General features: G+C 38.6%; 2 protein-coding genes across 4 annotated transcripts; both read right to left on the reverse strand.

The window, feature by feature from the left end:
* Nucleotides 1–5,951: 5,951 nt before the first annotated feature.
* LOC127127330 (uncharacterized) lies at nt 5,952–8,964 on the reverse strand. 3 transcript variants are annotated; one of them, XM_051056487.1, is made up of 4 exons: nt 8,130–8,964; nt 6,853–6,987; nt 6,660–6,700; nt 5,952–6,345 (listed from the first exon to the last, which is right to left on the reverse strand). In XM_051056487.1, the coding sequence occupies exons 1-4, from the start codon at nt 8,558–8,560 to the stop codon at nt 6,281–6,283; spliced, it is 672 nt and encodes a 223-aa protein (XP_050912444.1). In that variant the 5' UTR covers nt 8,561–8,964; the 3' UTR covers nt 5,952–6,280. The 3 variants fall into 3 exon arrangements, with proteins under 3 accessions (XP_050912444.1, XP_050912442.1, XP_050912443.1); XM_051056485.1 differs by having other exon boundaries at nt 6,660–6,987; nt 8,130–8,954; XM_051056486.1 differs by having other exon boundaries at nt 6,660–6,984; nt 8,130–8,946.
* Nucleotides 8,965–18,725: 9,761 nt separating this feature from the next.
* On the reverse strand, nt 18,726–21,342 carry LOC127129202 (probable serine/threonine-protein kinase WNK5). The gene is made up of 6 exons (XM_051058473.1): nt 21,005–21,342; nt 20,650–20,915; nt 20,215–20,438; nt 19,963–20,120; nt 19,555–19,876; nt 18,726–19,397 (listed from the first exon to the last, which is right to left on the reverse strand). Exons 1-6 carry the CDS (start codon nt 21,089–21,091, stop codon nt 18,778–18,780), a joined length of 1,677 nt encoding a protein of 558 aa, XP_050914430.1. The 5' UTR covers nt 21,092–21,342; the 3' UTR covers nt 18,726–18,777.
* Between the last annotated feature and the right edge of the window lie 50,747 nt (nt 21,343–72,089).

Consider the following 72,089-nt stretch of genomic DNA (forward strand, 5'->3'; position numbering starts at 1 on the left):
TGTACTTTTTAGGGATCTGGTGCAAAATACTCTCAAGGATGGCAGGCTCAAGTTTGCTGACAACAGAAACCGCGCCTAGAAGAGGACGTTGAAACGAAAGTTAAGGCTCTATATCTCGAGCCAGTAGACATCATGGTGGTCGACACAATCGACGAAACCGGCGTTGAAGACAACAAGACAAGCTACAAAGATCAAGCAGCAAAGGCCTATCCAAAAGCTGAAAAGGAGATGGTCGACTTTTTGAATCGTTGTAGGTTGAAAGATTCATAAGTAATATTGTGTCTCAGGTGCAACTCTGTGTTTGACAAAGAAACTGCTAAAGAGCTGGAGAGAACAAACCCTTACCAAGCCAAAATGTTTGCCCGACAGGATAAACCCAAAGAACTTTTCTCCAACAAAGGAAAAAGGCCCATTAAAGTTCCAAGGTAGGACTTACGTCCCCACTGTAGACGCGCCTCCTAGAGAATAGCTTCGTCCTTCTAGGAAACCGACAACTGATGGGGGGAAAATGGCAAGTAGTAAATGTTGGTGTTGGTTCCTCATATAGAGACAACTTTAAAGTCTCGAAGAAGTATTCTTATGTCTCTCATACCTATATGGGAAAAAAACCCATGACTAGGACTTAGTGGCGGAGACACCAGAGGAACAAGAAAGTTGCATGAGAGGATGGAAGCTCCAGCGAAAGAGACAATATTCAATCTATTGATAAAGGTCGAATTAGTCGACGAACTGTTAAGCAAAGGTTGTTTCCCCCTCTGTCACCAATAAAGAAAGAGAAAGCAACGTAGGATAAGACAAGCGAAGTTGTTGACATGGAGACAGACAATTTCAATTCAGGATCTGAACCAGAATTAGATATCATTTGCAATATGGTATTCATCTTACCTTTAGCGTACGACACGGTCACATACATGATTGAAGAGGAATGGCTCGATGAAGAGCTAGCTACCCACAAGCCTCTGTGCTACAACGTAATTAATGATGGATCAGTGGATCAAGACTGCGACATTTTTTAAAGGCCTGATATGGCCATGCAGTAACACCTGAAGCCTTTGTATATAAGGGTCAAGGTAAATGGTGTACGGATTAATAAAGTTTTGATAAAGTGTGGAGCATGCATAAATGTTACGCCCCAATATCTCTTTGAGAAAATAGGAAAATTTACCATAGATTTAGCCTCTAACAACATGGTATTGTCCAACTATGAAGGCAAAACTAAAAAACCCTTAAGGGTTACTCAAGTAGACATAGTGGTAGGGATTACCACGAGGCCAACACTGTTCGTGGTGGTGCTGAAAAAAGCAAACTACAATATACTATTAGGTAGAGAGTGGCTACATGGAATAGGATGTGTACCCTCGTCTATGCATCAGAGGATTACCATCTGGAAGCCTGATGGGATTGTCAAACACATAGAAGCGAATCAAAGTTTTTTCAGAGCAGATGTCAATCACATTGACAAGTTTAACTTTGACCTAAAATTAAATTTGTTAGAGGGTACAACCGATTATTTGAATCTGATGAATATCATGATTGAGTCAAGTGTGTTGCTCGAATTTTGGCCTATGTGGTTGAAAACAAAATCTTAGCGGCCTTGGAGGCTGAATATTAACAAATATTGGACGTCGATGCCATTAAGCCTGAGAACTCTTAGGAAAATCAATATGGCTCTATCAGTCAAACAACAACTTCAGAAAGCTAGAGGTTAGATTACATCTATGTTGATGAGCCTTTAGGGTTTGAAAAAGACCCAACGATCTCAATCACGAAAATACAGGCGCCAGATCCTTTGGAAGAAATAAACTTGGGAGATGGAACAATGAAAAAGCCGATGAGTGCAAACAACAATACCTTGTGTTTGGGCCTTAATTGTTAGGCCCAAAGCCTCTATTTCCAGGCTACACATCCACTAGTTTATGCACCCCTACATAATTAATTTTTATTCCGTTAATTCTTGTTTTTTTAAATTCTTTTGTCACCTTTTCTACCATTTTTAGCTTATGTCTATACACATTTTAATTCATGATAAAAAATTCATAGAAAATGCATGAATTTAGTTAATTATAGTAGATTACTTTTTTAGAATTAATTAAATTTAATATTGGAGTTTCTTTAATGCTTCATGAAATTCATTAAAAATTAGGCTAACTTGTTTAATCCCAATTTTTAGAACCTTGTTAATATCTTACATTTCCATATGCTTAGTGTATGCTTTGACATGTTCACCCCTTTGATTAGTTGATTAAATTTATTTTGATTAGTTAATTATTTTGGTATTCGACCTTTTAATAATTGGCATGCTTTCCCCCTATTCATTTAAGTGGTCATAAGTGTCTTGATCACTTGATTGGGTTGCACCTTGGCATTGGCATTGCACTGTAACACCCAAGTCAAACACCATCTCAAGACTCTGAAGACTCTGGATATCAAGCACAACAAATGACTATTCTCTCAATAATTGCCAGTTATGGTGCGAATTATGCGCCACGAGCCTTAAGTAGTGGGGAGAAGGAATGAAAAGGAGTATTCCTATCCTTATTCTGAATATCTTTGGATATAGGATGCCTGGTCCAGTTGTTCAAATTAGCCACCCCTACTCATAGACTTTAATGCAATTCAAATCAAATAATTGCCAAGTCTTCTTCCCACAGACAACATTGCAACAAATAACATCCATTACACTTGTCCTCTTTGGACCAAACACACATTTTCTTTGGACTTCCATGCATTATGTGGGTTAATCACCTTATGGTTAAAATACCTATTTCTGAACTAGACCCCTATCTTTGGGTTAATCACCTTTTATGGTTAAGATACCCTTCCTTTTCATTACCTTCTTCTTCATGCATTGTCACATGAGCTCCATGCTCATGCGACTTTCTGCATTGGTTAATTACTGTCTATCAGTTAAAATACCACATTCCCATTCTTTGGGCTAATCACCACTTATTGGTTAACAAACCCTGCAACTCATGAATTGGTTAATCACTGTTTATTGGTTAAAATACCACACTTTAATTCATGGGTTAATCACCACATCTTGGTTAACATACTCTCATGCATGGTTAATCACCGTCTATCAGTTAAAATACCTCATCCTTAGTTTAGATAGTGCATTCCTGGTTCAGATTCACTTGTATATGGATACAAAAACCACAACATTTGGTTCAAACACACAACACTTTCCTCATTTTCTACTCTTTTTCTTATACTTCAAACTCCTTTGCAACCCAAACAATTCTCTTTTTTCTTTTTTCTATTCAAGCAACTCTTTCTTTTTCTTTTTATCATAGAAATCTTTTCAAAACAATTTTTGTTTCTTTTCATAAAAGAACTATTATAATTCGTTCCTTAGTAGTTAGACAAAAATCTTAGAGCATTCGAACAATATACATAATCAGCTAACGTCTATACACTTCTAGGATATGATTATAATTGTCCTCTGAAATCAACCAACAAATCCGTATTTTCTACCACGAACTATGGAGCTTTGATTTTCTTATTGCACTACGGGAATACGTAGGCACGAGGGTGAGAATCATTGGCGAGCACATTATAAACATTTCCCCCCTTTGCAAGTAACCTTTAAATAATAACATCCATTTGCGCAAAGAACAATCAAAATGATTCTCGTTGAGTACAACGGATATGAGGGGTGATAATACATTCCCCTTGCATAACCGGTTTCCTTACCATTTTTCTCTTACCCTTGGATTTTATTGATATTTTCTCTTTCCTTTTGGAATAAATAAAGTTTGGTGGCGATTTTGTTGTATCTTTGAGCGTGCAATGCTCTTAGGTATTTTTTGCGGCGCGACAAATCAAAAGATTGAAATTGATTAGAACGAGGTCTTTGCTCCAATTGCTCGCTTGGAAAGTCTAATAATATCTCTAGCTGCCTAACACAAGTGGATAATCCACCAGATGGACGTGAAGTCTGCCTTCTTGAATGAAATTTTAGAGGAAAAAGTTTACATCAAACAACCTTTAAGTTACAAGGAGAAAGGACAATAAGATAAAAAAAATTGGTTAAAAAGGCATTATATGGGCTAAAGAAAGCTCCAAAAATGTGGTATAATTAAATTGACAACTACTTCAAAGAAAAAGTCATGAAGTGCCCACACGAGCATGCCATATATGTACAGATTTAAAATGGAGATATCTTGAGTGTGTGCATATATATGAATGACTCGATCTTTAAAGGAAGTAATTCAAATATGTTTGAAGAATTCAAGAAAGCTATGACATGGAGTTTGAGATTACTGATATTTGAATAATGTCATACTATCTTGGAATAGAGGTAAAACATAAGGAAAAAGGAATCTTTATTTCCCAACAAAGATACACAAATAGATGCTTAAAAGATTCAGGAATGATAATTATAGGATAATTAATACATCGATGAAATGTGGGTTGAAGCTATCAAAATGTAATAAAATAGAAAAGGTGGATGCGACAAATTTCAAGAGATTATTTATGCGTTTGCGATATTGACATGCACTAGACCATAAATTCTATATGATACAAGGTTAATTAATCGACACATGGAGATTTCAACTATTACTCATCTCAAGGTTGCAGCAATAATTCTCCTATATGTCAAGAGTACAATGTATTTTGATTTATGATTCTCATTAAATAATGACTATAAATTAATCGACTATTATAATAGTGATTGGGTTAGAGATAAAGATGACCAGAAGAGTACTAAAATTTTTATGTTCTTCATGGGAAATACAACCTTCACTTAATGTTGAAGAAGCTTTCAATTGTCTCATTTTCAATTTGTGAGGAAGAATACCTAGCAACTACGTCACGTGTTTCTTATATTGTGTGACTTAGGAATATTTTTGAAGGAATTAGGAATGTAACAAGAGAAACTGACCAAGATTTTTGTGGATAGCAAGTCACCATACCTCTTGCAAAAAGTCATGTTTTCATGATCATAACAAACATATTGATACGAATTATCACTCCATAAGGGAGTGCATAGATAGAAAGGATGTACAGGTTGAATATCAAGATCAGTAGCTGACATCTTCATCAAACTATACAAGCATGAATGAAGACTTTATCAAATTGGGCTTAGAATGACAAATCAAGTTTTATAGGGGATGTTGGACTATAAACATGATTCGACTCATTGACTAATTAAGTGTTGTGTCCATTTTAATTTTACTGTTAGAGTTTAAAGAAAATTTTAGAGATGCGTAGAAGTAGATTAATAAAGTCATAATGATAAACTTATATAATAGAGAAAAATGTGTACATCTCTCTCCCTCCCTCTCAATCTTTTTGTATACAAATTAAGGATTACAATAATATTCATAAAATATTATAATTTTACTAAATTAACTTTATTAATGTGTTAAAAGTAGTATTAAAAAAATAATAATCATTTTTATATTAAAAAATGAGAATAATATTCATTTTAAAACAATATTTTTTTTAAAATTATTGTGAAACGGAGAGAGTAATAAACAAATAGAAGAAAATAAACAATCCCGTAGAGTATTCTCTAAAATAATTGAAAATATCATTTTATTAAATAATGCTTCTTTATCGATGTTCACATACCCAAAAAGTTAATTCGGATGTTCGGTTTTAGATATTGGTTAGATATTTATCAAAGTGTATTGTTGTGCAAGTTTTTGTTTATTTGTCTATTTGTATGCCAAAACAAATATAGACATGTATATTTATAACGTTTTTACTGTTAAAAAAACAGTAACTAGATTTGAATATTGAATCTCCTCAAATTCCTTCGGATATCTCATTCATCAAGATCATATGTACGAAAGAATACAGCAACTACCATATATGGTATTGAAATAATACAAATTATGGTCTGGAAATTTAAATTGCCAATTATGCAAATATCTCCTTTCTGGGCTTTTGTGAAGTTCAATATGTATGCTTACACCATTTTTTTCTAATTCCAACTCAGGAAATCATGTCAATGTCTCATAACTGGTATTTTTAAACAAAAAATCACAATCTTTACACTCAAACTGTACAACAAAGTTGTATAACAGAACAACTGGGTAGAGCAACATCATGAGTCATGACCACGCAAAAGACACCCAAACAAAACAAAATGGTACAACCATGTTCTGAGGATCAGGAAAAGATGAAGTATAGAAATTTGTATAAAAACACGAGACATAATACAATAAGGATTTGATCGTTTAAGGATATTATCTTGTCAAAATTGTATAATATTTGATTTAGATTCGAAGAGGCCAAGCATGTAAGCTCTACAGAGAAAGAGGCATTGCTACTATGGAAACTCGGCATGAAAATCATTTCCCCAGGAACACATTTGAATACACCGTTGCTCCACTCCTACATTCATAAAGTGAAATTCTTGATTAGTTTCTAGTCTTTAATTATCCACATATCATATTTGATATTTTGGGCTCACTAAAGATCAAATAAAAGACACTCAGATTACGAAATCAAGTTCGTTAGTAAATATTATCATGAGTAATGCTAATAGCATTCTTTAATGCTCTTTTTTCATCTACTTCTCTAAGATTGTGAGAACCACTTGATTCTAGTCCAATCATACAACATTTGCTGCATAAACAACTTAAGCTCCGAGTATAAAAGTATCCGATACATTACGATACTCACAAACAGAAGATGAAATTAATTACCTCTAGTTGCTTGCCAACAATGACAACTATATGCTCTGGACCTGCATCAAAAGACAGAGGACCTCTTTCAGTTTGGACGTAAAATATGCAATGCTCCATGGGAAGGTAGAAGCGCAAAGCATGTTCACATAACACGCCCTTTGTCTTATCCGAGACACGTTCGTTTCGTTTGGGGGCACTGTCATGGGGATACCTGCAAAGACAAACTACAGACTCTGTCTCTTGAATCCGCTCCTTAAAATCTTGTGATGCGTCCTGTTTTAGAGCCAGAATCACTTGCTCCACTATAGTATCCAATCTACTTGCTACGTACCCCATATGAACCCTGCTTGTGTAACATAAAAACAAGTTAGCACTTTGTTTTGTCTCCATTGCAGATGAATGACAATGTATACCACCAATTGTCTATTTCTATGATCAGCTACATACATGCTGAATGGTAAAACTTAAACCTCAAAACAATCAAACAACTCATCATGTGCATGTTTGGAGGGTCGGCTTCAATGACTTTTGCTCAGGAAAGACACCATGTCCTTCAATCTATATCTACTATTTCGATCCGTCCATAGTGGATATGGATTGAAATGCATGGTGTCTTTCAAAAGTCACTGAAGTCAGATCCATGTTTGGATTGAGTGTCATTTTACCGGATGGGTTTCGTTGTGATATTGATGAAGGACATACTTTAAAGCTTCAATAATCACACGGTGCCATTGTGGTTTCATCAATTCTAAATATGCAATATGCAGGATCAATAATCCAATCCAATTACATAATCAAACAATGTAATTCGGCTTTATTAAAAACCACAGGACTTTTTTTTGGCAAGATATTGGCAATAGATTGGTTATTTGATTTTTGGCAATATATTATATAATTTAAAATATTGTAAGAGCAAAAAGTTTTACGTTCAGCAAATCGCATCCCAACCAAGGTTTCAAACAAGTGGTCGCGTCAATTAACTATAATTTGTCACAAAACCAGTAAATAAAGTATTGGCATAATTAAAGTCACCCCATATAATTGTAGTAAACCACAATTTGTTTTTTATGACAATAAATGAAAATAAGAGTATTGGTATGAGCATCTTCAGATAATGTTTTATTGCAGTTAGGTAAAGGATTTGACGGTTTTGGTCAATACTTGTGTTATCGCCTTGTGAATTAACCATTATCACAAAAACAGTAAATATTAGTATCGATATCAATATCTTTCGATACTGCTTAGTCGCGGTGGTTTTCTCAAAGTTTTGTAACAGCTTCCATATGTGGTGGAGAATTTTGCAACCAAAGTCACTAACTTGAAGTAAGTTAAATTAAATATGCATATAATACAATTATAAAGAGTGGATATGAAATAGGTATTGCATTGATTCAAAATCCAAAAGATGAGTAACACGAAAAGAAACTAGTGAATAATCAAATACGAAAATCTGCATATGTTGAAAGAAACAAAAAATTGCATCTATACCAAAATTTCCGATGCGTTTGGTTGTGAGCTGTGAATTCCAGTTCTCCATTGCTGGATCGAACAAAAGGAATCATCCCTCCGCAGCGTCCATTACGCTCAACGTAGACCTTTTTATAGTCTTTGAAAACGAGTTCGGCTTCCATCGCTATAGTTTCGAGATCGTAGCTAGAGATTCCATGGCTCCGTATCCGGAACGCGCCGAACTCCTTAGCGGAGCGTAGAAGCAGAGGAGCGGAGGCAAGTGGGAGAGACCAGAGGTCAATTTCAGCCGGTGACGGCGGTTGATGAAGTTCCGGTAGTATAAGTTCCGGTAAGTGGAGCTTCTTCTCCAGGAACTGGCTGAAGATGTCGTTAGCGGCGGAGCGCGATCCTCTTCCGGTTGGAATCGGAGACGGAAGAGGAGTCTGCCTGTCGCACGGCGTGATTGGCATTGCGACGAAAACGTAAACGACGTCGTTACAACGCCGTTTTCAAAACTACCGTAACGAAGATCGCTGATTCAAATCCCGTTACGACGTCGTTTAATTGTGCTGTGAAACTAATGCTGAAAGTTTTGGTGAATCGCCGAAGATGATTTTAAAATGCGGTTATGATAAAGATGAAGGAGGATTGGATGAAACGATGTCGTTTGAAGAAAGAGAGGGAAAATGTGATGATGAAGATGGATGAGAATTTTGCAATGGTGATGATGATGATGATGCTGGTGGTTGTTGGAGTCAGAAAGGAGCTTTTGTGAAAGGCTGAAAAATTGGAACGCGAGGGACCCTTTCTCGCTGTAACTCTATATCGCGTGGGGCGCACAACTTTTAAGTTACGTGCTTGCATGTAATGGAGAACCATTGTGTTTCAGGGAGATCCATCTGTTTTGGTGACACGTGTATTTGAGATAAAAAAATTGGGTATTTTAGAACCTCCAAATTGGAGTTCGTATTTGTAAAATAATGGACTTCCTATAAAAACATCACTGTAATGGATATGTTGCCACACTGTAAAATAATTTTATATTGTCTTTCAATTCAATGAGAATAAATAAATTATCAAATCATTAAAACACTTTTAAATAGTAAAATATAAATTATTAATTGATTATCGGTGTAAGAATATTTTATATATACTGTATATTTTTTTTTCTAAAAACATAGTAGTACTAGTATATTTTATTAAAAGGGCAAGTCAATTGAAATAATATAAAAAACAATGAAAGAAACATAAACCAAAAATCATCTTTTTGCAAAATTGAAAATAGAGAAAAGATCTAATTTACGGTGGATTCTAATCTTATTTGATGATATGAAAAATACTTAATCTAAAAGTTTTCATTTTATTTTTTACAACAGTTGTGTTTTATAGAAATGTTAAAGATTATAGAAGACATGTTCACCATCGATATATGGATGGATAATTAATGAATTAGTTGTCAAAGGCGTTGTATACTTATACGGGAGAAGTCACCATGCAATCAAGATTTATCTGGTTGTTCTTAGAAGTTTGTAAGGTCAACGTCGACAGGTTTATCAAGTAAAAAGGAGTTTGAACCAGCATTAGAGTTTGAAGATAGTCAGAGTCAACGAAAAGCGAAAAAAAGGTAGTAAGTTACCTTATTAACATATGGATGTGGACTTGAGTGTGCACTCCCTAGGCTCATAATAGGTTGGAGAGGAATCGTTTTACCTCTCTTCTTCTTCAGTTCAAGAACTTCACTTTCCACAGTCCCTTCATAAAAAACCATGATGGCTTCTTGTCTAACCCTTTTTTTTCTCTTTTTTTTCTTCTTCTTCTATCGAAGACCAAAAGATTCAACAGGGGCTTTACCTTTCCCTTGATCGTAAAAATTGTCATCGACGACTCTAATAACCACGTATGTCTGATGCTTTGGAGGGATAGATGGAGGGGACTGTAGGCTTTCGTCACTGATTTCGAACTCCGCCTCTTTCTATGGAGACTAGCATGTTTCGAAAGACGTGAATAAGATGGAATATGAATTCAAAAGAGTGAGAAACAAAGAAAGTACAAACCAGAGTTTCTTCACTAGTTGAAGCTTTAACGTCCTTATTTTGTTTGTTATTTTTTCTTGAGGGCCCTACAACAAAAGAATTTTTTCCTTTCTTTCGATTCTAAAGGAGCAAAATAAAAGATTACGGAGTCGACATAAAACTAATAGCCTAAAGGAAAATAAGGTTAGGAATTTCACTTGTAAAGTTTCTTGGGTAGACACAGACCTCCCTCCTTTAGTGCTAGTTTCTTGAGATACAGCGGTCAACGATTTTGGATTGTAGGAAACACCTGTAATAGGTCGATGGAAATGAGTTAGAGTCTAAGAGGAAATTAAAACAAGTTAAAACAAGTTTATCCTTAGTCTTTCTTACATCCTAAAAATAGTCGGAAAGATTTACCTTTATTTTTCTTGTCCAAGTTCCGTAGAAAGGAGAAAGCGTTATCCAGGTGTTGGACCATAAGGAAAGAATTTGGCACACCTTCGTAATAAATAGACCACCAGTCTTGGAAATCTTTAGTGAAATGGAAAGAGAGTGAGATTTTGAGAGAATTGAGGACCATTTTATTCTTCCCGAAGAATTCCTTACAACTCTCAAGCCATTTCTTTCATGGTTCATCAATGGAAACTAAGATAGCTTCTACTTTAGGGATTAAGGAGTTGGGTAGGAGTTGGGTTAAGTCAAATTGCCTAGCCACCAAGTTTGGCTGATAGGCAGTTGCACTTATCCCCATTTTAGAGGAGCTAAGTTTTACCCATAGAGGAGCGGGTTGGAGGCATTCCAATAAGTAGTCATGAATTTCCATCTCTTCATTAGGTGAGGGATGTGGAACTGGTTTCTGAACCATGTAGGTATACATGTTCAACTAACAAATGGTGCCATATTTGAAACAAATATTTTACATCTATAAAACATATCAAAATAAGTCTCAAAAGCCTCCTTAGAGGCAGTTTTGCCATCATCTAGAGCGAGATAAGCGAGCCTCGGACCTTTGACTCCCACCTCTGAATTAAAAGGAATCTTCGATTTTAGATAAGGTTCGAAAGTGGCGTTAAGCCACAACTACAAGAGCCAAATGGGGCCACCCACCTAGAGACTTTTAGGATATTGTCGTTCCATAAGATCGCGAGATGCTAACCCCAAGGATTCATATCGTCCACATAAGATCAGTTTCCTGAGGAAACCGTTCCTCCCCTTATGAAGTTGGGTGGCCAGAGGTACAAATCTTTAGGCCACTTGGATGGAACGAGAGCAAAAAACATAGCGAGAAAGCCAGTAAGTCACGAAAGCTATGTGTAAATGATCCCCTACATGCTCTGTCGAAGCATAATGCCCGTCGATGAATGTGATGTAGGAAGTTTTGGTAAAACCAAATATGGGTTTGACCTTGGTGATTTTTGAAGGCTCAAAAGGTTCTCCAGTTGGTCGAAGACCAACAATAGCGACGATGTTGAAGAGCGTATGGGTTACCATCCCATAAGGTAGTTGAAATGTATTGGTGGAGGTTTCCCAGAAGCACATGGATGCAAGGAGAATGTGAGCATTGTACCTAGGGCCAACTCTTGAGAATTGTATTAGGTCAAAAATGCCTTGCTCTTTCCAGATGTGTTTTTTTTTCTTTTGCTGAACCCTATTCAACCACTAGATACAAGAGGAGTCGTCATCATTCAGAAGAGATGGCAGAAATACCCTATTCTTAAAGAAAATAAAATCAAAAGGTTTTACTACTAGAAAAAGAACATTTAACGTCGAACGTGAAATGCATTTAACCTCGGCTACAGAGGTGAGGTAACGAAGGACATAATGAAAAGTGTACACTTTAACTCTCGATTTTAAATTAATCGACGGGTATATGGAAAAAGTCGTGGGTTTGATCCCCATGGAGACCTTTTTGGAATTTTGAAATGGAGAAAACACATGTCCCCTCGGTTTTGTAATTTCATTGATGGATATACCACATTTTCACCACGGTTATCTAATAAAATCGGAGGGTAGAATAATTTTGAGTTTATTAAATATAATATGGATTGCTTATTTCACTAAACCCTATACTGAACATATAACTTCTCAAAATTGGTTAAAAAAATAATTATATGAATAATTGTGCTATATTACAAGAACAACTTATATTGATTAGTGATTTTGAGGCATCCTGCAACTCATCATTCATCTCACGATGTTTTATGGTTAAAATCTATCAAATATTTCAAGTTCTTTATTAAACACTTCCTTTTCTACTAATTCATTCTTGAAAGTATAAAATTTGATGCTTTAAAAAATGAACAAATATGGAAGAAAGTTGAATGAAAACTAGAAGTATTGGAGAAATTTTAACGATAAAACAACATGAGATGAATGATGAGTTGCGGAATGCTAGAAAATTATTAATCGATGTAAGATAAGTTTCAAATACAACATAATTTTGCATATGGTGGAATTATCTAATTTAAGGATATTAGATTAATGATAAAAGAGTTAGTAAGAGGGTTGGAATTTTTTTACGTAAAGTCAAAATTTTGTGAGAAGAGGAGGAGGAAAAGGCTATGGCATAGGAAGAACTCCATTGAAGAGCTTTAAGGAACTTTTGCTGGAAAATCAAGGTAAGGGGGTTCAATAAGGGCTTATGGATGAGGGGTAGGGTAGACGAGTCTTTAACCTCCAATAAGGTATTTTTGAGTTGATCAATTCTGAATTTGGTGTTATTATAATGTTGTTGGTCGAATTGATGATGAATTTTCGTGCATAATCATGTGTGGTTTTTCTGTTTTTGAATTGTTAATGTTTTCCTCCATTGATGGACTTTCAAAGGTTTTTGGATTAACATGATTTTAAAAAATATGGGGTTTTAATGTATGAAAATTGATGAAATCGTGCACTATGAATATGTTATAATATGTATGTTGTATTTTGGGTGCTAGAAGTAGAAAATCGGAGTTCAGATCTGAACTCCGTAGCAGAATTCATATCATGTCCGTCACGATGCGCTGAATACAAGATTTCGTGCTCAGCACGCCTACGCTCAATGCAGTATTGTGTGCTCATCGTTATTGCGCTTTAGCTCCATGCTCAGCATGGGCATGGTTGTTTTCTTCACTCGTCACGACTAGGCAAATTTGAGGCCAAATAGGGTTTTTACCATAACTTGAGATCCATGACTCTGTTTGAGATGCGGTTCGAAGCATTGAAAATCTAACACAATTTACCATCAAATGAAATTCATTTCAGGGGTTGATTATGTCGTGATAAAATGAATAATTGATGAGAACTGTGCATATTTGATGATGTTATAATGTTGAGAATGTTAATTACAACTGGTTAATAATGTAAATGTTGAATATTGATGATGTTGTTATAATGGCTTGGTTATAATAATGTTGTGTGGAAGATACTTATATGTGTCGATAATGAAATGTTGAGCATGAATAATTGTGGTGATTGTTAAAAATGTTGCACATTTAATTGTACATTTGTTATGTTTATGTTGATTATGTTGTTGGTGGCATACACGACCAGAAAAGGGGACAACGTGTATGTGTTGTTTTTTCATCTCGAGTCCATGCATTCATGTTGTCGGAACTTCGGTTCTTTTTTTTGAGTCTCGATCCTATGATGATGGGTCGGGTGCGAGTAGTTGTTTCCTATTATGAGGGATTAGTGAAGCGTTTCTTATGGTGATGGTAGCGATTTGGCGTGCTTTGGTTCCAAGAGGGAATCTGATCCTATTGTGGGTATCAGGTAGAAAAATGAACATGAGTGTTCATATTTGATACCATATGTATAGAGTTGCATCGAGTTGCATGGAGTTGCATTTTGAGTATGTGATACATAATGAGATAAATGCATATGATATTGATGTTGTGTGTAAATTGGTATGTGAATGAGTTGTGATTGATGAGTTGGTGTGAGAATGTAATTGATATACTGTGATTTGAGATTGTGTAGATTATGCTACGTGTTGGTATCCTATCTTGCAGTATACAGCCAACCACCAACTTGCTAATGCAAACGCGCTCATCATAATCAAATCGAAAATTACATATAACACGTAAAATATCAAGTCACATGACGAAAGTAAAATGGAAAGATCAAATTCAAACTAACGCCATACCAAAACGTGCATCCGAATTAACGTGACGACAAAAAATTGAAAGGTCGCATGTAAACACAAATTAAACCAGCAAGTTGCTAACGCAAAAATGTGATCATCAAAAATGAATTGAACAAAACAAATACCACATGTGACACATATGTATATGCAAACAACGTTACATTACGAGTTCAATTTTTTTGTCTGGATTTCGGCAAAACATAAAGCATAAATAAATCAGCATAATCCACACATATATATTTATTACAATGAATTCACAATGTTACAACCAATTCAATCCATGCAAACAAAATCAAAAGCAATCGAAAACCAAAATAAATACAACATAAACAACATGTACGCGGATTTCAAAATCAGTTTTTGAAACAAAATCATTTACGAATGTTGCCCGAATGATTTTGTCAAAGAATATGCTGAGTTGTCAAAATAAACGCGAGTTGAATTTGTTCTAGAAGTTGTCGATTAAATCACTTCACCAATCGAAAAATAGGAGATGGAAGAAGGGTGTTGACGGATTGTGGTGGTTGTGAAAAGTTGGTATACTGCTGAGTCATTATTGTGAAGAGGGGGAGTATGAATGCAGTGGTTACCGGTGATGGTTGAAGAAGGAAAATTATTGACTTGTTGTATGAATCAAAGGTGGTTGGTAGAGAGTGGAAGGTCGATTTTTGGTGGAGATGGAGAGAGGAAGAAATTAAGGTGGTGTAGTGAGGTGAAGAAGGATGGTGGCGAAACGAATAGTGAGATGTGGGTTTTGAATAAGGGTGGATGAGCTTGGTGGTTGTGACCCGATGGTGAGGAGGAAGGATGTTTGGGTGGTTTAGAGGTGGCCACGGATGATGATGAAGGGTGTTGTGTGGAGAACCAGTGAGGGAGAAAATAGGTTATTACAGGTTAGTGAATGGTTGTAACATAAACGAAGGATGTATGATTGAAGGTTGGGGTGGTTTTTAGTGTTGCTCGATGGGTGGTGTAAGTGTGAGCAAGGAGGTAGACGGAGGGTGACACCGACGAGTAAGGAAGAAAATAGGTGGAGGTGTGTTTGGAGGGCGAGCAAGTGAGAAAAAAAGTTGAGAAAAATATATTCTTTTAGTGAAAAAAGAAAGACGAGTCTTGGTTGGATCTATAAGGGAGAAAAAGAAATTTATTTTCTCATTTTCTGCAGAAAGAGAAAGTAACCACTCTTTTTCTATTTTTTAAATGAGGTACCACTTTTCTGAGCTAATGTGCCGCGTGGATTCATTGTCATTGGTGGTCTCTCACTCCAACAACCAATTAACACACACACACACACACACGCACACACGCACACGCACGCACACACACACACACGCACACACGCACACGCACGCACACACACACACGCGCACGCACGCGCGCACACACACACACGCACACACACGCGCGCGCACACACACACACACATATGTGTGTGTGTGCCACTAGAGTTTAATAAATTTTAAATTTCAACAAATTCAACGAATACCCTCCTAGATGTTTCAAGAGATTAAAAATGAGTTTCATAAAATAAATGCACTAAAAATCACAAATTCTTAACAAAGTCAAATAAAATAAAATCGAATGTTTCATTGATTCTATTTATTTTTGCTTGTCGTTTTGTTTAAAAAATAAAAATAAAAGAAATAAAAATGAATAAGAATTGAGTGAAAAAATGCGCGAAAAAATAAAATGAATGCATTACAATGATCTACGTGAATAAACTTATGGAAAACAGACAGATAAAAATTAAATTTTGCAATGAAAAATACTCGGTTGAGAAGGCTCAGGCTGATCGAAATGCGTACATAAACGAGGCTGGAAAATAAAACGAGCATGCTAGGTGAAACTATCCAAATCATAGATTGATAAAACCGAGAGTTGTAAGCCCGTTCACGAAATTGTTTGCCCACTAATTTTACACACATTTGGAAATTGATTCAACTGAATTGTTTATAAAAATGAAATTTTATTCTAGTCGATATTTTAAGCATTATGCGAAAATAAATGCATGTCATAATATGCAGATGATGCAAATGTCATGATGAATGTATCAACTTATTAACTTAAGGGCCAAAATGGGGTAGGACAAATGGTTGGGGAATGTTTGTGCTAAACAAAAAGCTAAAACTGACCAAGGAAAAACTCAAAGATTGGAATAAAAATCACACTCCAAATCTAGGGGTGAAAATCAATAGGAAAATAAAGAGTTAAATAAATTAGAGATTAAAAATGAAGTGTCAAGTCTTTCAGCAAATGAAGTAGAAATAAAGAGAGAGCTCTCGGAAAAACTACACAAAGTGTCAAAGTTAACTTGTAGCAATAAGTGACAAAGATCTAGAGCTAGATTGTTGAAGGATAGGGATGCCAATTCAAATTACTTTCACGGATGCATAAACAAAAAATAATAATAAAGGATAATGAAATTCTAATTTGGGAAACAAATGAAAAGAGGTTGGGTGGAGGGGTAGAAATAAACAATACCATTTTTTTATCATTTTCGAAATCACTATATAACTAGGGGAGTGAGCCTAATACCAACTAACATGGACTTCAAAAGAAATGAAAGGGAAAACATTAAAGGCTTGGTTCAACAATTTTGAGATAAGGAAATTTGTAATGAGGTTTGGGAATGCCCTAATTCTAAAAGCCCATGTCTCAAGAAATTAAGTTTTAGATATGTGAAAGAATTTCGGGAAAAATTTAAAGATAACTTTTTGAGGATGTTGGAGTAATTTCATGCAAATGTTTGAATGGTGAAAGGGAAAAATATTTATTTTATAGTGCTTATTCCAAAAAATAAAATCCGACAAAACTAGCAGAGTATCACACCATATCATTGCTAATATGCATATACAAATTGGTCTAAAAATGTTGGCGAATAAATTGAAAAAAATGATTTGTTCAGTTATATATGAAACCCAATCAACATTCGTTTCAGGAAGAAAAATACTTGATGAGATCCTAGTTGATAATGAAATCATGGATGAAGCAAATAAAAAGAAAAAAAAGTCATTTTGTTTAGTTCGCCTTAGAGAAGGCCTGTGATTTGGTGTATTGGAATATTTTTGACCTCGTGATGGAAAAGATGGGGTCTCGTGATAAATGGAGGATATGGATATCATAATTCCTTAGATCTTCATTTGTGTTTGGGTTGGTAAACAATAGTTTCACTAAGGAATTCAAGATGAGCCACAGATTAAGACAAGATACCATTTGTTTTGCTGGTGTTCCTGTTTCTTATAGTAGTAGAAGGTTTTAACATGTTGATGAAAAGAGAAGTGACTTTAGAAAAGTTCAAAGGGTTTAAATTCGACAATGGTGAAGATAGATTCACTCACCTTTAGTATGTTGACGACCCTTTCATCATTGGTGAAAAAGGTGGTCCAATTTAGAATAAACAAAGGAAAATTGTTATTGTTTAAATTAATGTTGGGAATAATGTTAATATACCTCCGAGGTGGCTTAAAGAGGAGACTAATATTTTAAATTGTAAGTTAGGAACCAACCCATTCAAGTATCTTGGCTTACCAATTGGTATAATACAAATAGAATAAAAACCTAGCACCCAGTGGTCGAGGCGGTGGAAACAAGGTTGTCAAGGTAGAAGAATAAATAATTATTTATCGGTGGTTGTGTGGTTATAATAAAATTTGTCTTAAAGGATCTTCCCCTCTTTTTTTTCAAGGTTCAGACATGTATCATTTCAAAACTCAAATATCTTTTTAAGCAATTTCGATGGAATGAGATTGAGAATGAAAGGAAAAGAATTGAGTCCATTAAAATTAGGTATGTAGGTCCCTCGAAGAAGGTGACTTGGGAATTAAAAATTTGAAGGTATTTAATTACACTAATTTTAGAGATCAGAGTGGGAAATAAGTTTTCAAAGAAGTAGTATGCAATTTAAGACTTTGAATAATAAATGCATGATAGAGATGATTCCATTATAATTCGGGATAGAGTTGACTCTAGTCGGTGGAACACCATAATATCACCTTAATAGTGGAGTATGGTATTTAACATGCATTTATTTCGGTAGGGAAGTGTATAAAGCTCTTATATCACATATTTTTAACCATTCTAATATGTTATGGGTTGAGGCATGACACAAAGCGATAGAGAGTGTGAAATTAAGAGGATGTGAAACTGTATGTGTGGAATTGACTGAAAATTAAATCAAAAAGCATGTATTACAACCTAAAACTTTAGTGCTTGAATCCAGGGCATGCCTTGGTGTCATAGGGTAACCCTAAATCTAACCACCTTTGTTTTAGGCTAAAATAACAATTTCCTCCAAATTGTAACTAACTAAGAGTTTGGGGTTTAGATGTAGAAGGTTCTATTTTTTATTTCATGATCCTTTTATATATATATATATATATATATATATATATATATATATATATATATATATATATATATATATATATATATATATATATATATATATATAAACTAATTACACAAATATATTCGAATTATAAATACTTTCACACATCAAACATTAAAAAGCAAAGTGTTTTCAAATTTCAATCTTGTAAATAAAATCTCAACGGGCACGACGATGATGTCCACCTCCATCTGGCTGTTGAAATCCAATCCCCTCCATGGTAGCAACCGTGTTGAACATCCGTCTCTTGTGCACCTCTTCCAGTAGTTCCCATCTCTGAAGCTGCATGCTCCTATGCTCCTCCATGTTTGAACCATTCTTCATTATCGTCAACCATCCGTGACGCCTCGATTCACGGCCACCACATCTACAAGATCTTAGCTTGTTATGTTTTGCTTCATCATCTTCTTCTTCTTCTATTGTTTTCCCATGCTCATCTTCATGATGATGATATCTGAAAGTTGAACACTGGTAGGAGTTCATTGAGCTTAGAGAATCATGAGGGGAAGAAGGACAAGACGATGATGATACGACGAAAGGGTTATGGTTATTAAGATCCTCGTCGTCTTCGTAGTTAAAGCTATGTTGTAGTTGATGTTCGCACTTGCCATGAGTACCTATCCAAGTTGGAAATAAATTTGATATCTCATTATCTATCATTGCAGCAATCTCCAATGGTTCTAAATGACAAATTTCAAGTTCTTCTACCATCTCCATTGCCACCTTAATAGGTGTGTCGTTTTTCGTGTCAAATGGAAAGAATATATGCCTTGGTTTTCCTATATTCAAATATCACTTCAAGTTAGACATTCACGCAATCAGTATATTGATAACCATTAATTCGAGGTGAAACTATTCATATTTCAATTTAGATTTGAGTTTTGTCCGTCTGATATTGGTTCAACAATTACTTATGCATGAAGGAATTGTGCATACCTATTTCATCACATATTCGCACTTTAAGGAAAATTGTGTTATCCTCTTCATTTATGGATCCAGTGATTTTCATCTTTATACTTGTTGTTGGATCACCTATAGAAAGATGTTTATAATTGGCAAGTGCTTGAGTGGAATTAACTTTGAGAGTTTGATTTGTAGTTGTGTTTAGCAATGGCACTTCATGTTGTTTTGTGGCTAAAAATGGGTCCAACAATAGTTCCTTTGCTGATGGTCTCTTTGAGACATGGGCCAAACATCTTCCCACAAACTTTTGGGCTTCTAAATCTTTGATTCTGAAAAATGCATTTGGTAGCTTCCCCTATAGTACATCGAATTTGACAAAGTTTGTTAAAGAACTTGACCAAACTTGATTAACAAAAGTGTTTATGTTTTGATTAAGCTTACCGATGTTACTTTCTTGTATATCTGAGCTGGGTTGGAACACTCGTTGTATGGAAACTCGAGAGTAAGCATCTCTATCATACACATTCCGAAGGAATATATATCTACTAGTTCGTTGTATTTCTCTTCGTATAGTTCTGGTGCCATAAACTCTGGTGTACCTGATATTTTTGTCACATCACGCATAAACTTTTTATTTGTATGAGCGTAATATATACTACGGATCTAGATGTTTTGTAGTCCAAACATCTTTACCTATGACACTTTGAGCAAGTTGGGATTTGCAAAGTATAGCTGCAAGGCCTAAATCACCAATCTTGACCTCTCCTTTATGGCCATTGACAAATATGTTATCACATTTGAGGTCTCTATGTATCACAGGAGGATTATTGGTGTGTAAATACTCCAAACCACTTAGAATTTGGCGTGTCCAATTCTTCAATGCTTGAATATCTACTTTCTTATATTTTTGCCTATACCTATATATGTTTAAATGTTATCACAAAAATAGATGGCCAAATATTTAGATGAGCGGTAAGTTTAACAGAGTTACCATGACTCCATAATTTAGTTGAAACGAAAACATAGTTTCTGCCAAAATCACGGAGATCTCTGGTGATTCTGTCATTCTCACCGCGGATCTAAACGTGCACTTGTTAAAAAATAATAAGTGTTTGATTAATTGATTACTCTCTAAGTGTGCCCGAGGTGAACAATTCAGTGATGAAGTTGAATGTTTTGCCATTGACATCAATCCAAGAACCATAGAAGATCATCATGGATTTATGGTGGAGGTGCTTAAGGAGATGAACTTCTGAATAAAGGCGTTGAATTTGCTCTGGTGAATGAAAAACATCACCAAGCTTGACTTGGTTCCAAGCAACTTCGATCCCAAGGAACTCATCAAATGCTCTATACACAGTTTTCATTGCTCCTCTCCCAAGAATGTCCCTAAACTACATGCACCAAAATCACAATTATTTAGATATAGTGTAGCAGTACCATAATTACATGTATTTCAAAAGAAGTATAACGAGGAGCTTACACGGCCATATCGACCAGAAGGATCGGTTTCGACATATCCAAGTGGAGCCTTAATCCCACCAGAAGTGCAAAATCTTCCCTTGTACATAGCTTTATTGATTTGTAGAATTGTAGATAACAGAACTTAAGAGTTTTAGCAACAAAAGACTATAGTTATATATAATCTCATAGGAGAAGACACAAAGTAATAATAGCCTTGAGTAGACAACACTAACACTAAGCATTATGATTCTCATTTGAACACCTCCATGTGGAAATTTGTAGGTGTGGTTGTTAACCATTGGTTCAATAGAAAGAGAGAGATAACAATAATGTTGTATGAGTTATTATGATCTGGAATGAGACTACACCACATAATGTGAAAGTGCAGTTAAGGGGTTTAATGCTTGGGACAAAGAGTGTTTGAAGGGAGTGAGAAGTCTCTTCAGAAAATGAAATGACTGCATTAGAATTTGAAGAAAAGATGGCCATGCTTTGATAGAAAGATTGAATACTTTAATGCTTGTGGGAAAAAAAGAAAAAGGACTATGAAGAAAGATACTTACATTAAATAGTGAAGAGTACTTTTCATGAGAAAAAAGTGAAGAGAATTGTATGGGAACTCTTTTTGGTAGAAACTATTGGTGGGAAATTGGAGAGTCTCTTTTAGTCAATTTATTTATTTAATGTAAGTCTGGAATGAGATAGATAAATTTTGAAAATTTTACTCTCTAGAAGTGTATTTTTAGTTGATGTAAAAATTAATCATTGATTCTTGATTTCTAACAATCTTTTTTAAGTGTGTGTGATTCACATTACTAATTGTTTTATTGTATATTAGGATTTTATTCATACTCATCCACCAAGTATAAACAAGGCTCCAATAGCACTTGTTAAATGAGCATCAAAAGAAAAGAGTGACAATAGACTAAATGTTAAGGATTCTTAATATAGACTCTATAGATTCACTCAAAATTTAAGAAATTAAGTAACTTTTTTAATATATTCAAAATTTTCTGCTTTGTAGTTGATATATGTCCTACGTTATTCATTTTGAATAAATAAATGTCTCAAAATCAATGAATCATTTTAATTTTTAATGCATATTTTTTAATTCTACCATCTAATTAATATTCTTTTTGTCATAATGAGTGATCAATTTGGAATAAGTGTTCAAAAATGAATGATCTATTTAATTTTCAATGCATATTTTATAATTCTATTCTCTAATTAATATTAATTTCATCATTTCCAATACATGATAAAGGATACTTTAGTAAAAATATAATTATTTCTCATTCATTTGTTCTTTTTTTTAATCTGTGTGAAATGATCAAACCGATGAAATATTACTTTCATCATTTTCAATACATGATAATTGGTATTTTAATAAAAATATAATAATCTCTCTTTTATTTTTTATTTTTTTTAATGTGTGTAAAATAGTCAATTGAGTCACTCATTATAATACGAAAGAAATATTTTTATTTTTTTTCCATTTAACTCATGACCTAGACCTCTTTTAACCATTAGTTCAACTAGTTTAAATCACTTTATATACACCTCATACTCATTTCTAGTTGACATGATATTTAACCATTCATTCTTGAATCCTCGTGTATTCGTTTTTCATCCTTTGGGAAGCTTTATTTGTATTATTACAAATTTATCATAGTATTGAAATCTTTTTAATAAAAATGATAATAAAAAAATGGTTTAATATCTTTTTGCCTTTTATCTTATATTTAGGATTTATTTTTGCATCTTAACTTAAAAAAAAGACCATTTTGATTCATCAACTTTCAAAATATATTACGTTAGTTTTTTTCATAAAAATATCAATAAAAACGTCAATTATTGTTGACGTGTAACATTCAACTATTGTGACTTATTTAGCAATGTAAAAATTAGTCATTAAAAGAGGTTTTTAGGGTTTTTAATGTCTTAGTGTTACTTATCATTTTCAAAGTTTCTTTTACCTCTTGTTTTTAATCTTACATTAATAATTATAGTTTGGAGTCTCTTTTTTAATTTCAAACATGTTAGATCCAGACGAGATATTATATCCTTCAATAAATAAATTATACGAATATATTTTCCACCTAAAGTTGATATCTTTTTTCTGAAACAAGACTTTGACTTTTTCATTTTTAAAACATTTCTCAATGCCAATTAATATAACATTTAGATTTTATGAATGAGACAAATTTATCTCATGCAAAATGCATCTCCTTTCTTTTGAATCCTTTTGTATCACGATGAAGGATTAATAGGAAAACTACTCTACTTTAATATTATATGACCAGATATAACATTTTCTACACAACAACTTTGTCAATTCTTGAGTCACCAACTTTGAGTAATTTTTCTACGACTTTTAGTGTAGTTAGGTATCTCAAATTTAGTACGCATAAAGGTCAATTTTACCCTAGAAAACACGACTTGATGATTTTTGGGTTCTATTTTAGATCAAAAGACTTCTAACACAATGAGGATGAATTGTGTAATATGGTTTTTGAAAACTTCTTACAAGAAGATTGATTTTAACTTTGTCAATTTTAAGAAGAGAAATCAAGCAGATAGTTAAGCACGAATTATAAATTGGAAGAAAAAAGAATAAAAGAGTTAGGAGAGTGCACAAAATGATTTATACTAGTTCGACATTAAATCACATGGTCTACTTCAGTCCTCAAGAGTTTTTCCTCAAGAGTTTTTCCTTGAGAGTTACACTATCAATTTGAGCTTTTACATAATTAACCCACAACTTTTTATACCAAGTTTTTACTCAATTTCAACTTGAAATCCTTATAACAATTACAATGGAGCTTGATTGTGTCTCTATCTACTTATAATCATGTAATTTTATATTACCACAATTTCTTTGTGATGGTCTTTGTATCTTTCCTTGATAAATATGTTTTTATTTTAATTTAATAATCATAACAAAAGAATGTTATCAACTTTGAAATTTGTTTATTACTCTATTTTCATTTTTTGTACTCGTTAATATAAGTTATTATGGTTAAAATGAACATAAAGTTCAAGGGAAAGTTAAAAAGTGTTTAAAACTACATATAAAATATTGTAGTGCTTGGAATTTAGGGAAGACAGATTGAAAAGGTTAAAGGGAGATCAAATTTGTATTTATTTCATGGCTTTAGGGAAGGTTTCTTTTAATTTTTATTTTTTAATATGATTTTTCAAGTGGAAAAACATCTTAAAAGTCTCACCAAGCACCTTAGGCAAAACAATTATGGCTTTTGTTGTTGACTTAATCGAAATATGGAAAGACATAAATATCAATGGAATAAGTAAAAAAGGGCTCTCTTAGTCTAAGGTTGAGTCAACAAATGGGGAGAGAGGTAAAATATGGTTGTCAAAATCGAGAAAACAGATATTAAGGTAATAAAATACAACCAAGGTTTTTGAAGAGGCAGATGAAAATACGATGGAAGAAGTAAATGCATGTGACCCAATTCAGATTGCAGTGACAATGAAGTTTATATTATTTGAAGCCATGATATTATCATAGTTATTCTTATGTGAATAATCCATTATCTCTCACAAAGAATTTTATCAAACGTCTATAGATGCATACCTTAATCCACATATTACACAATACTCATTAGTCAAATTGGTGTAACGAACAACATTGGGACAATGTCCATGACTCTTCATGTCGAAAAATAACGTGTGAGCATCAAAAAACAACACACAGGCATCAAAAAACAACTTTTGAGAATATAACACTTTGGTGGTTGTGGATTGAGCCGGAGGAGAGAAATGGAGAAAAATGTTTGTGGGCTTCGGAAAAACTGTTGGAGTCATATAGTGTGAACGATGGTGGGAATAATGTATTTAGGAACAACTTGCAATTAAGGACCCCAAGGCATTTTAAAATTTTGGATTTTGTGGGTTTACGGAAGAATATGAAGAACAACAATCGAAATTCATAACACATTTTTAGTGACTTTTTTTTCTGGCGCTAAATAAGTCACAAAATTGGTATAAGACATGTGACATTTCACTACAGTTCAATATAGCCTTTTTGATTGACTTTGACTAACATAATAAACGGAAAAGACTAACTTGGTTCAGTTTGTTAGTTAAGAGACTCAAATGGTCTTTCTTTAATTTAAACCATCAAAATAAACCCTGAGTATAAGTTACGACCAAAAAAGGTATTAAGCCTAAAAGGTTTGATTAACATAGATAATACATTATTAACTCTCAAATGTGTTAGATAACAGTAACAAGTTAGAATGACATAATTTTGTGTTGGTTGATATGAAATAATTTTGTCATTCAATAGATGCCCCTAAATTTTGATTTTTACAACTTCTCTTAAACATCGAAATATGTGATCAAAGTTGATAGATTTCCCTCTTGCATTTTTACAATAAGGTGGTGTCTTGTCATTAATACTTATTTCTCACATGCAAACAAGTCATATACACATGAACTTTTAGTACTTTGCAAACTCTACCTCATTGAATTTGTTTTAGACACTCTATAACATCCCAATAATTAGCCATGTTAAGAATCCAACATCGGAAAATATAAGGCATGAAGATGTGATTATAAATGGGGGCAATCCTCACTTTATAAATAGGATTTATAGTGATAAGTTAGGCGCAACCTACACATTCTAAGATGGTATCAGAGTCTCGTTTAAGATCCATTAGGCCACATGCTATCGAGCAACCCACCATTTAGTTCCACACTTCAGATGTCCAATCCTGGGCATGATAAAGGGTGTTAAGATTCCAACATCAGAAAGTATATGGTCTAAACATGTGATTATAAGTGGAGGCAGTCTTTACCTTGCAAGTTAGTTTTGTAGGAATGAGTTAGGCTCAACCCATACATTCTAAGATATCCCAATTTATATCAAATTAGAAGTACCAAGAAATTATCATCCATTTAAAAATAAATAAAATTAAGGACCTTAAGGAATTGGATGCAAGAGTAAGGGCTTAATTGTGATTTGGATAGAGTTTAAGGGCACATTAGTAAATAGATACATAGGATGAATGATGTATGAAATAGTTAGTGAGGATATTTTTGGTGTTTTACCCTTATGCATATAAATAGCCAACAAAGGGGAAAATCACACTTTTCACTAATCTCCTCATTTCCTCACTCTCCTCTCACATTTTTCTTCATCCTCACCATGGAGAGACTTTCATTTTTTTGACCTCACGAAAAAAAATCACATGTAATCTTAACCTCGTAATTAAAACATCTTATTTTACCATTAATTTGAGTAAATCATAGATTAAATACTAGTGACCAAAGTAGAAAAAAATTGAAGATAGCGGATTCCAAGGAAGCGAGAGAGGAATTGGGGAAAAAGTTATGAATTGAAGAAGTTATGAGAAAATTGAGGTAATCGGAAGTTCGAGCCATCATCATTAACCTAAAGGTGAGTTCCCATCCCTCATTCCTCATTATTTTGGGATTAAAGGCTTTAAAAATATGACATAGATTTTTATTTTTAAATAGTCATGAAGTCTGCATGATAGTATTAGCTTAATAGTTATTGCATGAAGAATGTGCATGTTGCATATTTGATGTTTTTAAAATATTAGGGGATTAAAGATTGAGTTACTCTGTACGATATTATTTAGGAATTGTGTATGTGGGTTGGCCGTTACGAACAAGTTAAGGGGTCCTAAAATATATATGATGAAAAGAATACAACTTGGGATTATGAAACACTATTAGTGATTTGTTTGTTATAGAGATATTTTAAGTGTGAAGTTTAAACCATTAGCATCTAAATAAAGATTGACATGAAATATAATTTGGAATTATCTTAATTGGTTAAGTATAGTGTAAAAAGCAAATTGTGTTAGTATATTTAAAGATAAGAGAGAAAAGCAAATTGTGTTAGTATATTCAAAGATAAGAGAGAAAAGTAAATTGTGTTAGTATATATATATATATATATATATATATATATATATATATATATATATATATATATATATATATATATATATATATATATATATATAAATACCGATCATATAAGAATTTCACTAGAACCTTTAATATTCTACTTGATGAGGCATATACTATAAAAATTACATATTATGATGCTTATTTCACCATGGTTCATTGAAATGTTATAATCTTATTCAAGAAACTCAACATACCAAGTCATGTCTATTCAATTTTCATTGCATTATGATATATACACTCAATGCTTAGAAAAACCGTTTGAACCCTAACAAGTTTTTCATTTCCATTAACGAAGAGAACCTTAAACTTGTTTCATATTCAACTCGTTCACAATCGTGTCATCTCTATTTCTTTACCATCATATATTTTCAACCTAGTTCTTCAGTAAACATGAAAAAGAAACCCATCGGTATCGCTTCAGGTTGTACAAGGAAATGAAATACGAAGGAAATTATGAAGGAGGAACACAAACAATACATGGAAAAAGGAATGACGAATCCCATACCATTTAGCTCTTTGACTTCTTTATCATGTTTCTGGTACGTAAAATACATCTACCATGCATGTAACAGTACTGTGGTTGAGATATGTTGTGATTATGTCGTTGTTGTTGATGTTGATGTTTAATGTCTAAACCCTAAAGGTTTATTTGTTGTTGTCGGTGTGATGTTAATGAAGGTTTTATCTTATTTGTTTTATTGAGATATATTGTGATTATGTTATTGTTGTTGATGTTTAATTATATTTTTATTGTTGTTGTTGTTGATGATGTTTAATGATGTTTTTGTTGTTTTGTTGTTTTCATTGCTGTTTTTATTGAGTAAAATGATGGTTAAATTTAGTGTTATTATTGTTAATGAGTTATTGATGGTTATGGTGTTTTTTTAGATATATTGTGATTATGTTGTTGTTGTTGTTGATGATGATGATGATGATGTTTAATTATTTGTTGATTGTTGTTGTTGTTATTATTGTGTAAAGTGATAGTAAAATTTAGTGTTGTTATTGTTATTGAGTTATTGGTGGTTATGATGTTTTGTTGAGATATGTTGTTACTATTTTGTTTTGTTGAGTTATGTTGTTGTTATTGATGTTTAATGATATGGTTATGTTGTTGTTGTTATTGAGTTATTGATGGTTATGTTGTTGCTGTCGAGATTGGTTAAATGTGTTATTGTGTTTTTTATTTTGTTGTTGTTTTAAACATAGATTGACTACTTATCTAGTGATGACACTTATACAAATGAGCGTTCTACTATAGAGGAAAATAAAAAGAAAATCTAGAGGTGCTACAATGATTACTAGATTAACAATAGTATGGAACTAGGGTTCCAAATTATCTATCGAGTTTAATTAAAAAAATTGGACTTGTTATGGTACAAATGCTTCAGTTTTTAGGAGTTACATTCTGTCCCTTGGGCATAACAAAGGGAGTATTTTGATAAATGATTAGAAATAGGTACTGTCATACCCCAAAATTTGCCCGTTGATATTACAAAACATTGTTCTGCAAGGCATTGATATCAAACGGACAAAAGCCCACTCACAACAGGCCCAATCCACAGGCGGCCCAAAACAGCTAGCTCGCTAGGCGAGCAGCTCCTTCGCCTAGCGAACATTTCATCATGCAACTCGCCCAGCGAAGCGTTGGATCCAGAAAGAGGCCCCGACCTAATTTGCTCGCTAGGCGAGCAATTCCTTCGCCTAGCGAAGCTTGCGAGAATTTGAATTTTTGGACCTCATTTTAAGCCCATTAGGTCACCATTACCACTACTATAAATACCTGCTCCTCTGCCACGAAAAAGAACAGACACAGACGGACGAAGACGGACGGAAACACGCATCCAGAGGGAGAAACACAGAAACCCTGCTGATCCAAAGAATTCAGAAGGCGGAAACCCTGAAGGCCGTTTATTCACTCCGAAGCTACCGCCGTCCAACTCAATTCGGCTCGCCAATTCAAGGTTACAACTTGATTTGCAAACAGGTTAGCCTCACTATCATCGCTTTAGCTTCTTAATTGGCATATGATTATCATTTGGTGTCCTTATTTTGCATGTGGTATCATTTTAGTATCTTAATTTGCATGTGATATCGTTTTGTATTTTCAATTGGCATATGGTACCACTTCATGTTCTTAATTTATGGATTATAATTGAATTCATAAACATCTTGAAGTCTTGCATGAGAAGTTACATGTGTTTGCCTATTGTGAAACTGAACCATATAATTGTATGTTGGATGCCATAAGCCATGCTGCAGGTTGAGGTCATAATGCTCTCAAATTTCAAACCCGTGGCCGCTCGCTAGCTCATCGCTAGGCGAGCCCGCAGCGAGCCTTCGCTGAGCCTTCGCTAGGCGAAGCAGAGGCGACCGGGCCAGGGGCTGCTTTGCTTTTTGCTGCCTATTTCATGTTTACCTAATGATGATTCTGCATTATTTGGCCTAAATTCTTGGCTGCTATATTTATCTTATGATGCAATTTCCAATTGTATTTTATGCTTTAATCCGTGTGTTCATGGTAAAGGTTAGCATACTTCCGAAGAAATAGCCGGTTAGGTACTCCGCTTTACGCATGGGAAGCCTTCATGGAGAGGGATTCTAAACTATTTCACTTTAATGTGAAGATTCATATTAAGTGCCTAATTAATTTTACTATATTAATTTTTAATGTAATGTTGATTTTAATGTATCGATTTAAGGCGGTATCATCATAATTACCTAATGGACTTAAAACATGGACTTTAAATAAATGACATCGGACCTCTCTTTATTACCCCACGATTACAATATTACGGTCATGTCCCGCGAATATGGGGATATCCTTAGCAAAGACCCTTCGGTAAAATCATCATAGCCCCTCGGATGTTGCCTTCGAAAATACCATTTTGTCCCTCGATGACCCTTCGGTGTAGCCTACGGTTAAATGATGGTAGTCCCTTCGAATGCTAAGGTATCCTCACAACTGTTGCCTTCAATGACCTATCGATGACCCTACGATGACCCTTATACATCCCAAGGATAAACTACTTGCTTCTCAATAGTAAGGACAGTTTTACCCTCATAAGGATGGGAAATGCCCAGAAAGACTTCGGACAGGTATAACCTTAATTGCTCATTCATAACAAAAAATGCTTTTCACACCCCACACCTTTCAACGTCTTCTTTTGGAAAATCACCACTTAGCATACATCCGTACTAGGATCATTGCCAAGTTATATTTTTCTAAACTACTTTCAAAAAACTAAATGAGATAACCACTTTGTATACATTCATGCAAGAATCATTACAAAGTTAAATTCTCCTTTTCAAAACATTTTTCATACATTTCTCAACCACCTTTTTCAAACAAAGAAAACATAAATGATTGAGCAATTAAGAGCCCATGGATAACCATGGATACAAAGGGTGCTAATACCTTCCCTTTGTATAAAGTACCTCCCGAACCTAAGAATTTAAAATTAAGGTCTTTCCTGTTCTTTTCCACCTTTCCTTAAGGGATAAAAGAAAAGTCGGTGGCGACTCTTGCTAACCGCGACATTGCGATTACAAATCCAATAAAGTCAGTTCACCGTATGACAGAACTGGCGACTCTGCTGGGGACATACAAAGAGAGGTCCATCTTAAAAAAATCATTTATGTTTTAATTTGTTCTTCCGTTTTAAGGGGGGCTTTGAGTGAAAGATCCTACACCCGGATCTAGTGTACCTTAGGTAAGTAGCAATAGATCATCGCGACTATCCGGCGTATACTGGAATGGTTAAAATGATAGCTACGGTTAATGCGACACTTTGGTTGTCCTGATGGTCCTCATGTTATTTGAGGAAAAATTTGGCTTCCGCGTGGTGTCATCAAAGCAGTAACCAGACCTTTAGAACCCTAATTGACTCATCCTAGCCATTAGAAAGTAGTGAGATAACTGACTTCGGTTCCGACTGAGGTTGGTTGATACTCGATGCTACACTCTTTGAGATTGGACTTTAGGGAAGCTTCGGTCAACCACTTGGTGTTGCACTGAAGTGGACCTAAAGAAAGGTCGATGATTTGAGATCCTTCTAGAACCCGATTACTATTCTAGGACAGGTTGAACCAATTAAACTTCAGTGGGGAGGGTACTTACCTATGGAACTCATGCAAGCCTTAAAACCTAGGAATAATTGTTGTGTGACATGTTTGTGCTTGCATAACATCATAACATCATAACATCATAACATCATAACATCATAACATCATAACATCATCATGCTAACCATTTCAAGGACTTAGGAATTTAGCTTTGCTATGTTAAACAGGTTATGGCTTCCAGGAAGACTATCCGGATCAATCTTGTAACGATCTTTCCTCAACTCAAGGGATTGGTGTCAGAACTCCCAGATCATGCTCAGTTCAACAAGAAACATGGTCATCTCCTCAATCTGGTTACCACTGGTTTCAAAGAAGATATGATGAGAGTCCTATTCCAGTTCTTCGATCCTAAGCATCATTGCTTCACTTTCCCAGATTATCAGTTGGTACCCACATTGGAAGAATTTTCCCAGCTGCTTGGGATACCTATTCTTGATCAAATGCCCTTCAGCGGTTTAGAAAAGATGCCAAAGTCTGAAGAAGTTGCCGCAGCTTTACACATGACGAAGTCCGACGTTGAAGCTAATTGGGTAACAAGGAGTGGAACGAAGGGTTTACTTGCCAAATTTCTGATAAGTAAGGCCCGAGAATTCCTAAAAGTTATGAATGTCCATGCCTTTGAAGATGTTCTAGCATTGCTAATCTATGGTTTGGTGTTATTCCCTAATCCAGACCAATTCATAGACATGAATGCCATTAAGATATTCCTCACTCATAACCCTGTGCCTACCTTGCTTGGAGATGTCTTGCATTCCCTTCACACTCGTACTATGAAGAAGCAAGGGACTCTCATGTGTTGCATACCTTTGTTGTCTAGGTGGTTTATTTCGCACCTTCCTCAATCAATCTTGAAGAATGATCAAAATCTGAAGTGGTCTCAAAGGATAATGGCACTTTCCCATTCAGACATCCGTTGGTGTTCTAACCTCAGAGAAAACGTTATCATCATCGACCGTTGTGGAGAATTCCCTAATGTACCCCTCATGGGGGTAAGAGGAGGTATTACTTATAATCCTGCCTTAGCCCTACGTCAGTTCGGGCATGCTCGAAGAGACGGTCCACATGAAATGATTATCCAAGGTATAGTGTTTGACTATGACAATGACTCTCAAGATCTCCGCCAAAGGTTTGTACGAGCTTGGGGCATGGTGAAAAGAAGCAATTTAGGCAAGAAAAATTCTATTCCTATGGAGTACGCGCCAGAGCTCGTGAACTTGTCATGCCATATCTTGCAGTCGGACCATTGATTGTTGAATCAGAGGTCGAAGGAGGTACTTCCCAGATCATTTCTTACCCAGATATGCCTACTGATGCTGAGGAATTGAAAAGATCCTGGACCCAGTTGAGAGAGGAGAGAGATACTTTCGAAGCTCAGTTCAATGCAGAAAGGAAGAAAGTATTAGAGCTCGCCAGTCAGCTTAATGAGGAACGAAGACTCAATGCATATCTTCGCCCAAAAAGAAGTCGCCCCTGGGAGACTTGAGATTTCATTGTATTTTACTATTATTCCTTTTGTAATGAACGTTGAAAAAAAAGTAGCAATAAACATTTCTCTCTTGTTGGTGATTTACGCAAAGTTAAATTCCAAAAGTCCTTGAAAACATTGCATGCATTGCATCACATAACATTGCATAACAGGTATTCTAAAGGACCATATTCTCACGGTCTGCCTCTTAAACAGAAAAATGGATCTCGAACAGACTGTCAAAGATCTCCAGACTCAGAATGCTCAATTCAAGGAGATGATGCTGAGTTTAGCCAAGGGGCAGGAGGAACTGAAGGCTCTTTTGGCCGAAAAGAAGAAAGACAAGAAAGCTGTGAGCTTCATTAACCCGGGCAGAAAGCGTAAAGAACAGGCCACGGGAATCAAATTTGGAATCCCGAATGGTCCAGAAGAGGGGGCGGAAGATGATTCAGAGGAGGAGAATGTTGATCTCTCTAACCCTGAGGATGATGATGAGGAGTATGAAAGTGAACAGTACTCTCCAAGAGATGATAAGTACAAACTGCTGGAAGAACGCCTGCTAGCCATGGAGGGTCAGAAGACACCTGGTCTGGATTTCGAAAGTTTGGGTCTGGTCTCCGATGTGACCATTCCCCGCAAATTCAAAATCCCCACTTTCACTAAGTACGATGGTGCATCCTGTCCTCAGATGCATTTAAGGGCTTATGTGAGAAAGATTCAGCCGCATACCACTGATAAGAAACTGTGGATCCACTTCTTCCAAGAAAGTCTGTCTGGCACTCAGTTGGAATGGTATTATCAGCTCGAGAGCTCTGACATCCGCACCTGGACTGATTTAGCAACGGCTTTCTATAAGCAGTACCAGTACAATTCTGAATTAGCACCTACTCGGCTACAGTTGCAGAACATGGCCATGGGATCTAAAGAAAGCTTCAAAGAGTATGCTCAGAAATGGAGAGATTTGGCCGGCAGGGTCAAACCCCCTATGACTGACCGAGAATTAGTAGACCTGTTCATGGGTACCCTGACTGGCCCATTCTATAGCCACTTACTGGGGAGTTCTTCATCAGGCTTCACTGAACTTATACTGACAGGTGAACGGGTGGAGAGCGGCATTCGAAGTGGAAAGTTACAGGCAGCTAATTCTACAAGCAGTAAAAAGTCCTATCATGGGAAGAATGAGTCAAATGCTGTGTACGGTCAAAAGAATCACAATAAGAAAAATGGTGACCACGCCGTTGGAGCAGTGACAATCGCAGCCCCGCCAGCTCAAAACTTCCAGCAAAGACAAGACAGACCAAGAAGGCAGTTTACCAAGCTCAATATGACTTTAGCACAAGCACTGCAAAGCATGCTGAAGGTAAATTTAATCACTCTCAGAGGTCCTCCTGCAAATGTCAACACTGCTTCGCCTCGTTATAATCCCAATGCCAGGTGTGCATATCACTCCGATAGCCCCGGGCATGATACAAACGATTGTTGGCTGTTGAAGAATAAGATTCAGGACATGATCGACGCTGGGGAAATTGAGTTCGAGCCTCCGGAGACTCCTAATGTCATCACCGCTCCTATGCCTAACCATGACAAGACTGTTAATGCTATGGATGACGATTCTCACATTTCCAATGTGACGGACTTAACATCTCCTCTCCCGATCATAAAGAGGAATTTATTGCAAGCTGGTTTATTTCCAGGTTGTACTGAAGATTGCAATCTCTGCATACTCCGGCCCGAAGACTGTTTGAAATTGAAGAATGGTATTCAACGGCTGATGGACGATCGTACAATTCTCTTTGAAAGGGTTTCTAAGACGGAAAACCCTATTGAAGAAGTATCTGTGATTGCGAGGTCCAAGATTCCAGTGAAGATTACTGCTCCCAGAATACCTGTGAAGATTATTGCTGAGCCCAGGGTAGCTCCTCTAATCATCACTGCCCCTGGCCCAGTACCATATTCTTCAAGCAAAGCCATCCCGTGGAACTATGGAGGTGATGTTTACATCCATGGCGTAAAGCAAGTTGGTGATTCTGCTAATCCTAATGACATTGTTGGGACTAGTAAAGTTACTCGAAGCGGAAGGATCTTCTCTCCAGAGATCTCACCTCCAGTTCCCGAAAACCGAGGAAAGGAACCGGTCAACCCTTCCCCGTCAGAGGCACCGATTGAAGCTACTACTGAAGACGTTGCCAAACGAGAAATGGAAGAAGTGTTGAAAATCATCCGCAAGAGTGATTTTGATGTGGTAGAACAGTTGGGGCATACCCCGTCTAAGATCTCAATGTTATCCTTGCTGTTATCTTCTGAATCTCATGCCAATGCATTGGTAAAATTCTTGAAGACCGCTCATGTACCTCAGGGAACATCTGTCGATCAGTTCGAAAATTATGTTGCTCACTTGGCCGTTGACAATGGCCTAGGCTTTTCCGATGTTGATCTGACACCAGCAGGAAAGAATCACAATAAAGCCCTGCATATCTCCATTGAGTGTAGGGGAATCACTTTGTCTCATGTGTTGATCGATAATGGCTCTTCCTTGAATGTGCTACCGAAAGTCGTGCTCGATAAACTTGACTGCAAAGGCATTGAATTGAATCCTAGTGACATTGTGGTGCGTGCTTACGATGGTGCAAAGAGTGTTGTCCACGGTGAAGTTGTTCTCCCTATCAAGATAGGACCTCAAGTCTTCAACACTACCTTTCATGTAATGAACATTCGCCCCGCCTATTCCTGCTTGCTGGGACGCCCCTGGATTCATGGGGCAGGTGCTGTAGCTTCGTCTCTCCATCAAAAGCTGAGATATCCGGTAGAGGGAAAGATTGTCACTGTGTGTGGGGAAGAAGAATACATTGTCAGTAGTGTGCATACCTTCAGATACGTTGAGATGGATGGTGAATTCTTCGAGACTCCAACTCAGTCATTTGAAGTGGTTTCTCCGCCTGATCCTGTCCTTAAGCCAACTCCCTGTGTGCCCAAGGTTATTCGTGCTCCTCCTGCTATGATTTCTCTGAAAGATGCTCAAGCTGTGGTCGAAGATGGTGGCTGTACTGGCTGGGGTCAACTGATCGACGTACCCTACAAGTCTGATAAATCCGGTCTGGGATTTAGCTCTGAAAAGACGGTCAAAGATCAAGTTAATGCTGTAGAAGATGCTGACAGTGACTGTGATCTGGATAGCTGGATCTACCCAACAATTGGCGACGGACTCAATAATTGGAAGGCTGAAGACACTATCCCGATCTCCTTTAGTCAGGAGTAATTGCTAATGTCCATTTAGTTTTGCAAATCTTTATTTTTTCAATTGAACTTCTTAAAGCATTGTGTCTATACCCGGGGCACAATAGCTAATTTGTTAAGGGTTTTGTCATTTCATAAGCATATTCATATTCAATAAATCAATGGACTTTTTCGCATTCAACTATTGCGCTCCTTATTTTTCCTGTCGTCTTTCAAACAAGCTATGCATTCTTACACACACTCACGTCATAAATCGCAGATCCGTATCCACTCTGGATCCTATTGACAATAATTCCGCTACTGTTCATTGTGACTTTGAAAATCCGATCTACCAAGCCGAAGATGGAAGTGAGGAAGATTGTGAAGTCCCTGGAGAGCTTGCCAGACTATTACTGCAAGAGGAAAGGACTATACAGCCGCATGAAGAGTCACTCGAAATTGTAAATCTGGGTACTGAGGTAGACAGAAAAGAAGTCAAAATAGGAGCAGATTTGGAAAGCAGTGTGAAAGTAAGGTTGATCCAGATGTTGCACGACTATGTAGAGGTTTTTGCTTGGTCTTATAAAGACATGCCCGGGTTGGATACTGATGTAGTGGTGCATCGGCTGCCTACGAAGAAGGACTGCCGTCCTGTCAAGCAAAAGGTTCGCCGCATGCGTCCCGAAATGTCTGAGAAAATCAAAGCCGAGGTTATGAAACAATTCAATGCCGGTTTCCTAGCCGTTACTTCTTATCCTCAATGGGTTGCTAATGTGGTGCCTGTGCCAAAGAAGGATGGTAAGATGCGAATGTGCGTAGATTACCGAGACCTGAATAAGGCAAGTCCCAAAGACGACTTTCCACTCCCGCACATTGATGTTCTGGTAGATAACACCGCTCAACACAAAGTATTCTCATTCATGGATGGATTCTCGGGTTATAACCAGATTAAGATGGCACCTGAGGACATGGAGAAAACTACGTTTGTGACGCAATGGGGCACTTTTTGTTACAAAGTAATGCCATTCGGTCTAAAGAACGCCGGGGCAACGTACCAGCGTGCTATGGTGGTTTTATTCCATGATATGATTCATCATGAGATAGAAGTATATGTGGATGACATGATAGCTAGATCTCATACTGAAGGAGAACATCTCGATCATTTATACAAACTGTTCGAGAGGTTGAAGAAGTACAAGTTGAGATTGAATCCGAACAAATGCACTTTTGGAGTAAGATCCGGTAAACTCTTGGGCTTTATTGTCAGCGGTAAAGGAATTGAGGTTGACCCGGCTAAAGTGAGAGCTATTCAAGAAATGCCAGTTCCCCGTACGGAGAAAGAGGTAAGAGGTTTCTTGGGACGCTTGAACTACATTGCTCGATTTATCTCCCACTTGACCGCTACCTGCAAACCCATCTTCAAATTGCTGAGGAAGAATCAAGAGATGATATGGAATGACGAATGCCAAGAAGCTTTTGACAAAATCAAGAACTACCTCCAGGAACCTCCGATTCTGATACCACCAGTTGAAGGAAGACCTCTAATCATGTATCTGACCGTGTTAGAAAATTCAATGGGGTGCGTATTGGGGCAACATGACGAGTCTGGTCGAAAAGAGCATGCCATATACTACCTGAGCAAAAAGTTTACCGACTGTGAAACAAGATACTCACTGCTCGAGAGAACTTGCTGTGCTTTGGCCTGGGCTGCTCGCCGACTAAGACAGTATATGTTGAATCATACCACTTTGTTGATTTCTAGGATGGATCCCATCAAATACATGTTCGAGAAGCCTGCCCTCTCCGGAAGAATAGCGAGATGGCAGATGATCTTAACAGAGTATGATATCCAGTATACTACCCAGAAAGCAATCAAAGGAAGCGTGCTGGCTGATCATTTGGCTCATCAAGCGGTGGATGATTACCAATCTATGAATTTTGAGTTCCCAGATGAGGATGTCATGCTTGTTACTGATAGTGGAAAACCTAAACCAGATGAAGGACCCGAATGGGGGTCCCGATGGACTATGGTCTTTGATGGATCTTCTAATGCATTGGGCCATGGTGTTGGGGTTGTACTCATTTCTCCCGAGAGTTACCATACGCCTTTCACAGCTAGACTATGTTTTCACTGTACCAATAATATGGCTGAGTATGAAGCATGTATTTTTGGACTCAAAGCTGCTATAGATTGGCGAATCAAGTTTTTGAGTGTATACGGAGATTCGGCCTTGGTAATCAGTCAGATCAAAGGAGAATGGGATACTAAACATCCAAATCTCATTCCTTATCGAGAGCAGGTAATGACATTAATCCCATACTTTGAGGAGATCACATTCGAACATATCCCACGAGAAGAGAACCAGTTAGCAGACGCATTAGCTACCATGTCATCTATGTTCAGAGTCAGATGGGACGGTGAAGCTCCCATGATTACCATTGGACGGTTAGATGAACCAGCATACTGTTATGAACTTAACACTGAGAAAGTACCGGAGAAACCTTGGTTCCACGACATAAGAAGATATTTGGAAGCTCAGGAATACCCTGAAGGGGCATCCATCAATGACAGAAAATTCCTGAGGAAGTTCTCCGCTAAATTCTTTCTGAGTAACGGAGTATTATACAAACGTAATCATGATTCGACTCTGCTTCGCTGTGTGGATAAGAAGGAAGCAGAAAGGATTATGGAAGACATGCATGACGGCATTTTTGGGACTCATTCTAATGGACATACAATGGCCAAGAAGATTCTGAGATCAGGGTATTATTGGTCTACCATGGAAACGGATTGCCACCATCACTCCAGAACCTGTCACAAGTGTCAGATCTATGCGGACAAAGTACATGTGCCTCCTGCTCCATTGAACGTGTTGACAGCTCCTTGGCCCTTTGCAATGTGGGGCATTGATATGATTGGGGAGATTAAACCTACTGCTTCTAATGGACATCGCTTCATCCTTGTCGCTATTGATTACTTTACAAAGTGGGTCGAGGCCGCCTCATTTGCTTCTGTCACCAAGAATGTGGTGGCACGGTTCATCAAGAATAGTCTTATTTGTCGATATGGCATCCCGGAAAGAATTATCACTGATAATGGTACTAATTTGAACAACAAGATGATTACTGAACTCTGCACACAGTTCAAAATTAAGCATCACAACTCTTCTCCGTACCGGCCAAAGATGAATGGCGCCGTAGAGGCTGCTAATAAGAACATCAAGAAGATCATACAAAAGATGACAGTAACGTACAAAGACTGGCACGAGATGTTACCGTTTGCTCTCCATGGTTATCGCACTTCAGTACGCACTTCGACAGGGGCAACTCCTTTCTCTTTAGTATATGGAACGGAAGCCGTTTTACCAGTGGAAGTCCAGATTCCCTCTCTAAGAATCATGAAAGAGGCGGGTTTAGATGAAGATGAATGGATTCAGACTCGACTCGATCAGATAAATTTGATTGATGAGAAGAGACTTGCGGCTGTTTGTCATGGGCAGATATATCAGAAGCGCATGACCCAAGCATTTAACAAAAGAGTCAAGAGACAGGTGTATCAAATTGGTGACTTAGTGATCAAGCGTATCATTCTACCCCAAGGGGACCCCAGAGGCAAGTGGACTCCCACATACGAAGGGCCATTTGTGGTTAAGAAGGTATTCTCTGGTGGAGCCATGATGCTTGCTACAATGGATGGCGAAGACTTCCCGCATCCCGTGAATGCGGACATAGTTAAAAAATACTACGCATAAAAGAGACCCGCTAGGTCGACGTACCTGGGCAGAAGTAAGGGCATCCCGGCGAACCAAAAGGGTTCGGGCAAAAATTAGGGATATATATATAAAAGATATACACCCGGCAAGTCGAAAACCTGAAAAGGCGGCTTGAGCAAAAAAGGGTATCCCGGTGGACTGAAAACCTGAAAAGGCGGTCCAGGCAAAAATTAGGGATTAAAGCGTATGACTATGTCCCGTTCTCGCTCCGCTTCATCTAAGTTCAAGGGACAATCACTTCTATCCGACAGCAGGAGATGAGAGGCTTGAAGACATAATGACAGTGGTGGAATTAGAATCAATAGGACTTTTTCTGCATAGCTTTCTCTTTGTTTTTGACAATTTCATCTTACTAGGATTTCTGTCTCCTTGTACACAATTTGCCTGTTTATAGGCCTCCTTTCAAAATCAATACAATTTCAATTCCAAAAAGATGCTTTTGTTTTTACCTTTTCTGTTTTGTTTGCGTAAACGTCCGTTGATTTAATTTGAATTAATATGTGCAGTTGAATATGACCAATGTTTACAAAAAAATTGCATGCCTAAAATAGCAATAGCAATTACTACATGACTTCAGGATCGAGGAGAAGGTCTAATCGCGCTTCCCCAAGGAATCCGTTACTAATTCGATTCCCCGGCAACGCCAATTATTCCCCAAAAGAGGTTGGCACCGCCCTACTGAAAGGTCATCCCTTCTATCCCTAGCCAGGCCCCGTAGGACAGAACTCAAATCCCCAGCTAAGGAAGGGCCATCAATACCAATGTCTCCGACCAGCAGACTGAGATTTATTTTCCCCAGTAGAGTCCCCAAGCGGAACTTCTCATACACATAACTCATTCATTACATCATTTCACAGCATACGCATGCATACAACACTCGCATTTATTTTCGAAGGCATAAAACATCTCATGCATCATGACAGGGCATAAAGCTAACCTTTCTCTGCAGGTTAATTATCCTCCTGATATAGCCAAAGTAAAAGACTTATCCAGGCAGACGCCTTTATCAATCACAGACAAGATTCCGATACATATATGCAATTCACGGGAATGTTCATTCTGACAACACTTCGATATCCTCCTAGCGATGGCATCTTTAAGCCCATCCCAGACATTTATTGCAAGTACAACGTATACAGATACAGCCTAACATACGGTTCATTCTGATTCGGCCCAACATACGACTCTTTCAACTCAGACACGATCTAACGTACGATCCAGTCTGATCTTCAACAACCCAAGTACGGTTTAATGTACGACCAAGTTAAACCTCCATCTTCTCAGGTGCTACCTTCGGACAGGTACATTCCTGAATGGTAGTCGAGTATACGGCTATTCCCTTTCTCAGGTGCTACCTTCGGACAGGTACATTCCTGAATGGTAGTCTAGTATGCGGCTACTCCCTTTCTCAGGTGCTACCTTCGGACAGGTACATTCCTGAATGGTAGTCTGGTATACGGCTACTCCCTTTCTCAGGTGCTACCTTCGGACAGGTACATTCCTGAATGGTAGTCGAGTATACGGCTATTCCCTTTCTCAGGTGCTACCTTCGGACAGGTACATTCCTGAATGATAGTCTAGTATACGACTATTCCCTTTCTCAGGTGCTACCTTCGGACAGGTACATTCCTGAATGGTAGTCTGGTATACGGCTACTCCCTTTCTCAGGTGCTACCTTCGGACAGGTACATTCCTGAATGGTAGTCGAGTATACGGCTATTCCCTTTCTCAGGTGCTACCTTCGGACAGGTACATTCCTGAATGATAGTCTAGTATACGACTATTCCCTTTCTCAGGTGCTACCTTCGGACAGGTACATTCCTGAATGGTAGTCTAGTATACGGCTACTCCCTTTCTCAGGTGCTACCTTCGGACAGGTACATTCCTGAATGGTAGTCGAGTATACGACTACTCCCTTTCTCAGGTGCTACCTTCGGACAGGTACACTCCTGAATGGTAGTCGAGTATACGACTACTCCCTTTCTCAGGTGCTACCTTCGGACAGGTACATTCCTGAATGGTAGTCTAGTATACGACTACTCCCTTTTCAGCGGCTTCAGCCTAACGTACGGCTCATTCTGCAACTCAGATACGATCTAGCGTACGATCCATTCTGATCTTTCATCCCTAGCAAAGTCATCTGCCTAATGAATAACTCACTCTGGTATTCAGACACGGTCTAACGTATGATCCATTCTGATCCCTTATCCCCAGCAGTATAGCATACTCTGACTCCCCAACGAAGTCAACAGCATAATGGAGGGTTCACTATACGGGCTGGTGTATGACCCGGTGTGACGCCCATGTCTCCAGATATCGTCTAACGTACGACACAATCTGGAAATCTCCTCAGCAAATTTCTTGGATGGCATCTTTAAGCCCATCTCCGTCAAGACAAATGAACAAGCGCAAATTTTTGGGGCATTCTAGTGTTCAATAATCTTCCACCTCCAGACCACGAATGGTGCACATACCATTCTACTCTCTCGGTTCAAGAATATTGAACAGGGGCAGCTGTCATACCCCAAAATTTGCCCGTTGATATTACAAAACATTGTTCTGCAAGGCATTGATATCAAACGGACAAAAGCCCACTCACAACAGGCCCAATCCACAGGCGGCCCAAAACAGCTAGCTCGCTAGGCGAGCAGCTCCTTCGCCTAGCGAACATTTCATCATGCAACTCGCCCAGCGAAGCGTTGGATCCAGAAAGAGGCCCCGACCTAATTTGCTCGCTAGGCGAGCAATTCCTTCGCCTAGCGAAGCTTGCGAGAATTTGAATTTTTGGACCTCATTTTAAGCCCATTAGGTCACCATTACCACTACTATAAATACCTGCTCCTCTGCCACGAAAAAGAACAGACACAGACGGACGAAGACGGACGGAAACACGCATCCAGAGGGAGAAACACAGAAACCCTGCTGATCCAAAGAATTCAGAAGGCGGAAACCCTGAAGGCCGTTTATTCACTCCGAAGCTACCGCCGTCCAACTCAATCCGGCTCGCCAATTCAAGGTTACAACTTGATTTGCAAACAGGTTAGCCTCACTATCATCGCTTTAGCTTCTTAATTGGCATATGATTATCATTTGGTGTCCTTATTTTGCATGTGGTATCATTTTAGTATCTTAATTTGCATGTGATATCGTTTTGTATTTTCAATTGGCATATGGTACCACTTCATGTTCTTAATTTGTGGATTATAATTGAATTCATAAACATCTTGAAGTCTTGCATGAGAAGTTACATGTGTTTGCCTATTGTGAAACTGAACCATATAATTGTATGTTGGATGCCATAAGCCATGCTGCAGGTTGAGGTCATAATGCTCTCAAATTTCAAACCCGTGGCCGCTCGCTAGCTCATCGCTAGGCGAGCCCGCAGCGAGCCTTCGCTGAGCCTTCGCTAGGCGAAGCAGAGGCGACCGGGCCAGGGGCTGCTTTGCTTTTTGCTGCCTATTTCATGTTTACCTAATGATGATTCTGCATTATTTGGCCTAAATTCTTGGCTGCTATATTTATCTTATGATGCAATTTCCAATTGTATTTTATGCTTTAATCCGTGTGTTCATGGTAAAGGTTAGCATACTTCCGAAGAAATAGCCGGTTAGGTACTCCGCTTTACGCATGGGAAGCCTTCATGGAGAGGGATTCTAAACTATTTCACTTTAATGTGAAGATTCATATTGAGTGCCTAATTAATTTTACTATATTAATTTTTAATGTAATGTTGATTTTAATGTATCGATTTAAGGCGGTATCATCATAATTACCTAATGGACTTAAAACATGGACTTTAAATAAATGACATCGGACCTCTCTTTATTACCCCACGATTACAATATTACGGTCATGTCCCGCGAATATGGGGATATCCTTAGCAAAGACCCTTCGGTAAAATCATCATAGCCCCTCGGATGTTGCCTTCGAAAATACCATTTTGTCCCTCGATGACCCTTCGGTGTAGCCTACGGTTAAATGATGGTAGTCCCTTCGAATGCTAAGGTATCCTCACAACTGTTGCCTTCAATGACCTATCGATGACCCTACGATGACCCTTATACATCCCAAGGATAAACTACTTGCTTCTCAATAGTAAGGACAGTTTTACCCTCATAAGGATGGGAAATGCCCAGAAAGACTTCGGACAGGTATAACCTTAATTGCTCATTCATAACAAAAAATGCTTTTCACACCCCACACCTTTCAACGTCTTCTTTTGGAAAATCACCACTTAGCATACATCCGTACTAGGATCATTGCCAAGTTATATTTTTCTAAACTACTTTCAAAAAACTAAATGAGATAACCACTTTGTATACATTCATGCAAGAATCATTACAAAGTTAAATTCTCCTTTTCAAAACATTTTTCATACATTTCTCAACCACCTTTTTCAAACAAAGAAAACATAAATGATTGAGCAATTAAGAGCCCATGGATAACCATGGATACAAAGGGTGCTAATACCTTCCCTTTGTATAAAGTACCTCCCGAACCTAAGAATTTAAAATTAAGGTCTTTCCTGTTCTTTTCCACCTTTCCTTAAGGGATAAAAGAAAAGTCGGTGGCGACTCTTGCTAACCGCGACATTGCGATTACAAATCCAATAAAGTCAGTTCACCGTATGACAGGTACCATATGATTTGAAATAAAGAATTTGGACTGATATTTAGGTCGTAATTTTAATTTACATCATTCGATAGTATTTGTTTAATTACTAATACATACTTATTGATGTAATTTTAGTTGGTTTTTGAGTTTACTGATGATGATGAGTTGAAGAAAAAGTGTATCTGTTATGCTGGTGAGTGTTGGAGGAGATTTAAGTCACAACTCACACGTGATTACATTATGAAACCTAACATTGATATTGAACATCCTACTATGAGATATAATTATATTGAGAATCACGTTTTGGAGAAGTTTGTCAAGTCTCATAGTTCTTCCGATTTCTTGGTTAGTGCTAATCTTATTTTCAAAAGAATAATCTTATGTGTTTTATATATGCTTACGCTTTTAATATACAATCATGTAAAATAATATTTTAACTATATTTATAATAGGTTAAAAGTCAATCAAGAAAGAAAAATAAGGGAAAAAATAAATATCCCCATATATTGTCTCGTGGGGGTTACAGGAAAATTGAGAAAGATATGATTAATGAAAAAACAACAACTGGGAGATAACTCAATAAGCTGTGCTCGAACCCCCTCTCCATCATCACGACATGAGAAGTGGAAGAGGGCCCGACAAAGACCAATTAGAAACATAATTCCTTAATATCAACACTGTGTCCCTATTGTTTCATGTATAGTCAATAGCATTTATGTTCTAATTATAGACTAGAATATTATGTTTCCATATTCAGTGTATAGTCATCAATACTAGCTTAATTGTATGATCATGCTCTCCCTTCTCATCTATATATGTGTATGTTACTGATCAATAGAATCAATACAAGTTTATACATATTATAATTCTTCACTTGGTATCAGAGCATTGTTGCCAAAAGGCTCGTGATCCAATTAAAAACCATGACAGCCGCTGCAAATCCAAACAACAAAAATGATCTTCCATCAACTATCTCTGTCAAGTTGGATAAAGACAATTTTCCCTTGTGGTAGTCCTTAGTTTTGCCCATCATCAGAGGTTGCAAACTTGAAAGATACATGCTAGGAACAAAGGAGTGTCCTGAGTAATATATCACAAATTCAGACTCAAGCAAGAAGCTGAATCCTTCGTTTGAAGATTGGCAAGCTTATGACCAACAACTTCTAGGTTGGTCAAATAATTCCGTGACTGTAAACATTACAACACAATTTTTGCATTGTGAAAATTCAAAGCAACTTTGGGAGAGGGCCCAAAGTCTAGTTGGAGCACATACAAGGTCTAGAATCACCTACCTGAAGTCAGAATTCCATAGTACCAGGAAAGGTGAAATGAAAATGCATGATTATTCGTCCAAGATGAAAAATATTGCTGAAAGACTCAAGCTGGTAGGAAATCCAATTCTAAACTTAGATCTAATCACTTAAACCCATAATGAATTGGATTCTGAGTACAACCCTATTGTGCTGAAACTCTCTAATCAAATCAATCTCAGTTGGATTGATTTACAATCTTAATTGTTGAGTTTTGATAGTAGAATTGAGCAACTCAATTCCTTTAACAACTTAAGTCTCAATGCCTCAGTAAATGTTGCAAACAAGACTGGTTACAAAGGAAACTGGAGAAACAATAGACTTGGCTTCCATGGCTCAAATGGAAACTGGAGAGGCCCCAACTCGAGAGGTTGGAGAGGAGGCAGAGGTAGAGGCAGGTTCTCTAAACCTACCTGTCAAGTATGCTCAAAGACTCGTCACACAGTAGTACAATGCTTCTATAAGTTTGACAAAACCTACTCAGGATCAAATCACTCAGCAAAAGAGGAAGAGAATTCTACATTCCTAGCATCACAAGGAACCAATCAAGAATATGACTGGTACTTTGACAGTCGAATAAGCAATCATGTGACACATCAAACTGAAAAATTCCAAGAAATAAATGAACATCATGGTAAGAACTCTCTGATTATTGGAAATGATGAGCAACTAGAAATTATAGCCACAGGCTCTTCCAAACTCAAGTCACTTAATCTACATGATATACTATATGTGCCTAACATTACCAAAAATCTATTAAGTGTATCTAAATTGGATGCTGACAATAACATTCTTGTTGAGTTTGATAAGAATTGTTGTTTTGTGAAGGACAAGTTGACAAGGAAGGCAGTACTAAAAGGAATACTTAAAGATGGATTATACCAGCTCTCAGAAATTGAAAGGAGCCCAAATGCTTATATCTGTCAGGGAGAGTTGGCATAGGAGACTTGGTCACCCAAACAACAACACATTAGACAAAGTCTTGAAAAATTCTAATGTCAAAGTATCACCTAGTGATCACTTTAGTTTTTGTGAGGCCTGCCAATATGAAAAAATGCACCTCTTACCCTTTAAGTCTTCTCCATCTCATACTAAGGAACCACTTGAGTTGGTTCACACTGATGTCTGGGGCCCTGCACCAAAATGTCATCTTATGGTTTCAAATATTATGTGCATTTTGTTGATGATTTTAGTAGGTTCACTTGGACTTATCCTTTAAAACAAAAGTCTGAAACTGTGCAAAATTTCATTCAACTTAATGCCTTTGCTGAAAATCAATACAATAAGAGAATTAAAGTAATTCAGTGTGACGGTGGTGATGAATACAAACTTGTGCAGAGGCTTGCAATAGAAGCTGACATAGGTTTTAGAATGTCTTGTACTTATATCTCTCAGCAAAATGGAAAAGCTGAGAGGAAACACAAACACATAACTAAGTTTGGTTTAACTCTACTTGCACAAGCTCAAATGCCATTCCAATATTAATGGGAAGCATTCTCCACTACAGTATACCTTATAAATAGACTTCGATCTCAAGTTACCCAAAATGAGACCCCATACTCAGTCATGCTTCATAAGGAACCTGAATATAAGCTCTTAAAACCCTTTGGTTGTGTTTGTTATCCATGCCTTAAACCCTACAATCAACATAAGCTGCAATTTCATACAACCAGATGTGTGTTCTTAGGCTATAGTAACTCTCACAAAGGGTATAAATGTCTCAATTCCCATGGCAGGATCTTCATATCAAGACATGTTATTTTCAATAAAGATCACTTCCCATTCCATGATGGATTTCTCAATACAAGAGGTCCTCTAAAAACAACCAGCAATCCATCATTCTCTTTTCCCTTGTGCTCTGCAGGTAATCCTATCACTGATGCAATCCCTGAAGTAGATATCTCAGATGAAGTGAACTCAGCTGACTCACAAATTGAGCAACAATCACAAGATGACAATAATGCCACAGAATTTGACAACAATATCACAAAACAATCTGAAGATACTATACTAGATTATGCAACTCATCCAAAGATACAACCTGACATAACCCAACAAAGTACATGTGAAGCAAGCAATGCATGCATCATACAAACCAAAAGCAAGTCAGGCATTCACAAGCCAAAGCTTCCTTACCATGGTCTAGCTGAGACCTACAAAGATACCGTGGAACCTACAAATTCCAAGGATGCTCTCACAATGCCCTTAAGGAAGGAAGCAATGCAAAAGGAGTTTCAAGCACTTATGTCTAACAAAACTTGGACACTAGTCCCTTATCAAGATGAAGAAAACATAGTTGACTCAAAATGGGTCTTCAAGACCAAATATAAGTCAGATGGTACCATAGAAAGGAGAAAAGCTAGGCTAGTTTCCAAAGGATTTCAACAAATAGCTGCCATTGATTATGAAGAAACCTTCAACGCTGTAGTCAAAGCTAGCACTATCAGAATCATTCTTTCAATTGCAGTCCATCTCAATTGGGAAGTCAGGCAACTAGACATTAATAATGCTTTCCTAAATGGATGTCTCAAGGAAATAATATTTATGCATTAACCTAAAGGATTTGTTGATCCAACTAGGCCTAATCACATTTGTAGGCTATCATAAGCAATCTATGGACTAAAGCAAGCACCAAGAGCTTGGTTTGATAGTCTCAAGGCTACATTACTGAAGTGGGTTTTTCAAAACACAAAGAGTGATTCCTCTCCTTTCCTCCTAAAAGGTAAAAATCATATTACTTTTCTGCTTATCTATGTGGATGACATAATAATTACAAGAAGCAACACCAAGTTCCTTCAAGCTTTCATCACTCAGCTTAATGATGTATTCTCTCTCAAAGACTTGGATCAGCTACACTACTTTCTGGGTATAGAAGTGAAAAGAGATACCAGTTGAATGTATCTCAAACAATCTAAGTACATCAGTGACTTACTGAGTAAATTCAAGATGGACAAAGCCTCACCATGTCCCACACCTATGATAACAGGTACGCAATTCATAATTGAGGGAGAGAAACTAGCTGACCCAACTGTGTTTAGACAAGCCATAGGTGCCTTACAATACTTGACTCATACAAGACCTGATCTAGAATTCTCTGCTAACAAACTCAGCCAATACATGAGGTCACCAACACTTGAACACTGGCAAGGCATAAAAATAATCTTTATGTATCACCAAGGCACCATAAATCATTTCTTACACATCAAGTCATCCACTGATCCGGACATTCATGGCTTATCTGATGCAGACTGAGCCACTAGTGTTGATGACAGGAAATCCATGGCTGGTCAATGTGTGTTCCTTGGTGAAACACTTGTTTCTTGGTCATCAAGGAAGCAAATGGTGGTATCAAGATCAAGCACTGAGTCAGAATACAGAGCCCTAGCTGACCTAGTTGCTGAAATAGCATGGATTCGGTCATTACTTGTTGAACTTAAACTCCCACTTCCAAGGAAACCCATGATGTGGTGTGATAACTTGAGTGCCAAGGCGGGAGAATTCTGGTGTTTATTTGTTTGGTACAGGGGGAGAATTCTCTGTGTTCTATTTGTGTGAAGCAGTGTGGTTGTTGCTTGTTGTGGACTGGCTTAAGGGGGAGCTGTTGTGTTCTGGGAAGTTGCATGGACTTGAGGGAGAGTACAAGCACTTGTGTGTCCTGTTGTTTGCTAGTTGGTTCTTGCTAGTGTTGTTTGTGCAAGTGCTTGTGTGTTTACTAGTTGTTATTTTTGCTAGTAATATGTTTACGTTTTCTTCTGCTGCTGAACTGATGCTCTGATTGATTTCTTGTGAATGTGTGGTCTGTTGTTTGTTTTAGCCAAAATTTGCCAAAAGGGGAGTTTGTTGGTTCTATGAATTGGCATCAATTTTGGTAAAACTTAGTGTTATCACAAGATGTTACGCTTGTAGTATTGACATGTGATATCAGCTTTCTGCAGGTTGTTTGATATGGTTGTGCATGATTTATTCAAGATGTCAGACCCGATGTTACGACATGTGTGTAACACCCTTCTAAAAATACCCCAAATATTTAATTAAAATAATAAAATATCAATCAGAGTAATTATGCCCTTAAGGGTGTCACACAATCATTTCACACCAATCACCAGTTTATCCTGTCATGCTCATTTGTTTAATCAAAATAAGACATTTTTGCATAATTCGCAGCGGATACAAAATCACAACATTCAAATCATGTACTACATTACATGTAAAGTTGTTCAACAACCAAAAGAAAACATAGTAAAACATCCCATCCCGATGTTACATCTACCAGAGCATGACCCACTAAGGACTACACTAGACTCCAAGGACTAGCTTCTATTCAATCACTGCTCGTTACCTGAAAAATAGTTGTAAGGGTGAGTTCCTCAATCGATATAATAAGCATTATAAAATATCATGTAATGCTAAGTAATATAACACATGTCATCACCCTAATCAGATCATACATATTCAGCAACGGCAATATCAACTCATAATCATCACCATCATCATACTCAAACTCAACACAACCATAAAACACACGTATAATATTGGAATACATCCATTCATATTATACGCCATACATACATATATTATGCAATGAGACTCCATGCATGCGGTACCGACTACTCGTGAACATATAGTTCAACTTCACCGACCAAATCCAGGTACGGCTACCAAGCTCACTAGTCCCACTCATTTGAGACCTAGTGACTCACATCACTAATTCCTCACCATGGGAATTAGCTACCACCCCAAGGGCCATGCTATGCACGCTAATCACCTAGCATGCAAACATCAACAACAGTCCAAAATAACTAACATCACTAATTCCTCACCATGGGAATTAGCTACCACCCCAAGGGCCATGCTATGCACGCTAATCACCTAGCATGCAAACATCAACAACAGTCCAAAATAACTAACATCACTAATTCCTCACCATGGGAATTAGCTACCACCATAAAGGCCACATTATGCTATGCCAAATCACCTAGCATGCAACATCAACAACAATCCACAATGGACATATGCTCACACTCTAAGCCATTAAAACAGTCTATTCACAAATGCACACATAACTGATACATTCACAGCATCATGCATACCATCACACATCATCAGTATTTTATCACATAAGCATATCATATCATGCCAAATAACAACCACAGTATTAGCACACTCTACTAATACCTATACTACTCAAAACAACGGGAAATGATCCCTAATATGTCATACATCATCTGAATTACGTTACTCAGCTGAACAGTTAAAAACTACACAACAACAGCTCAGGAAAATCACAATCCTGCCCATACGCGTATTGCCTAACCCCATACGCGTATGGCCCATCTCCTGACCAAATCCCATACGCGTAACACCATCTCATACGCGTATGCTACGCGTATCACTTCCCCATACGCGTACCAACAAAGACCAAACTACGTTCAAAACATCACCTTCCTCATCCATACGCGTATTGCCTAGTGCCATACGCGTACCATGCCATCTCATACGTGTATTGCCTAGTGCCATACGCGTATGACCAGAAACCAGAATTCCAGATCTGCTATGGCTTTCTCTGCTACGAGATCTATCCAATTCAACCTTCCACAGTCCAATTTTACACATTATTCGTTCATATCATCTAACACAAACCATATCTTATTCAATCCCACAAATCCTAACACTATTGCATCTAATTCCTACGAATTTCCTTCAATTATAATCCAAATTCATTCATCCCAAAAGTTCACAATTTTCAGCATACATCATTCAATTCAGAGGTAAATCAACGGTTTATCACTACCCATTACATATTATCCCATAATACCCATTAAACGATGATAAACCCCCCTTACCTGAGTTAATCCGGCGAATCTTTAAGCTTCAAGCTCTTCCTCCCTTCAACCCTTGTTCTCTGGCTCTCTTTGCCCTTTTCCACTTTCTGTCCCTTTTTCCTTTTCACGTGAAAAATAAACCTTTTTACTAAATGGGACCTTTTCTAACTTCCAACTTTTATTCCAATAAAATAATAATTCCAATTGTTTAATTAAATTAATAAATATATTATTAACTCAATTTAAATAATTATCTTATTTTATCGGGGTGTTACAACTCTCCCCCACTAAAAGAGTTTTCGTCCTCGAAAACATACCTCAAGCGAATAACTCTGGATAAGACTCCTTCATCTGACTCTCCAGTTCCCAAGTCACATTGCCACCTGCTGGTCCTCCCCAAGCTACCTTTACCAAAGCAATCTCTTTACCCCGCAACTGCTTCAACTCTCGATCCTCAATCCTCATAGGTGATGTTTCAACAGTCAGGTTATCTCTCACCTGTACATCATCTACTTGGACTACATGTGACGGATCATGAATGTACCTCCTCAACTGAGACACATGAAAAACCTCATGCAAATTCGCAAGTGACGGCGGTAAAGCGATACGATAGGCTACCTCCCCTATCCTCTCCAAAATCTGATAAGGACCAATAAATCGAGGTGTCAACTTCTTCGACTTCAAAGCTCGACCAACCCCAGTTATCAGAGTAACACGAAGAAACACATGATCTCCCTCTTGGAACTCAAGTGACTTCCTCCTCTTGTCGTGATAACTCTTCTGACGACTCTAAGCAATTCTCATCTTCTCCTGAATCATCTTAATCTTTTCCGTAGTTTGTTGAACAATCTCCGGTCCAACCACAGCACTCTCACCAGACTCATACCAACATAAAGGTGTCCGACATCTCCTACCATACAAAGCTTCAAACGGTGCCATACCAATGCTCGAATGAAAACTATTGTTGTAGGTGAACTCAATCAAAGGTAAATAACAATCCCAAGCACCTCCTTTTTCCAAAACACAAGCTCTCAAAAGATCTTCCAATGACTGAATCGTCCTCTCAGTCTGACCATCAGTCTGCGGATGATATGCAGAACTCAATCTCAGCTTAGTTCCCAAAGCCTTCTGCAAACCTTCCCAAAACTTCGATGTAAATCTAGGATCTCTGTCCGAAACAATACTCGACGGAATACCATGCAAACTTACAATCTTCTCAATATACAACTCGGCTAATCTCTCTAACGGATAATCCATTCTGATCGGAATGAAATGAGCCGATTTCGTCAATCTGTCAACAATCACCCAAATAGCTTCAAAATTCTTACTTGTCCTCGGTAAACCAGAAACAAAATCCATACTGATACTGTCCCACTTCCACTCTGGGATAGCCAACGGTTGCATTAGCCCAGACGGCTTCTGATGCTCAATCTTTGACTTCTGACAAGTCAAACAAGAATAAACAAAACTCGCAATTTCTCTTTTCATTCCCGGCCACCAAAATAACTTTTTCAAGTCCTGATACATCTTCGTAGCTCCAGGATGAATACTCAAGCCACTACGATGTCCTTCTTCAAAAATACTCTTCTTAAGCTCGGTAACATCCGGAATACACACCCGATTACCAATTTTCAAGACACCATTCTCATCAACTCTGAATTCACCACCTTGACCTTGATTCACTAGAGTCAACTTATCAACCAAAAACACATCGGATTTCTGACCCTCTCTAATCTCATCCAGAATACTACTCGTTAACTTCAACATTCCCAATTTAACACTATTGTGAGTACTCTCACACACTAAACTCAAGTCTCTAAACTGTTCAATTAAATCCAATTCCTTAACCATTAACATGGACATATGCAATGATTTCCGACTCAATGCATCAGCCACTACGTTTGCTTTACCCGGATGGTAATTCAAACCAAAGTCATAATCCTTCAGAAACTCTAACCATCTCCTCTGTCTCATATTCAGCTCTTTCTGATCAAACAAATACTTTAAACTTTTATGGTCACTGAAAACCTCAAATCTTGACCCGTACAAGTAATGCCTCCACAACTTCAGAACAAATACCACAACTGCCAACTCTAAATCGTGTGTCGGATAGTTCCTCTCATGAACCCTCAGCTGTCTCGAAGCATAAGCTATAACCTGCTTATTCTGCATCAACACACCACCCAAACCCAACAATGAAGCATCACAGTAAACCTCAAATGGTTCCGACGGACTCGGTAATATCAGAATAGGAGCAGTAGTCAACCTTTTCTTTAACTCTTGGAAACCTTCTTCACATTTTGAGTCCCAAACAAACGCTTGCCCCTTCCTAGTCAACATCGTCAACGGTAACGCCAACTTAGAAAATCCTTCAATGAACTTCCTATAATAACCAGCCAACCCAAGAAAACTCCTTATCTCAGAAACTGACTTCGGAGCTTCCCATTTAGATACCGCTTCTATCTTAGAAGGATCAACAGCAACACCACCTCTTGAAATCACATGACCAAGAAAACTAACCTCTTCTAACCAAAATTCACACTTGGACAATTTAGCAAATAACTTCTTTTCCCGTAGAACTCCTAACACCACTCTCAAATGCTCAGCATGCTCTTCTTCAGATTTCGAATACACCAAAATGTCATCAATAAACACCACAACAAACTTATCTAGGTACGGATGGAAAATCCTATTCATATACTCCATAAATACTCCAGGCGCATTAGTCACACCAAAAGGCATTACAGAATACTCATAATGTCCATACCTTGTTCTGAAAGCAGTCTTCTGAATATCCTCAGTTTTCACACGTATCTGATGATATCCCGACCTCAAATCTATCTTGCTGAACACACTCGCACCAACCAACTGATCCATCAAATCATCAATCCTCGGCAAAGGATATCGATTCTTGATCGTCACTTTATTCAGTTGCCTGTAGTCCACACACAACCTCATAGTACCTTCTTTCTTCTTAACCAATAACACTGGTGCACCCCACGGTGACACACTCGGACGAATAAATTTCTTATCCAACAGATCTTCCAACTGACTCTTCAATTCAGTTAACTCAACAGCAGACATACGGTACGGAGCCATCGACACCGGCCTAGTACCAGGTACCAAATCAATCGAGAACTCAACTTCACGCTCTGGTGGTAATGCATTCACTTCTTCAGGAAACACATCAGGAAAATCACACACCACGGCTAGATCACAAATCGCCAGTTTATCTTTAGCCTCCAAAGTCGCTAACAGCATAAACAACTCTGCCCCATCTGCTACTTCCTCATTCACCTGCCTTGCAGATAGAAACAAACTCTTCCCTTCCTCAATCTCAGGAAAAATCACAGTCTTATCAAAACAATTGATATAAACTCGGTTACACACCAACCAGTTCATACCCAGAATAACATCAATCTGCACAAGTGGAAGACACACAAGATCCATTCCAAAGTCTCTACCAAAAATACTCAAAGGACAATTTAAACAAACTGAAGTAGTAGTCACTGAACCCTTCGCAGGAGTATCAATCACCATACTACCATGCATCTCAGATATCTCTAACTTAAGTTTCACAGCACAATCCAAAGATATAAAGGAATGAGTCGCTCCTGTGTCAATAATAGCTACAAGAGGAAAGCCATTAATATAACACGTACCTCAGATCAAACGATCATCTGCAGCAGTCTCAGAACCCGATAAAGCAAAAACCTTGCCTCCCGACTGGTTCTCTTTCTTCGGCTTAGGACACTGTGGACTGATATGACCCACCTCTCCACAGTTGAAACAAGTCACAGTCTTCAACCGGCAATCTGGAGCCAAGTGACCACCTTTTCCACACTTAAAACACTTCTTCTCATTACTGGTACACTCATGGATACGATGTCCAGCCTGACCACATCTGTAACACTTAGCAGGGGCACTGGAGTCTCCCCCACTAGGCCTCTTCATCCCACTCTGTCTCTGGAAACCTTTGCCAGCTGCATACGGTTTCCCACGATCATTCTGATTCTTGCCTTTCCTATCAACCCTTTGCTGATAGCTCTCTGCTCTAGCCTTGGAATCCTGTTCAAAAATTCTGCAACAGTCAACCAAATCAGAAAACACTCTAATCCGCTGATACCCAATAGCCTGCTTAATCTCGGGACGCAACCCGTTCTCAAACTTCACACACTTTGAAAATTCACCAGTAGCTTCGTTATAGGGAGTGTAATACTTCGACAGCTCTGTGAACTTAGCAGCATACTCAGTAACAGACCGATTGCCCTGCTTCAATTCCAAGAACTCTATCTCTTTCTTTCCTCTAACATCCTCTGGAAAGTACTTCCTCAGGAATCTCTCTCTGAACACAGCCCAAGTGATCTCAGCATTCCCAGCAGATTCCAACTCAGTGCGGGTAGCAACCCACCAATCATCTGCTTCTTCTGACAGCATATGCGTACCGAACCTGACCTTCTGGTTATCGGCACACTCAGTCACTCGGAAGATCCTCTCGATCTCCTTCAACCACTTCTGAGCGCCATCTGGATCGTATGCTCCCTTGAACATTGGAGGATTGTTCTTCTGGAACTCACTCAGTTGACGAGCAGCTCCCATTCCCACAACATTCGGATTCCCTCCAAGTACTCCAGCTAGCATACCCAGAGCCTCAGCAATCGCAGCATCATCTCTACCTCTTCCAGCCATCTCTATTCTGAAAACCCAACAACTAAACAATAAGTACTGATAGGGTTACACAACACCTATCCCGTACAGGGGAAACAGAATAATTACGACTCGACTCGACCGACTATGCTCTGATACCACTAATGTAACACCCTTCTAAAAATACCCCAAATATTTAATTAAAATAATAAAATATCAATCAGAGTAATTATGCCCTTAAGGGTGTCACACAATCATTTCACACCAATCACCAGTTTATCCTGTCATGCTCATTTGTTTAATCAAAATAAGACATTTTTGCATAATTCGCAGCGGATACAAAATCACAACATTCAAATCATGTACTACATTACATGTAAAGTTGTTCAACAACCAAAAGAAAACATAGTAAAACATCCCATCCCGATGTTACATCTACCAGAGCATGACCCACTAAGGACTACACTAGACTCCAAGGACTAGCTTCTATTCAATCACTGCTCGTTACCTGAAAAATAGTTGTAAGGGTGAGTTCCTCAATCGATATAATAAGCATTATAAAATATCATGTAATGCTAAGTAATATAACACATGTCATCACCCTAATCAGATCATACATATTCAGCAACGGCAATATCAACTCATAATCATCACCATCATCATACTCAAACTCAACACAACCATAAAACACACGTATAATATTGGAATACATCCATTCATATTATACGCCATACATACATATATTATGCAATGAGACTCCATGCATGCGGTACCGACTACTCGTGAACATATAGTTCAACTTCACCGACCAAATCCAGGTACGGCTACCAAGCTCACTAGTCCCACTCATTTGAGACCTAGTGACTCACATCACTAATTCCTCACCATGGGAATTAGCTACCACCCCAAGGGCCATGCTATGCACGCTAATCACCTAGCATGCAAACATCAACAACAGTCCAAAATAACTAACATCACTAATTCCTCACCATGGGAATTAGCTACCACCATAAAGGCCACATTATGCTATGCCAAATCACCTAGCATGCAACATCAACAACAATCCACAATGGACATATGCTCACACTCTAAGCCATTAAAACAGTCTATTCACAAATGCACACATAACTGATACATTCACAGCATCATGCATACCATCACACATCATCAGTATTTTATCACATAAGCATATCATATCATGCCAAATAACAACCACAGTATTAGCACACTCTACTAATACCTATACTACTCAAAACAACGGGAAATGATCCCTAATATGTCATACATCATCTGAATTACGTTACTCAGCTGAACAGTTAAAAACTACACAACAACAGCTCAGGAAAATCACAATCCTGCCCATACGCGTATTGCCTAACCCCATACGCGTATGGCCCATCTCCTGACCAAATCCCATACGCGTAACACCATCTCATACGCGTATGCTACGCGTATCACTTCCCCATACGCGTACCAACAGAGACCAAACTACGTTCAAAACATCACCTTCCTCATCCATACGCGTATTGCCTAGTGCCATACGCGTACCATGCCATCTCATACGCGTATTGCCTAGTGCCATACGCGTATGACCAGAAACCAGAATTCCAGATCTGCTATGGCTTTCTCTGCTACGAGATCTATCCAATTCAACCTTCCACAGTCCAATTTTACACATTATTCGTTCATATCATCTAACACAAACCATATCTTATTCAATCCCACAAATCCTAACACTATTGCATCTAATTCCTACGAATTTCCTTCAATTATAATCCAAATTCGTTCATCCCAAAAGTTCACAATTTTCAGCATACATCATTCAATTCAGAGGTAAATCAACGGTTTATCACTATCCATTACATATTATCCCATAATACCCATTAAACGATGATAAACCCCCCTTACCTGAGTTAATCCGGCGAATCTTTAAGCTTCAAGCTCTTCCTCCCTTCAACCCTTGTTCTCTGGCTCTCTTTGCCCTTTTCCACTTTCTGTCCCTTTTTCCTTTTCACGTGAAAAATAAACCTTTTTACTAAATGGGACCTTTTCTAACTTCCAACTTTTATTCCAATAAAATAATAATTCCAATTGTTTAATTAAATTAATAAATATATTATTAACTCAATTTAAATAATTATCTTATTTTATCGGGGTGTTACAATGTGCATACAGAACATTCAGTCTGAATGTTATGTATTTTATTGTTGCGCTTTTCATGCAAGTCTTTGTGTGCTTATGTGGATATTACATGCATTATTCAAGGAGTAATTCTATTTAAAGCCAGAATATTGTGTTTCCCGAAAAGGAATGATTCACTGTTATTTCTTAGGGAATACGCAATAAATAGAATTAGGGTTTCATGCTGCCCAAGCCCATTTAGAAAGCTTCTATTTAAAGACTATGTAAGCCCTATTTTATACAGAGAAAAAATACGAACGATGAAGTGAGTGAGTATTAGGGTTTTAGTCTTATGTGCGTTTGTGAATTATGAGCCATTCATCCATCTTGTTGATGTGTGAATTGGACTGAGTTTTGAGTTGTAATTTGTCCACTCTAAGCTTTGAAGTACAAGTGTATTTGTTTACTTGATTGAAGCTTTTAAGCAAGATCAAGTGTGTGTCCCTGAAGTGTGTCTTTTTTCTTTTTGGTATTTGTTCTAGCGTCACTGTTGTGATTGAGGGGGAGTGAGTAGGGTCTCATGTCTAAGAGTTCTTAGATAGAAATCACACGGATAGGGATTAGGTGAAAAGACTGTAACTTGAAGTTGTTTGTTGAGAGTCTTTGAACTAATTATATTTAGTGGATTTCCTTTCTGGCTTGGTAGTCCCCAAACGTAGGTGTGTTTACACTGAACTGGGTTAACAATTGCTTGTGTAGTTTTTCAATTGTTTCCTGGTTTTTATTTTGTTCATATGTCACTTGTTGTTCAGATATTAGTGTCGTGACATTACCTTCGACATCTCATATCTGATACCAGAATTTTAGATGTATATCCTTTTCTTCGGGATCAATGGAAGAATAGACCAATCTTGAGGGTCGCCGACCACGATGCCAGTAGCCTATGTTGCTGCTTTAGTAGTCAGGACAGACAATATGCCTACCACCTCTACCTCCACCCATTTGTGCTTCACTACATCCATCGATCCACTAATGCCACGCCTCTCCAGACCAGGTGGTCAATTTTAGAATGTTTGTTGAGTGTAATCTAAGACACTGCATATGACCTACCCCGAAGCTCTAAGTAGGCCCTCACTTCAGCATAACTAGGTTCACAGTTATGGTTTCTTAGGAAAAGATGGATTAAATCCTTAGTGTGTTCTCTCATCCGATTATTAGCTTATATTTCTTCCTCAGTCAAAACGGATGGGGCGAACCTCAGTATGATCTTCCCTTTCACCACCATCTAATAGAAGTATGCAAAAGAATTAAATGAAGAAACTCCTTCATCAAGGGAGTCCCTAAATACCCTTCCTGAATTAGAATCTTAAGATAAGGGTATCACTTCTTGGCAAATGTGATCGTGAGTAAGAGGATGGATATTGGAGTCAAAAGAGGGCCTCATTCCCACAACAGAAGAAGTATCACTCTCATAGTCACTCACTAGTTTAACACTACTATCACTCATACCAACTACAAAAATAGGAAATGCGGGAGATAAAGCTTGAGCGAGGAGAGTAACCTGGTTATGAGAGATGGATGAATCAAAGTAAATGAAGAAAGGAAAAGATTTTGATTAAAGAACTACAGTTGTTCCGTTTAAGGCTCTCAGGAAGGAAGAGACAGAGGAATTTATTGATGAGGGGAAGGTGAATGAACTTGAAGGCCAAAAATTGTGAAAAGTTTTTCAACACTAAACTCCCACCTATTTATATGCACACAAAAATTGAACGGTCTACATTTACAATGGTAAGGAGGATGAAATCAACGACTAAAGATCTCATTGGGAACACACGCAAACTCGAGTGTACTCAAGTGAATTGTAAGTCGCGCAATTCTATAACTTGTCGCGTCAATGTTTCAATGATGGAAATGCATTTTGTCATACGGTGAACTGGACTTTATCGGATTTGTAATCGCAATGTCGCGGTTAGCAAGAGTCGCCACCGACTTTTCTTTTATCCAATAAGGAAAGGTGGAAAAGAACAGGAAAGACCTTAATTTTAAATTCTTAGGTTCGGGAGGTACTTTATACAAAGGGAAGGTATTAGCACCCTTTGTATCCATGGTTATCCATGGGCTCTTAATTGCTCAATCATTTATGTTTTTCTTGTTTGAAAAAAGTGGTTGAGAAATGTATGAAAAATGTTTTGAAAACGAGAATTTAACTTTGTAATGATTCTTGCATGAATGTATACAAAGTGGTTATCTCGTATAGTTTTTTGAAAGTAGTTTAGAAAAATATAACTCGGCAATGATCCTAGTACGGATGTATGCTAAGTGGTGATTTTCTAAAAAAAGGATGTTTGAAAGGTGTGAGGTGTGAAAAGGATTTTTTTTTTTTGAATGAGCAATTAAGGTTACACCTGTCCGAGGTCTTTCCGGGCATTTCCTATCCTTATGAGGGTAAAACTGTCCTTACTATTGAGAAGTAAGTAGTTTTATCCTTTGGATGTAGAAGGGTCATCGTAGGGTCATCGATTGGTCATTGAAGGCAACAGTTGTGAGGATACCTTAGCATTCGAAGGGACTATCATCATTTAACCGTAGGCTACACCGAAGGGTCATCGAGGGACAAAATCGTATTTTCGAAGGCAACATCCGAGGGACTATGATTTATTTTATGATGATTTAATCGAAGGGCCATTGCTAAGTGTATCCCCACATTCGCGGGACATGACCGTAATACCGTAATATCATAAGGCAAAAGAGAGGTCCGATATCATTTATTTAAAGTCCATGTTTTAAGTTCATTAGGTAATTATGGTGATACCGCCTTAAATCGATACATTAAAATCAACACATTAAGGATCACTACATTAAAATTAATTAGGCAATCAATATGAATCTTCACATTAAAGTGAAACAATTTAGGATCCATCTCCATGAAAGCTTCCCATGCATAAAGCGGAGTACCTAGCCGGCTATTTCTTCGGAAGTATGCTAGCCTTTACACCATGAACACACGGATTAAAGCATCGAGATAAAATATAATTGGAAATTGCACCATAAGATAAATATAACAGCCAGGAATTTAAGCCAAATAATGCAGGATTATCATCAGGTAAACATGAAATGGGCAGCAAAAGGGCAAAGCAGCCCCTGGCCTGGTCGCCTCTGCTTCGCCTAGCGAAGGCTCAGCGAAGGCTCGCTGCAGGCTCGCCTAGCGATGAGCTAGCGAGCAGCCACGAGTTTGGAATTTGAGAACATTATGACCTCAACCTGCAGCATGGCTTATGGCATCCAACACGTAATTATATGGTTCAGTTTCACAATATTCAAGCACATTTAAATTCTCATGCAAAACTTCAAAATGTTTATGAATTCAATTATAATATCCTCCACAAATTAAGAACATGAAGTGGTACCATATGCCAAATGAGAGTACGAAACGATATCATATGCCAATTAAGACACTAAAGTGGTACCATATGCAAAATAAGGACACAAAGTGATAATCATATGTAGATTAAGAGTCCTAAATCATATGCCAAGTAAGAAACTAATGCAATAATAGTGATGCAAACCTGTTTGCAAATCGGGTTGCAACCTTGAATTGGCGAGCCGGATTGAGTTGGGCGACGGTAGCTTCGAAGCGGGTAAGCGGCCCTCAGGGTTTCCGCCTTCTGAACTCTTTGGACCAGCAGGGTTTCGGTGCTAGGGTTTTCTCTGGATCTCTGTGTGAGTGTCTCCGGGTGAGTGAGTCCGTCTCTGTGTGTTCTTTTTCGTGGCAGAGGAGCATGTATTTATAGTAGTGGTAATGGTGACCTAGTGGGCTTAAAATGAGGTCCAAAAATCTCAAACTTTCGCAAGCTTCGCTAGGCGAAGGAATTGCTCGCCTAGCGAGCAAACTAGGTCTGGGCTTTTTTGCTGGATCTGATGCTTCGCTGGGCGAGTGGCATGATGCAATGTTCGCTAGGCGAAGGAGCTGCTCGCCTAGCGAGCCAGTTATTTTGGGCCGCCTGTGGATTGGGCCTGTTGTGAGTGGGCTTTTGTCCATTTGATATCAGTGCCTTGCAGGACAAGTCAGAGGGTCTTGGAAAATGCTTTGTAATATCAACGGGCAAATTTTGGGGTATGACAGCTGCCCCTGTTCAATATTCTCGAACCGAGAGAGTAGAATGGCATGTGCCGTTCGTGGTCTGGAGGTGAAAGATTATTGAACACTTAGAATGCCCCAAAAATTTGCACTTGTCCATTTGTCTTGACGGAGATGGGCTTAAAGATGCCATCCAAGAAACTTGCTGAGGAGATTTCCAGATGGTGTCGTACGTTAGACGATATCTGGAGACATGGGTGTCACACCGGGTCATACATCAGACCGTATAGTGAGTCATCCATTATGCTGTCGACTTCGCTGGGGAGTCAGAGTATGCTATACTGCTGGGGATAAGGGATCAGAATGGATCATACGTTAGACCGTGTCTGAATACCAGAGTGAGTTGTTCATTAGGCGGATGACTTTGCTGGGGATGAAAGATCAGAATGGATCGTACGCTAGATCGTATCTGAGTCGCAGAATGAGCCGTACGTTAGGCTGAGGCTGCTGAAAAGGGAGTAGTCGTATACTAGACTACCATTCAGGAATGTACCTGTCCGAAGGTAGCACCTGAGAAAGGGAGTAGCCGTATACTAGACTACCATTCAGGAATGTACCTGTCCGAAGGTAGCACCTGAGCAAGGGAGTAGCCGTATACTAGACTACCATTCAGGAATGTACCTGTCCGAAGGTAGCACCTGAGAAAGGGAGTAGCCGTATACTAGACTACCATTCAGGAATGTACCTGTCCGAAGGTAGCACCTGAGCAAGGGAGTAGCCGTATACTAGACTACCATTCAGGAATGTACCTGTCCGAAGGTAGCACCTGAGAAAGGGAGTAGCCGTATACTAGACTACCATTCAGGAATGTACCTGTCCGAAGGTAGCACCTGAGAAAGGGATGAGGGCCTAACTTGGTCGTACATTAGACTGTATTTGAGCAGCATCTGGTCTAACTTGGTCGTACATTAGACTGTATTCGAGTTGAAGAAGGTCCAACTGGGTCATACATTAGACCGTGTTGGGAGTAGTTGAAGATCAGGATGGATCGTCCGTTAGATCGTATCTGAGTGGAAGGAGTCGTATGTTGGGCTGAGTCAGGAAGAACCGTACGGTAGGCCCTATCTGAAAGTATTTGTGTATGCTGTATTTGCAATGAATATTTGGGATGGGCTTATAGATGCCATCGTTAGGAGGATGTCAGAATGGATGTTGAGATGTATCTGAAGAAGAAAGTAGTCGTACGCTAGACTACACCTCGGAATGTACCATATGCTAGGCAGTATCTGAGGGATATAGTTGAATCTTGAATGTAATTGATAAAGATGTCCGTCTGAATGGACCTTTGTGTTGGTTGTATCAAGAGGATAATTAACCTGAAAAATAAAGTTAGCTTCATGCCATGTCATGATGCATGAGATGCAAATGTTGTATGCATGCATGTGCTGTGAAGTGATGTAATGAGTGAATTAGGCGTCTGGAATGAATGCGAGCTTTGTATGCATGTATATGTTATGAAATGATGTAATGTATATGATGCGGAATGAAAATTGTATGTAGGTATGTGATGTGAAATGATGTAATGAATGCATTAGGCGTCTGAAACATTCTTCCAGGGGACACTACTGGGGAGATAGATCTCAGTCTGCTGGTCGGAGACATTGGTATTGATGGCCCTTCCTTAGCTGGGGATTCGGGTTCTGTCCAACGGGGCCTGGCTGGGGATAGAAGGGATGACCTTTCGGTAGGGCGATGCCGACCTCTTCTGGGGAATAATTGGCGTGGCCGGGGAATCGAATTAGTAACAGCCTCCTTGGAAAGCGTGGTTAGACCTTCTCCTCGATCCTGAAGTCGTGTAGTAATTGCTATTGCTATTTTAGGCATGCATTTTTGTAAACATGGGTCATATTCAAGTGCATAAGTCAATTCAAGTTAAATTAATGGACGTTTACGCAAACAAAACAGAAAAGGTAAAAACAAAAGCATCTTTTTGGAAATGAAATTGTATTGATTTTGAAAGAGGGCCTATAAACAGGCAATTCGTGTACAAGGAGACAGAAATCCTAGTAAGAGGAAATTGTCAAGACAACAAAAAGAAAGCTATGCAGAATAAGTCCTATTGATTTTGATTCCACTACTGTCATTATGTCTTCAAGCATCTCATCTCCTGCTGTCGGATAGAAGTGATTGGCTTGTTCAGTCCCTGGAACTGGGTTGAAGCTGGCAGAGAACGGGACATAGTCATACGCTTTAATCCCTAATTTTTGCTTGGACCGCCTTTTCAGGTTTTCTGTCCACCGGGATACCCCTTTTTGCCCAAGCCGCCTTTTCAGGTTTTCGACTTGCCGGGTATACGTCTTTATATATTTATCCCTAACTTTTGCCCGAACCCTTTTGGTTCGCCGGGATGCCCTTACTTTTGCCTAGGTACGTCGACCTAGCGGGTCTCTTTTATGCGTAGTATTTTTTAACTATGTCCGCGTTCACAGGATGCGGGAAGTCCTCGCCATCCATTGTAGCAAGTATCATGGCTCCACCGGAGAATACCTTCTTAACCACAAATGGTCCTTCGTATGTGGGAGTCCACTTACCTCTGGGGTCACCTTGTGGTAGGGTGATACGCTTGATCACCAAGTCGCCTACCTGATACACCTGTCTCTTGACCCTTTTGTTAAATGCTTGGGTCATGCGCTTCTGGTATATCTGCCCGTGACAAACAGCCGCAAGTCTCTTCTCATCAATCAAATTTATCTGATCGAGTCGAGTCTGGATCCATTCATCTTCATCTAAGCCCGCCTCTTTCATGATTCTTAGAGAGGGAATCTGAACTTCCACTGGTAAAACGGCTTCCGTTCCGTAGACTAAAGAGAAAGGAGTTGCCCCTGTCGAAGTGCGTACTGAAGTGCGATAACCATGGAGAGCAAATGGTAACATCTCATGCCAGTCTTTGTACGTTACCGTCATCTTTTGTATGATCTTCTTGATGTTCTTATTAGCAGCCTCCACGGCGCCATTCATCTTTGGCCGGTACGGAGAAGAATTATGATGCTTTATTTTGAACTGCGTGCAGAGTTCAGTAATCATCTTGTTGTTCAAATTAGTACCATTGTCAGTGATAATCCTTTCAGGGATGCCATACCGACAAATAAGGCTATTCTTGACGAACCGTGCCACCACATTCTTGGTGACAGAAGCGAATGAGGCTGCCTCTACCCACTTCGTAAAGTAATCAATAGCGACAAGAATGAAGCGATGTCCATTAGAAGCCGTGGGTTTAATTTCTCCAATCATATCGATGCCCCACATTGCAAAGGGCCAAGGAGCTGTTAACACGTTCAATGGAGTAGGGGGCACATGTACTTTGTCCGCATAGATCTGGCACTTGTGACAGGTTCTGGAGTGATGGTGGCAATCAGCTTCCATGGTAGACCAATAATACCCTGATCTCAGAATCTTCTTGGCCATGGTATGTCCATTAGGATGAGTCCCAAAAATACCGTCATGCATGTCTTCCATAATCTTTTCCGCTTCCTTTTTATCCACACAGCGAAGCAGAGTCGAGTCATGATTACGTTTGTATAACACTCCATTACTCAGAAAGAATTTAGCGGAGAACTTCCTCAGGAATTTTCTGTCCTTAATGGATGCCCCTTCAGGGTATTCCTGAGCTTCTAAATATCTTCTTACGTCGTGGAACCAAGGTTTCTCCTGTACCTCCTCAGTGTTAAGTTCATAACAGTATGCCGGTTCATCTAGTCGCTCAATGGTAATCCTGGGAGCTTCACCGTCCCATCTGACTCTGAACATAGATGACATGGTAGCTAATGCGTCTGCCAACTGATTCTCTTCTCGTGGAATATGTTCAAATGTAATCTCTTCAAAGTATGGAAGTAATGTCATTACCTGCTCTCGATAAGGGATGAGATTTGGATGTTTAGTATCCCATTCTCCTTTGATCTGACTGATTACCAAGGCCGAATCTCCGTACACACTCAAAAACTTGATTCGCCAATCTATAGCAGCTTTGAGTCCAAAAATACATGCTTCATACTCAGCCATATTATTGGTACAATGAAAACATAGTCTAGCAGTGAGAGGCGTATGGTAACCCTCGGGAGAAACGAGTACAACCCCAACACCATGGCCCAATGCATTAGAAGATCCATCAAAGACCATAGTCCATCGGGGATCCCCATTCGGATCCCTCATCTGGTTTAGGTTTTTCGTAATCCGTAACAAGCATGACATCCTCATCTGGGAACTCAAAATTCATAGATTGGTAATCGTCCACCGCTTGATGAGCCAAATGATCCGCTAGCACGCTTCCTTTGATTGCTTTCTGGGTAGTATACTGGATGTCGTACTCTGTTAAGATCATCTGCCATCTCGCTATTCTTCCGGAGAGGGCAGGCTTCTCGAACATGTATTTGATGGGATCCATCCTAGAAATCAACAAAGTGGTATGATTCAACATATACTGTCTTAGTCGGCGAGCAGCCCAGGCCAAAGCACAGCAAGTTCTCTCGAGCAGTGAGTATCTTGTTTCACAGTCGGTAAACTTTTTGCTCAGGTAGTATATGGCATGCTCTTTTCGACCAGACTCGTCATGTTGCCCCAATACGCACCCCATTGAATTTTCTAACACGGTCAAATACATGATTAGAGGTCTTCCTTCGACTGGTGGTATCAGAATTGGAGGTTCCTGGAGATATTTCTTGATTTTGTCAAAGGCTTCTTGGCATTCGTCATTCCATATCATCTCTTGATTCTTCCTCAGTAATTTGAAGATGGGTTTACAAGTGGCGGTCAAGTGGGAGATAAATCGGGCAATGTAGTTCAAGCGTCCCAAGAAACCTCTGACCTCCTTCTCCGTACGGGGAACTGGCATTTCTTGAATAGCTCTTACTTTAGCTGGGTCAACCTCAATTCCTTTACCACTGACAATAAAGCCCAAGAGTTTACCGGATCTTACCCCAAAGGTGCATTTGTTCGGATTCAATCTCAACTTGTACTTCTTCAACCTCTCGAACAGTTTGTATAAATGATCGAGATGTTCCTCTTCAGTATGGGATCTGGCTATCATGTCATCCACATATACTTCTATCTCATGATGAATCATGTCATGGAACAAAACCACCATAGCACGCTGGTACGTTGCCCCGGCGTTCTTTAGACCGAATGGCATTACTTTGTAACAGAAAGTGCCCCATTGCGTCACAAACGTAGTTTTCTCCATGTCCTCAGGTGCCATCTTAATCTGATTATAACCCGAGAATCCGTCCATGAATGAGAATACTTTGTGTTGAGCGGTGTTATCTACCAGAACATCAATGTGCGGGAGTGGAAAGTCATCTTTGGGACTCGCTTTATTCAAATCTCTGTAATCTACGCACATTCGCACCTTACCATCCTTCTTTGGCACTGGCACCACATTAGCAACCCATTGAGGATAAGAAGTAACGGCTAGGAAACCAGCATTGAATTGTTTCATAACCTCGGCTTTGATTTTCTCAGACATTTTAGGACGCATGCGGCGAACCTTTTGCTTGACGGGACGACAGTCTTCCTTCATGGGCAGACGATGCACTACTATGTCAGTATCCAATCCGGGCATGTCTTCATAAGACCAGGCGAAAACCTCTACATAGTCATGTAACATCCGAATCAATCTTTCTTTGACACTGTTTTCCAATCCTGCTCCTATTCTGACTTCTTTTCTTTCCACTTCAGTACCTAGACTTACGACTTCGAGTGACTCTTCATGCGGCTGTATAGTCCTTTCCTCTTGCAGTAATAGTCTGGCAAGCTCTCCAGGGACTTCACAATCTTCCTCACTTCCATCTTCGGCTTGGTAGATCGGATTTTCAAAGTCATAATGAACAGTAGCGGAATTATTGTCAATAGGATCCAGAGTGGATACGGATCTGCGATTTGTGACGTGAGTGTGTGTAAGAATGCATAGCTTGTTTGAAAGACGACAGGAAAAATAAAGAGCGCAATATTTGAATGCGAAAAAAGTCCATTGATTTATTGAATATGAATATGCTTATGAAATGACAAAACCCTTAACAAATTAGCTATTGTGCCCCGGGCGTAGACACAATGCTTTAAGAAGTTCAATTGAAAAATTAAAATTTGCAATACTAAATGGATAATAACAATTACTCCTGACTAAAGGAGATCGGGATAGTGTCTTCAACCCTCCAATTATTGAGTCCGTCGCCAATTGTTGGGTAGATCCAGCTATCCAGGTCGCAATCACTGTCAGCATCCTCTACAGCATTGATTTGATCTTTGACCGTCTTCTCAGAGTTGAATCCCAGACCAGCTTTGTCAGACTTGTACGGTACGTTGATCAGTTGACCCCAGCCAGTACAACCACCATCTTCAACCACAGCTTGAGCATCTTTCAGAGAAATCATAGCAGGAGGAGCACGAGTAACCTTGGGCACACAGGGAGTTGGCTTAAGGACAGGATCGGACGGAGAAACCACTTCAAATGACTGAGTTGGAGTCTCGAAGAATTCACCATCCATCTCAACGTATCTGAAGGTATGCACACTACTGACAATGTATTCTTCCTCCCCACACACAGTGACGATCTTGCCCTCTATTGGATACCTCAGCTTTTGATGGAGGGACGAAGCCACGGCACCTGCCTCATGAATCCAAGGGCGCCCCAGTAAGCAGGAATAGGCGGGGCGAATGTTCATTACATGAAAGGTGGTGTTGAAGACTTGAGGTCCTATCTTGATAGGGAGAACAACTTCACCGTGGACAGCACTCTTTGCACCATCGTAAGCACGCACCACAATGTCACTAGGCTTCAATTCAATGCCTTTACAGTCAAGTTTATCGAGCACGACTTTCGGTAACACATTCAAAAAAGAGCCATTATCGATCAGCACATGAGACAGGGTGATGCCTTTGCACTCAATGGAGATATGCAGGGCCTTATTATGGTTCTTTCCTGCTGGTGTCAGGTCAGCATTGGAAAAACCTAGGCCGTCGTCAACAGTCAGGTTAGCAACATAGTTTTCGAACTGATCGACGGAGGTCTCTTGAGGTACATGAGCAGTCTTCAAGAATCTTATCAAGGCATGGGCATGGGATTCAGAGGATAACAACAAGGACAACATCGAGATTTTAGACGGGGTATGCCCCAACTGTTCTACCACATCAAAATTACTCTTGCGGATGATTTTCAGCACTTCTTCCATTTCTCGTTTGGCAACGTCTTCAGTAGTAGCTTCGATCGGTGTCTCTGACTGAGAAGGGTTGACTGGTTCCTTTCCTCGGTTTTCGGGAACCGGAGGTGAGATCTCTGGAGAGAAGATCCTTCCGCTTCGAGTAACTTTACTAGTCCCAACAATGTCATTAGGATTAGCAGGATCACCAACTTGCTTTACGCCATGGACATAAACATCACCTCCATAATTCCACGGAATAGCTTTGCTTGAGGAATACGGGATCAGGCCAGGTGCAGTAATGATCAGGGGAGCTACTCTGGGCTCAGCAACAATCTTCACAGGTATTTTGGGGGCAGTAATCTTCACTGGAACCTCGGACCTTGCAATCACAGATACTTCTTCAACAGGGTTTTCCGTCTTAGAAACCCTTTCAAAGAGAATTGTACGATCGTCCATCAGCTGTTGAATACCATTCCTCAACTTCAGACAGTCCTCGGGCCGGAGTATGCAGAGATTGCAATCTTCAGTACAACCTGGAAATAAACCAGCTCGCAATAAATTCCTCTTTATGATCGGGAGAGGAGATGTTAAGTCCGCTATAGTAGTGATGAGAGAATCGTCATCGAGAGCATTAACAGCCTTGTCATGATTAGGCATAGGAGCAGTGATGACATTAGGAGTCTCCGGAGGCTCGAACTCAATTTCCCCAGCGTCGATCATGTCCTGAATTTTATTCTTTAACAGCCAACAATCGTTTGTATCATGCCCGGGGCTATCAGAGTGATATGCACACCTGGCATTGGGATTATAACGAGGCGAAGCAGTGTTGACATTTGCAGGAGGACCTCTGAGAGTGATTAAATTTACCTTCAGCATGCTTTGCAGTGCTTGTGCTAAAGTCATATTGAGCTTGGTAAACTGCCTTCTTGGTCTGTCTTGTCTTTGCTGGAAGTTTTGAGCTGGCGGGGCTGCGATTGTCACTGCTCCAACGGCATGGTCACCATTTTTCTTACTATGATTCTTTTGACCATACACAGCGTTCGATTCATTCTTCCCATGGTAGGACTTTTTACCGCTTGTAGAAGTAGCCACCTGTAACTTTCCACTTCGAATGCCGCTCTCCACCCGTTCACCTGTCAGTATAAGTTCAGTGAAACCTGATGAAGAACTCCCCAGTAGGTGGCTGTAGAATGGGCCAGTCAGGGTACCCATGAACAGGTCTACTAATTCTCGGTCAGTCATAGGGGGTTTGACTCTGCCAGCCAAATCTCTCCATTTCTGAGCATACTCTTTGAAGCTTTCTTTAGATCCCATAGCCATATTCTGCAACTGTAGCCGAGTAGGCGCTAATTCAGAATTGTACTGGTACTGCTTATAGAAAGCTGTTGCTAAATCAGTCCAGGTGCGGATGTCAGAGCTCTCGAGCTGATAATACCATTCCAACTGGGTGCCAGACAGACTTTCTTGGAAGAAATGGATCCACAGTTTCTTATCAGTGGTATGCGGCTGAATCTTTCTCACATAAGCCCTTAGATGCATCTGAGGACAAGACGCACCATCGTACTTAGTGAAAGTGGGGATTTTGAATTTGCGGGGGATGGTCACATCGGAGACCAGACCCAGACTTTCGAAATCCAGACCAGGTGTCTTCTGACCCTCCATGGCTAGCATGCGTTCCTCCAGCAATTTATACTTATCATCTCTCGGAGAGTACTGTTCATTTTCATACTCTTCATCGTCATCCTCAGGGTTAGAGAAATCAGCATTCTCCTCCTCTGAATCATTCTCCGCCCCCTCTTCTGGACCATTCGGGATTCCAAATTTGATTCCCGTAGCCTGTCCTTTACGCCTTCTTCCCGGGTTAATGAAACTCACAGCTTTCTTGTCCTTCTTCTTTTCGGCCAAAAGAGCCTTCAGTTCCTCCTGCCCCTTGGATAAGCTTAGCATCATCTCCTTGAATTGAGCATTCTGAGTCTGGAGATCTTTGACAGTTTGTTCGAGATCCATTTTTCTGTTTAAGAGGCAGACCGTGAGAATATGGTCCTTTGGAATACCTGTTATGCAATGTTATGTTATGCGATGCAATGCATGAAATGTTTTCAAGGACTTTTGGGAATTTAACTTTGCGTAAGTTGCCAACAAGAGAGAAATGTTTATTGCTAATTTTTCAATGTTCATTACAAAAGGAATAATGATAAAATACAATGAAAGTTCAAGTCTCCCAGGGGCGACTTCTTTTTGGGCGAAGATATGCATTGAGTCTTCGTTCCTCGTTGAGCTGACTGGTAAGTTCTAACACTTTCTTCCTTTCTGCATTGAACTGAGCTTCGAAAGTATCTCTCTCCTCTCTCAACTGGGTCCAGGATCTTTTCAATTCCTCAACATCAGTAGGCCTATCTGGATAAGGAATGGTCTGGGAAGTACCTCCTTCGACCTCTGATTCAACAATCAATAGTCCGACTGCAAGATATGGCATGACAAGTTCGCGAGCTCTGGCGCGTACCCATCTGAGATAAGGCTCCATAGGAATAGAATTTTTCTTTCCTAAATTGCTTCTTTTCACCATGCCCCAAGCTCGTACAAACCTTTGGCGGAGACCTTGAGAGTCATTGTCGTAGTCAAACACTATACCTTGAACAATCATTTCATGCGGACCATCCCTTCGAGCATACCCAAACTGACGTAGGGCTAAGGTAGGATTATAATAATACCTCCTCTTATCCCCATGAGGGGTACATTAGGGAATTCTCCACAACGGTCGATGATGATAACATTTTCTCTG

The sequence above is a fragment of the Lathyrus oleraceus genome, chromosome 3, assembly GCF_024323335.1.
Source record: "Lathyrus oleraceus cultivar Zhongwan6 chromosome 3, CAAS_Psat_ZW6_1.0, whole genome shotgun sequence".
NCBI lineage: Eukaryota > Viridiplantae > Streptophyta > Magnoliopsida > Fabales > Fabaceae > Lathyrus > Lathyrus oleraceus.

Bases quoted from the DNA above. Each gene is read 5' to 3' on its own strand.
- LOC127127330 (XM_051056485.1), bottom strand. From the start codon at position 8,560: ATGCCAATCACGCCGTGCGACAGGCAGACTCCTCTTCCGTCTCCGATT. The intron at 6,988-8,129 runs GTATAGATGCAA...ATGTTACACAAG, and splicing joins CAAACGCATCGGAAATTTTG to CAGGGTTCATATGGGGTACG. The intron at 6,346-6,659 runs GTAATTAATTTC...TTATGAATGTAG, and splicing joins TTGTTGGCAAGCAACTAGAG to GAGTGGAGCAACGGTGTATT.
- LOC127129202 (XM_051058473.1), bottom strand. From the start codon at position 21,091: ATGTACAAGGGAAGATTTTGCACTTCTGGTGGGATTAAGGCTCCACTT. The intron at 20,439-20,649 runs GTAATCAATTAA...AAACATATATAG, and splicing joins ACCTCGGGCACACTTAGAGA to GTATAGGCAAAAATATAAGA. The intron at 19,877-19,962 runs GTAAGCTTAATC...GATGTACTATAG, and splicing joins TATACAAGAAAGTAACATCG to GGGAAGCTACCAAATGCATT.